The sequence below is a fragment of the Barbatula barbatula genome (genome assembly GCF_947034865.1).
Source record: "Barbatula barbatula genome assembly, chromosome: 6".
Classification (NCBI taxonomy): Eukaryota; Metazoa; Chordata; class Actinopteri; order Cypriniformes; family Nemacheilidae; genus Barbatula; species Barbatula barbatula.
In genome coordinates, this window is record NC_136765.1 from 8,587,714 (window position 1) to 8,659,388 (window position 71,675).

The following is a 71,675-nucleotide window of genomic DNA, read 5'->3' on the forward strand; positions in this document are numbered from 1 at the left end:
GACGACAGGACACCTACTGATGCTGATGCTGATGCTGATGCTGTGAGTGTGTGTGTCTATTCCTTTCTCCTCTTTTGGACAGCACTCCACTGCGTCCTGTTCATTGATGCTTCATTGAGTGTTGTCCAAGGGCAAACGAATCGTTCTTTTGAAATGGATCTTGCACACTCGTAAGTCGGCATTTTGTTCTGTGGGCTCACCCTACAACTTAAGACAAAGCCAATGTTACAAAAGAATATCACAAATGAACATCTGCGAACACAAAACCCGGTTAAATTGATATGATTTATTCCGTCCGCACGAACCGATTCGCTGAATCGGACTTTCTGAATCTCGCCGCCGTCTGTTCGGAGCATCGTGACGCCCCCTGCTGTCTACTGCTTGACAGAAGCTGGTCTGGGCAAGTTTCACAACCCCGAGCGACACCTCAAAGCAACGTGTCTTGGAATTTGATCGGGTGATGCTCTCCACGGCGGGTTTCGCGTGCTTATCTTTCGTGACATGAAAGCTGCCGTTTTGCCCGTACGGAGGTAACATGAGCAGCACGGAGAGTCCGGATTTGGGAGAGCAGCCGTGCTTTCGCCTGGAGCAACTACCGGGCAATAGCACGCACCTATCGGGCAAGGCGTCTCCGCAGGTGAACAACCGCTGGCATGCGCCTGAAGTGACGGCCAACGGGGTGCAAGACATTGAGAATCGGATTTTACGAATTACTGGCTATTACGGTTATAAGTCTGGATACTCTAGCTATAAAAGTAAGTGTTTATAAACAAGCGACTGCAACAACTGCACTAGAAATGTCTTGGTGCAATGCATGCACATGCACGTTTGTGCACGCATCAGATCATTGTGGTGGCCTTTAACGATGTATATATCTATACTGAGGTGTGAATCTAGAGGGAACATAAGCTTTGTTGTCTGCTTTATTTTAAGTTTTTGTTTGCTCACTAAATTCATCTGTTTAACACATGGTAACTGAGTTTTGCAGAACTTTCTTTTACATTATTAAATAAGTTTTAATAGAATAAAGTAGGTTAGAACAGAATAGAGAATGCAATAGAATACAGTAAAATAGAATTATGAATCTATTTAAATAGAATCTCTTATAGATCAAAAATTAGATTATTCGATAATAATACATTTTACACCGAAATATGAGTGGACTTTTTTGCCAGTGTGTCAATGTGAAACTGCTGACGATTTTATTGTAAATTATACATTTGATGTTTTATATAGTGTAAGAAGAATAGCCTATTCTTTATAAAACAGGTTTGTTTACAAAATGCATACTAGATTGCATATTGTGGCTGCGCATAAAGGCAAATATGCAACGCACCTAAATTAGACATTGTGATGTTACGAGCAAAATCTGGAGCAACAAGAAACATTGAGCAGCAACAAATAAAGTAAGGCATTTGGCTAGATTGGCTTGTAACTGAATGCACAGACATTAGATGGTTTTCTAAAAATGACAATGTGAATGGAATGGAGTGAGTATCGGATGATGCTAAATATAGGTCTGTGTGCCTTTCCTGAATTTCACACCCCTGAGGTCTATTTTAACGCAATCCAAACAGTCTTGGCACAAAGGATTTGAGGTTCTGCTTTGGTTGGCATGCAGAATTTTAATGGGCTTTATTGAATGGCGTCAACTGCAACAATTGAGGTGATTCTGTCTGTTTATATATAAATACACACATACACACACTACTACACTACGCAATGCTGTCTGTGTGAGCATCTAAGGTCTATTCTGAGTCTCTGGTGTGCCGTTCTTACTCTGATGCAGTATGTACATGGTGCAGTATGTCTTGCACATGAATCATGTCTAATGAATATGTGTGTGTGTGAGAGTGCGCGTATGTGGTTTTATTACGTCCTTGAGGACTGTAGATGGGAATGTTCACGCTGCACTCACGTTTATCTTTTCCACTTTTTGTATTATATAAGCGCATTAAAGATGGGGCTGTTTCATAGATGTCAAGAGCGCATTATAGATGGGGCTATTTCAGAGATGTCAAGCATAGAAAATACGAAGCCACACACTAACAAAGGAAGATTGCTGATTTAATGAAACGTACCAAGAAGAAAATCATAGTGAACTTTTAAAGAGATTCTGTAAAATATTTTCCTTGAAATGTTAGTTTTTTTTCTTCATTAAAGTCCTAGTTCACCCCCAAAAAAGAAAATGATGTCATAATTTAATCACCCTCTTGTCATGTGAAACCTTATTGACTTTCTTTCTTCTGCAGAACACAAAAGAAGAATATTTTATACATTCACTTCTATTGTACGGACACAAAACTAATTCAAGTGAATGGGGGCCAGTTAATAGCATTCTTCCAAATATCTTCTTTTGTGTTCTGCAGAAGAAATAAATTCATACAGATTTAAAAAGAAAAGTGGGTGAGTAAACTATGTACTTTTATTTTTGGGTGAACTTTCACTTTAAAAATCAGAAATGAAATTTACGCATAACCAACAAAAAATTATCTAAAACACAAAAATAGCTTTTTTTGTGTCACAATGATCTCTCTCCTCTGGAAATATGCTGTGCTTATTAAAGGTCCAATGTGTCATTTTTTGAATATTAATATTATATTACTTGTATAGTATAAGAGTCCCCTTGCAAGGAATTGGCCATGTTGTTTCTACAGTATCCCTAAACGGAAAATTTGCTCTACAGAGCGAGTTTCGTAAAAAAGTAATCTCCTTCTGCAAAGAAACAAAAACATGACAACATCTTGGCCACCGTAATGCTTTGAGCCATTGGTTGCAATTCGCAGCCTCACCGGATGCTGCTAAATTTCATACACTGGACCTTTAAGACCTGAGTTAGCACTTTATACAAGGAATTAAACTATCAGACTTAGACAGGCAGGGAGAACGATGTGAAATAATTATTATCTGTAACCACCACACATTCCTAAGAACTCCCCCTGTACATTTTGTCATTGAAAGGAAAGTCCAAATTGATGCATAAACATTCAAAGACCGGATATTTGGAGGAAGGGATTTGGTGAGATAAATCACACGATAAATGATCATATTGTGTTTAGTCCAAGCAAAGCAAAGGGATGACGAACATGTTGTGCATATTTCTCATAGTCATTCTGATTAAAAGCAAGTGGTAAAGTGAAGTCTTGTCCATGTATTGACTGTAATAGCAACAGATCAATATCTTCTTGGTCAGTAAAGTCAATTTGACCTTGGCATTCACAACCTAATTTAGTTTTGTCAAAGTGTACAACAGGGCTTGATTTTACTGGCCCTTCTATTCCAAAAGACCTTCTCATCTATCCCACATTTAGAAAGCTGTTTGATGACGGGACAAAGAGGCCAAGGTCATATTTAACCAGTGGTTTTGTTGCACTACAATTCATAAAAAAGGTCGATTTGCAGATCTGTTACAAACATGAAATGTCGACCTTTGACAGGAGGAATTCGATAAATAAAGTATTATGACGTATTACTCCTCTCAAGCGATTAATGTCTGTATTTCGCTGTCTCCCACTTACATTCACGACACGCATTCAATGAGGGCTCATACTACCCCTGCTTGGCATTGTTACAATTGTGGTTTACATAGCCCTGAATTAGACTAACACTTACATTTTTTGCTATGTACATGACTGCATAAACTATTGCCACTTCAGTATATTCAGAAAAAGGTTACGTCAGCCGAAATAGAAAAATTAGCATGTGCCTATAATGAAAGCTAAATAATGGAAATGAAAACCATGTTTGCACGCAGGTAAGCTTTTTTTACTTTTAAGTGAGGGGTATTTAAAGGAGCAATGTGGAAATTTTTGTGGCATCTAGTGGTGAGGTTGCGAATTGCAACCAACGGCTCACTCCATCCCCCCCTTCGAAGACCTACAATGGCTGACACAGAACTTAAACGTCGTCACGTTTCTTCTTCTTTGCCGAATTAGATAACATATTTAAGAAACACGCCCTGTAGAGCAGTTTGGCTTTTTGGGCTACTGTAGAAACAACATGGCGGATTCCATGCAGGGGATGTAAATAGCTCATTTAAAGGCAACAAAAACGTAGCGCTTCATTATTTAAGGTTTTCGTACACCTCTGAAGACATGGTTATGTATATTTTATTGCATTTCTGTCAACATATCCTTGCAAAAAACTAACACAATGGACCTTTAAATAGTAGTTAAATGTGCAACAGAGTTGCAGAAAGCATGGTCAGTGTAGTGTGAATGTTTCAATGTTTCCCAGCAACCCCTAACCGGCCCTGATGATACAGTACATACCTACCAGTATGGTGTAATGGCATCAGATCAGTCTGGTTGAAATAACTGTTGCCCCTATTGATTAAAAAACTTTAGCCATTTTGCACGGTTTATGGCTCATGCTTTGGCTCAATCGGTTGAAAACCCTTTCAAACTCTGCTGAATGAGAACAGTCATTTCATTTGAATCCCCTAATGTGCGCCAGAAATAATCTGCTGATATTACCACTGGGATAAAAGCAGCAGCCATGTTGCCTTCTGACCTCTCATGTATGTAGATGTCTGCTTTAGTATGACCTGATCTAAACATATCCGCAGCGGGTGCTCTGACTGCAGCGCACACTAGGCATACACCATCCACTTCCATTTCTCCACAGACCACCTCGACTAGGGAGCTATTTTTAGCTGCATGCCTGATGGGACTCAAAAATCTTTTTTTCTGCACAAGTCCTATTGTATTTTTGTGACGTTGCCCATTAAATGTCCAGTGTATGAAATTTAGTGGCATCTAACAGTGAGGTTGCAAACTGCAATCCACGGCTGACTCCACCACTCCATCTCGATGCACAAGGCTGACACAGAACAAATATGTTTTGTTGGCTGTACAAGGAGATAATTACGCCCCCTTAAATTTACAACACTGGTTGAGCTGTTGTTGCTGCTGTACTGTATGTCATGTAGTCAGGAGTCTTAAAAAAACAGCGCAATATATAGAAAGTGTCGTAAAATACACTTTTTAGGGAACCCAACTTAGGAAAGCCCTACTTGAATATAGATGTCTTTGCAAGGAGACATATTGCGCGAATATGTGTCTTTGGTGTCCTATAAGTTGCCCATGCATGTATTAGACACGTAAAATTGCAAAAATTAAAGTGTCGTAACAAAAGATTGATTCTTTCTAAAAGCGAATACTCACCCAGACCTGCCTCTGAAACACCCCGTGTAACCACACCCCTAGAAAACTACGTCAGTTCGTGGTGTGATTTGACTAAGACCGTCCAAATGTGTCTCAAGTATGGTGGGCGTACCTGTCAGTACAATTGCTTTGGAACCTGACGTTCCAAATATGGTAAGAGGAGTTACATTTCCGTCACACGCTTGCAGCATTCGACCAATCACTACGCACTTCTTAACTGGCCAATTATAGCACACCTCGCTATTCAGAGCGATTAAAAATCTAGGTGTATCAGAGAGGCGGGGCAAAGAGGAGATACAAACATGCACGGTATGTGGAAAATACAGCGTTTTTGAACCTTTAGTCGTGTACCTTTAATACATTTTTGCAGGTTTATACATAACACTGCACAGTGATATTCATAAATTATTCTTCTGACCAAAAGCAAATTAGTCACTTATGACAAATGTTCAGTTTTAGCTAGTTGATTAAAAGTCGCATATCTGTCCAAACTGTATACACTAAATTCACAAATTAAAAAACATATTTATCTGATGTACCTTCCTGCCTGTAACATGATCCAGGCTGGAAATGAAAATGTCAAATTGGCTGTGTCAACTTCTGCTGCTCGCACTGTTATGCGAGAAAACTGATTTGTGCCGCATGTAAAGAAAACTAATTAACAGTGTCACCCAACCAGATGTGCATGGACACACGTCACATTCAGAGACTGAATTTTAGCAGATGGTGTTAAATTCCACATTACATTACATTTTTGAAAAAGTACTTTACACTTGACACATCATTGACTTATTAATGGAACAATGACGTGTTACGTTTTTGCAGAATTACTGATGTCAAATGTTTCTGAAGCTTTTTTAAAAGCTTGTTGCTATTAAATCTTAATCGGTGAAGAGTTTGGTTCCAAAATGAGATGAATAAAACATTTTCAATAATTATGTTTATAATATTTTTTCAATAATCATTTTTTATCGTGCACTCCAATGAATATCAGTCAAATGCGGTTGGTTTGTTTTGATTTAAGACATAATAACAACAAATACAGATAACTAACACAATAGAATCGTGATAACATTATAAAACATGATTTTTTATTTTCTCATTTTGGAACCCAAGTATTCCTGTTATCTTTATCTACAGTAAAACCCTGTTGTAAGCTTAGCTCACAGTCTAGAAGACGCACTACTATGCTGCCCCCATCTGGTCATTTAGCATATTTCCCATCATTTGTTTTATCGATTCAGGCTTGATCGGACACAGAGCGTATGTTTATCACATACAGACAGAAAAGGGTCCGATTTTTAAACTGTTCTGCTAATATTTACTCTGACTCTTTGCATTTGCATGTGTTGATAGGTACAATTTAAGGTAGGGTTGGACAGAAGTGTTACCATCTGGCCATGACCAACTTTTGGGTTTGAGTCTATAGGAAAGATGCAACCTCACTGCCAGGCCACAAGATGTCATCCTTTACATTTGTCTAGGAAGGGTTGTAATGCCCGAGAGAGTAACATGGCGCATTTTCCTTCACTCCACTAGCAGTTGCTTGGCTGGTGCGTGGCCCCTCGGAAGTCTGCCGTCTGCTTGTTGCCATCTGTACTCAGGGGCAGTTAGTTCTAAGAAAGCCATCACCAAAGCCATACATGCCATGAGTAAAAAAATACGCTTTTCCCTCCATAATGGTTTCGTTATGGCATCTACCACGCTAACCAATCATAACTTGACCTAAAGATGACAAGTGTGAACTGATATATCTAAACATTCGAACTCAATTTAATCTTTATGCAAAAACCCATCTCCTCCACCCTTGTGGGGGTTTAGACAAAGTGGTTTTCTTGGTCATCTTGCTCTCATCTTTGGTAATAGACGTGCATAAAGGTACAATGATGTGTACAATGATGGAGGATCATGGCACTGATCTAAATGACAAAGGTGGTGAATGGGTCGCAGTGGCAGCGTCGTCGAAGGTAGAACACAAGGGCCAGGCGTTGCTATGGCAGGACGTGAGAGGAGTGGAGGCAGGGCATTGGGACGAAACAACAGCCATTTCAAATGGCAGGTGTTTGTTTGATAAAGAGAGGTTGGAAATGTATGACCACGCTGAATGTGTGCGTCTGCTTTTTATTTTGTATATAGAAGGGTCAGAGCTTATGGGGAGTGAAGGCCTTTTATAGCTCACTGGAATTGGATTATGGTTCAATAACTGCAGGGTAGTTTATTATAAACACATCAGCCAGAGAAAAAAAATGAAGCCATTAGTAGGGCTGGGGTTTAATTTTTAACGTTGGGACTACAAAATGTATGCAGTCTTGCCACAACATCTATCATCAAGTACGGTTATGCATGCTTATACTTCAGACACAAGACTATTAGAATCTGTCGTTTAAGACCGCATTCCCCGTCTGTGTGGTGGGGTCTATATTTTCTCTGTCAGTTTACAAGGTGAAGATATTAATGTGATTCATGTAAATGCAAACTCAAGAGACTAAAGAACCTAGGTTTTGTGCCTGAAAAGGATACAAAAGATATTTAGACGATTATGCCATAAATATATCGAAGAATGTCTCTGCACAACATATATACAGCCGCAGGATAAATTACGGAAATTCTTATATAATTTGCATTTCTAGATGTTTTGTGGCCATTGGTCAGTTGAATTTCAACAAACCTCAGGAGTGACAAAATCATCCAACAGCAATGTGAAAGACTTATAGCATGACATGAAAACTGTCATGAAAATCCATTTCTTTTACACTTCCTAGTACATGTACTAATATGTTGTGTTGCTATTGGTTATGAACAGAGCATCTTTTTATTTATTTTGACCTCTTCTCCGGTTTTTCTTTTCTGCAAATAAATGCAAATCGAAACAGTATTTTTATTAGAAATTTAGTAGAAATATTGTTAGTACACAGAATGAAACAAAAATACCTGAACACATATCTAGAAATAGTAAATTCAGAAAAACTGAAAATAATGTTGATCTCCTTATTTTTTACAAGGCTGTAAACATCATTTTAAAAGGTACCTTTTATTTTTAGCAAAAGAACAAGCACATTGTTCAAGCAAAATACAAAAAGCCAATATTAAATTGTAATAAAATGATTAAATGTAATAGGTAATGTGATCAAATACTCCTGTGGTAACTTGAGTAAACTGGCTTTTAACCAGCTGGTTCAAATTAAACAGGAGCAAAGTCAGTTTCGTGGAAAAGAAAATCTGTCACCATTTGTTTGCGCTAAAGCAGTAAAATGTATCTATTTGTTGCCTATTTGTCCACATTTCACACATTTTGTGTGCCATCGCTGTTTCACAGTCAACTGTTTTTATTTTTGTCAAAGGAATGCCTAATCATACTGTATCTAATAGTATCGCATGTTCAGCCACATTCGATCTGAACAAACTGTCCCTTCTCGGAGCACATATAAAGTAGCCCTTTTTGAGTCACACGTTGCAGCGGTACTGTAGATTATAGTTTGAAGAAACAGAACACTCACTTGAGTAAATAGTGGCTCTTTGTGTGGGCGTATCTGTCTGTGTGTGTGTTCGAGCTCGCTGAAACTAGTGAGGTACATTTCCTGGCACAGTATAGTCAGGACTGCCTTCGGATGGCACACTCCAAGCCTGTCCGAGCAATCTCTTCTTCAAAAGCAGAGGCAAATTTGCCATTTAATGAGATCTGGATAAGCAAACAAGCTTTAACAGAGTATAATATAATACAAATAATAACACAGCCGCCTGTCATCCTATCAGCTTAAGAGGAAGCCCCTATAAATATAGACATGGCCTTCGTTCTCTCAAATGTTTTCAGCATCCCTCCTCCACCCTGATTCTGCACCGTCGGCCCATATCCTCATCCCAAAAAACGGGGGGAGCACTCAGGTTTCGGGCAAAGACCGAGCTCGGAGCCCTCTTCCCGGCCAAATACACATACCATTCTTGACACTTTAGTTAATTATTTGCTAAGGCGAACTTGTGAAATATAAATGTACATATACACGTCTTCTGTGTATTAAAAGTCGTGCCGAGTGACACCGAGACGTTTGTGCTGAATGACATGAAAAAAAAGAAATTCAAAATGTCTTGCCTATGCCACAAAATGCTGTGAGACTGGGTTAGTGTGTGGGTGTATCGTGGGTAATCGAGTGTGTGGCTGGTGCAACTGGAACAAGCACTATTGAGGCGTATTAAATGCAAGGCCATGAAAACCACAAAGAGGAGCAGCATGTAATAGACCCCGCTCTGGCCGGGCAGACCTGCACTTGATATTCAGTGTGGTTTATGACTTTGTGACTCCATCTAGTCTAATAAAATCTCATCACTGCATAACAACTGTAACATTTCCTCACTTCGTTCCATATCTGTATTAGAAATTAAAAGGAAATTTGTGGTGCACACAAGACGGAAACATACGTTGGTTGTGAAATTTACTTTTATGTTGCTCAAACAAAGTTATGAAATGCTTTCAAAAACGTATAATATGTCCAAATAAAGCATATATTCATATGTGTTAGATTATTTTACAGTCACTTTGTCTTACGGTGCTTGTTGGGGAGAATAGCAGCTTGAGTTTACTTTAAGCCGTCTCCTTTTCTGTTCAACAAAATACAGATCGCAGAAAACACTGTAACTAGAAACTAAATATTGAGAACAATATTTTTCATTTGGGTTAAATATCCCTATATATTCTGAATGGAACACAATAAATACACATTCTCACTCTTCTGACACCTCGAGCGGTTGGAAGAGATGAAATCATTCCATCCAGGAGTTCTTTGGATTTTCAGAGAGGATACTTTTTGCTATGTGCCTTTTTTATTAGCATAGCACGACAGAGACTCAGACAGCAAGATAAGACCTCTGCTAAAGCGGACAGTGAAGGGCTTTCAAGTGGAGCACAAGTGCTGATGGAAGAAGAAGAGAGAGCCTGATTGGAAAAGCGACGGTATAAAGGAAACACTACTTTTTTATGCTTAGATCGACTGGATCACCCATGCCTCAACAGAAATCTGAAAGTGGCAAGGAAGTGGATGTGGGTGGAAAAAGGATGGAAGTTGGGAAAGGGCAAAAAAAGGAGAGAAAGAGGAAGAGAGAAGAGAAAAGGGGCCAACGCAGCATAATTAGCTCGAGCTGCTTGGTTACCTTCCAAACACAGCAAAGGAGAGGCGGGGACAGAGAGGGAGAGAAAGAGAAAGAGAAAGAGAGAGAGAGATGAAGGGGTTGATTGCATTCCACGCACACTTGAAGCTCAGTCTCCCTAGGAGACGCAGGCTACCAGCATGACAGCGCAACGTCTACTCTAGAGCCACAATCGCACGACGCGGGGAACGAGCGTGAGAGTGGCTGAGGAAGAGAAGTTTGAGAGGTAAGAGCAGGAGAACAGAAGATATCAAGAACTAAAAAGGAGCTGTGGGGGGGACAGCAGAGATGCACGTTGAAATGAAGTGGGTTTGGCGGAGGAGTTGAGCTGCGTTTTCAAACCTAGGACCCCCAAGGAAGGAGGAGAGAATGAAGAAGCACTCGGCCAGAGTGGCCCCTCTCAGCTCATATAGCGCCCAGGTGCTCACCTGCCCCATCTCTGAAGGTAAAACATCATGTGTGCTTTGTGTTGCTGTGGAAGTTTGCGAAGACCTGACAATAGTGAGTCAAAGTGGTTCATTAATAAACTCGACGCTATTTTAGCTTTTGCATTTACATTAGGGGATATAGTTTGGCTTAAGGGTTCATCTCTAGTAAATCTATTTAGTTCGTATAAAAGTGTGTATCCACTTGCATTGCGTTCGTTCACGGACGCTTTGTGTGTTTGCCGCTGAGCACGATCAGAATGTTTCGTCTCAGCAGTTCGGATTACATTTTCAGAATTGAATCGCATTTTATTTAATAAGGAACTGTTTGTTTATTTAGGCGTAATATGGTTACACATGCTTTTCCGTGAGTTCTGGAAAGACGAAAACAATACAAAGACACTGCTATTATTTATCGGTATTTATACTTTATTTATGAAAATACACATGTAAATGTCTCTGTGTGGAAACGGTTGTTTAAGTGTTAAATACAAAGTTTAATCCTCAGAGATGTTGTTTGCAGATGTGGTATGACCACAGAAGAGTCCACTATGATGTCTGGTCACATTTAAAACAAGCCTAAAGGTAGATTTACTTAGGGAGTGTGATGTTGTCTTTGAAGCACCATATGACACAGTTATGGGATTGTGACTAACCACATGGACCTCCCATCTACTTGGCCAGGTGATTTGGCCAGATGTTAAGATTGACAAAAGCAGCAGCTTTATAACAAAATGATTTGAAGGTTTGTTTTTTCTAATTTGTTGTCTGTATATATCGACTTTCCGTAAGGTTTATTCGTTTCATTATACACACGATGTTGTAACAGCTCGTGAATTTCCAGTGATTTTGTATTGATTTGTTCGCGTCTGTTGGTTCTGTCCGTTTTCACTTGTTTAAGGGCAAACAGGAGGTCAAAAAGGAGTTTAAAATATGAAATACTATGTCATCGCGCAACATCGGTCAGGATATGTTACAACTCTGTGAAACATCTCCAGGAATTTGGTCCGAACCCCCCCAAATTTGATCGATCTTGTTCAAAAGTTTAGTTTTTTAGTGTTTATGGATCTCCTCGCTGTAAAATGACAATAGTATTTTGTGTAGAACCGTGAAATATGTAGGTGTGGTAAATCAAGGATTTACCTGCGATGTAACATTTCTGCGCCTCCACATTTTGGACCTGCGGTTGCCTGATTGTGTTGGCCTTCTCAGGTTGTTAAGCTGTTCAGCCAAGCTATCCAGGGGGTATAAAATGTCTGTCAGTGTGGGTGTACACTGTGGGAGCCCAGTTTAGCCCAAAATAGGTATAAAAAGTTGTCAGGCAGGAGTTTTCCTTTCTTTAAAAATGGCCCCATGCGAGTTGAGTAATGTAATTTAGCTGTTACTGTGACGGAAAACAATTGAAACATCTTCATTTCATGTTTTATATTTGAGTTTCAATATTACATTTGCTGTGGTTTTAATGGTGCGTAAATGTTTTATTTCTTCTTCCAAAATTTGTTCCATGTGGCTACCATTTTCATAATTTATGCGTGGCGTTTCTTTATTGTGTTGAGATTTCATATACTTCATACGTATGAAGTAAATTAAATCATATACTTTATATTTTATATGTTTCGTACGAAAAGAAAACGTGCCTTGCTGTTTAGACTCCCCTCCCTATCAAACTGGGGTTTTTATGTCACTGATTAAATATAAAGAAAACAGGTTTTGTCCAATTATATTTTTTCTAAATATTGCAGAGTGTGGTTTTAGTTTTCGATTTTCCACAAACTCGCATTTTTATTTTTGTTAACATTGAGTTTTTCATAGCTACGTAGTGTTATAAACATGCTATACTTGAAACTGAAAAAGCTGTAAAAAGCTCTGCTTACTCTTACTATCCTGGTGGCCAGTATCTAGTTTGGTATGTGTGGACCGTCCCTTGTAGAAACAGAAAGCCGGCAGCTTTATGGTGTAGAAGCAGCATAATAAAGCATTGCAGTGAAATGAGATAATGATTTATTTCACTAAGGCAGTTTGTGGTTTTGGAGTTTGGCCTAATGCATTATGCCCTGGACAGAATGTTAACCATGTAGCAGGATTTTATTGAGGCTGTTCTAACTTCATTGAATTTATGTTGAGTTAATACACGAATAACTATTAATAATACAGAAACAGTGGTCTTGTACAAGTATTCAAAGAACTTGAGTTTGTGTTTTACCATTGCTGCTGATCTGTCCTGCAATGCGACTTACTAATGCAGATGATATTTCATCTCAAACCCCTGCATCCCATTCACTAAAGGACCCAAAAACATTTGCTTAGCTGGCTTAACTCAAAAACAAAGTGGCTTTGTAAGTGAAAGTGTGTGTGTGGGTGTGTGTAGTAGATGTGCTTGCTGACCTAGAAAACAGCAAGTTAGTGACCATCGGCCAGTGCATGTCATATTTTATTCCTGGCCTGGTGTAAATTGATCACTCTTGAGTCTACAGCATAACGGATCTTGGCTTTGTGATACTAGCGCTCTTCCTCTTTGTTGAATCTCAACAGGCATTTTCAATGGCATCTGTCTGTCTATCTGTTCATCCGTCCATCCCTCAATCTATCTATCTACACTGTAAAAAATCAATTACAAAAACATGGAAGTTTTCTGTAAACTGGACAAACAGAAATATACAGTAAAAAATATTTTTCTGTAAAATTACAGGATACAAGTATATATATATTAAATAGTTTCCCCCTTTTTTCTTGTAAATGTGTTGTCTTGTTCTGTAGTATTATAGTTTTTGATCAAAAATAAATATAAAACAATAAACTTTTGTGGCAGCTGGGGCGCCAGAAATAAACTGTAAAATAACGGGTTTTCCCTGTAAAATCTCACATTCCCCGCCATTCTATTATTTTACGTTTTTTTACCGTATTACGTTTTACGTGGAAAATCTGTAAAAAATGACAGTGTTTTTACAGTGTATCTACCTATCTACCTACCTGCTCTATCTGTCTGTCTGTCTGTCTGTCTGTCTCTGTCTGTCTGTCTGTCTGCCTGCCTGCCTGCCTGGCTGTCTGTCTGTCTAGTTCTCTGCATCTGTCTATACTACGTAGACCTGGATGTAAGGTTACAGTTAGACTGAATACATCTGCAGTAAAGGAAGTCATGACTCATGACTAAAAACAGACAGGATGTTTTTAGATGTCTGTGTGGACGCCTGCTGGTGTCAGGTTTCTACGTAATTCTCACTATGCATGCTTTATCTGAATGGTCTCTGTATGCTTCTCCATGACCCTGTAGCTATTTCTGACAGAGGCTTGACTGCAACATAGGCAGATTTTTATACACCAGTATTAGTGCTTCACCTGCAAGTAACTGACACTGACAGCTACTGATCAATATATCCCCACGTACCATAGAGAGATACTGTATCTGCAGCAGCATTTCTCGTGAATAAAACACGCCAACAAAGCATATCATTTGCTGCCCTTTCACATGAATTTTTAAAATATTTTGTTCCTATTTGCCCAAACATGAAACAGGAATTATTGTGTCCTTTTAAATAAAAGTTTTAGCATAACATAAATAATTTCCTGAAAGTAAACATTAATATATAGAGTATGTATAAAGAGAGAGAGTGACAGACAAAATTTTTTTGTTTATCCCACTGAGCAGCAAGAAAAATTGCGTCCTTGTCTTTTACAATGCTAATTATCTGAGGACACAAATATCAGCTTTTCCCAGCCTGTATTGTGGGGTGTCCTCGACTAAGGACATAGTCGCATCAGAGTTGTCACGTCTTGCCTTGCCTTGCCATTTTTGTGTGAACTATCCCTTTAACTGTAGTGTTTCTCATGAAACGGTTCATATACGGTAAGCAAAAGCTTAATTACAGTAACTACTAAAAGTGTGCAAAGACGATTAAAAATATGAGATTTCTAACACAGTAAGAGAATACATATGTGCAGTGATGGTGCAACACTGACGTCTCTGTTTCAGGAGAAGATGGTTCAGAGTCACACGCAGAGACTCCAGTCAGTGAAACCAGTGGTGATGGATCTACATATCAGACCTGCGCCACCACAGTCCTGAAGGTGCTGGGTGGCCTGCTTGTGGTTCTGTGCGTCTCCTCGTCCTGGGTGGGCACAACGCAAGTGGTCCAGCTCACATATAAATCATTTTCCTGTCCCTTTTTCATCACCTGGTTCAGCACCAACTGGAACATTCTGTCCTTTCCCCTCTACTACTCTGGGCATGTGGCCACCACCAGAGAGAAGCAGACGCCCATTCAAAAATTCAGGTGAAGTGAAAATCAGTCGATCAGGTGAATTAGGATACAGATTTTTGATCGATAATGTGCATGTGTTATGTTTACAAAGAAAAGCAATTACATTTTTCATGCAGGGAATGTAGTCGGCTGTTTGGTGAGGAAGGAATGTCTCTAAGGGTCCTTCTGAAGAGAACAGCACCTTTCTCCATCTTATGGACGTTGACTAACTACCTGTACCTCCTGGCGCTGAGAAAACTAACCGCTACGGATGTCTCAGCACTCTACTGCTGCCACAAAGCCTTTGTCTTCCTGCTGTCATGGATCGTCCTCAAAGATCGTTTCATGGGTGTGCGGGTAGGTGGTGCATATCCTAGATTATTACAGGATTTTTTATGTAGAAATAGCTCAATTCATTGGGGAAATCACAAGCTGGGCAACACAAGTTTACAGACGGGTGTCATCACAAATTCTTCTTATAATACACAATGCACAAATAGTCCGCTCGTGATTCTATTAGCTAAAATATCGTCTTATAGGTGCTCTTATTGCAAATTATTCAAAAATACATTACGATTTATGTCGCTAGTACTCTGTTAAAATGACCATTATTTTATTTTTCACTAAATGCTTTAAAAAATAGTATATAGATGAGGCTATAGGTGTTGAAATAAAACAAACTGTTTTAGTTATTTACTCAAATAAAATGATGTTTTTTTTGTTTAAGCAGACGTTGACCCATTTTTGTCGCTAGTATGGCATGTAAGGCTTGTATGTTACATCAAGCTTTGACCAAAACAATGCGTCTTCTATGTTTTTCGTAAACTTAAATTGTAACATGTCATTTTAATGCTTTTATTTTATACAGCGTATGAAGTTCGCTAGAAGCTAACACAGCTTCGGTTAGCCAAACCACAACATATCGAGATAACAACTTTGTGATCAGGCTTTACAACTGCATTTACAATTATGCATTTGGCAGAAGCTTTTATCCAAACCGACTTACATTGCATTGTACTATACATTTGTTTCTGACTATTTGTAATACCGTGGGATCGAACCCATGACCTTGGCATTGCTAACACCATGCTCTAACTATAGAGGGTTTGCACGTGACGTCACTTTCCCACGTGAACATGCCAAAACATGCTCCCTTGAGTGGCAAAACACTCAGCAAAATGGCTGCTTACAATATCAGGAAACTAAAGATTTGCGGATCAGCTGAAACGTCGCTCGAATCCGCTGCTTCAAATCATCCGCCCTCCACCCACTCGCACCTATAATTTTCTCTGATCTAGATATCCGCACCCAACCCGCACCCGATCACCAACATATTCATTCCAATTCTAATTCTTTGTTTTTAAGTGTGATGTAAGTGGTTCATTCGTTTTTAACAGCAGGTTCCTTGACGTTTGAGCTAATTCGCTAATCTTAGGCTGCTTTAAAATAAACACTTTTATTTATTAAACAATAATTTGGCTTTGGCCAGATTTGCCTACATGTTATAATAAAATAAACACAGGCTTTAATATTGCGGTTTCTGTCATTGCAACACAGACACACAAACTATAATGTTCAGCCCAAGCAATGACTGGATAAACGAGTAAACTTCAGAGCAAAGTACCGTGCAGTTGACGCAAATTTTGTTTGATTCTCCTTTTTTAATTTTCTCTCACATCTGTTTTGCTTCCATTTCTTTAAGAATGAACCCCAGTCCTATCTTTGCAACTGAGAGTCTAAAAATTCAAGCTTGTCTGCCTGATGAAAATGCATATAAAACACATTACTATTTTGCAGAATGTAGTTAATAATTGCATAATTAATGACTGATCTTATCCACCCGAGACCCATCCGCAATTAACCAGAATATACTTTTTTACCACCTGAATCCCCGACCTGCAAATTATCTGCAGGGCCATCTGCAGGGCCACAGCTATAACCTCAATATGTGCATCACTACAGGAAACGCAATTCCGCGCGACAAATCAGTGTCCAGGGACAACTGGTTTCTTTGTAAATCAATAGCATCTGATCATAATAAACAGTCCTATACTATTGATTATGACTGTAGCCATTGAGTGGGGGTGTGGATAACTGAAAACACAGTTAATAAACACAACAAGTGAAGAGAAAATGTCATGTTTAGCAAAACTATTAAAGGAAATCATAATAATCGATTGCTGCATTCAATGGGAGAAACAAAGTAAAAACTGTTCTGATTGCTCAGTTTAAGAACAAGGCACTTTTCCTCCTCTGATGAGTCAACACTTATTTCTTACATACATTCACAACCAATAAGATACATTAATGGACTGATAAACCAAACCACCATCAAAATAGTTACAGTGTGTGTTGAAATGAGTTACATAAGTAATTCTCAAATGAATCGTGAAATTGGTTTGAAACTGCAGCCTGATGATTACTGAGAGCGAACAACTGATGCGGCACTTATTTTATAACAGTGAGCTTCAAAAGTCCATTGGTAATCAGTAAGAATTCCTTTATTCCCTTGTCACAATTTAGTAGTTTATCGTGCCAAGTAAATCAGTGTTTCTGTCATGAAACACACAGAACCCAAGCGCCGGCAGACAACTTTATTATACAAAACCAAAACCCACATTGAGGAAAACATGACAAACAAAACAAGAATCAAAAGTAAAAAACTGTCTCGAGGGGAATAAACCGTGGTCCTAGTAAAATGTAAATTATAAATCCAACACACGCAGCGAACAAGGTAATCCAACAGGGTACTCCAACAGGTTACTCCAACAAGGTAATCCAACAGGGTACTCCAACAGGGTACTCCAACAGGGTACTCCAACAGGGTAGTCCACTGGTTTAGACAAACGGGCAGGAAAACACATAGATTCGATACTGGAAGGAATGACCCGAAATGCGGCAAGGGATACAGAGAGACACTACATAGGAAAACATTAACTAGGGGAGATTGCACGGGGACGGACGGGCAGGTGACAAGGATAACCCAAATGGGGAACTGGGTGGACAGGTGAGTGGGATGAAACACTAAACAAGGGGGCGGGCTAAAAGACGCGATAGCCATGCACTTTCTCCACATAAAACACATAGGTCTGACATGATCCTGCCACAAGACTCGAAAACCAAGGCAGTGACAGTTTCAGCTTCCAACTAGATGTTTTTGGTATAGTGACAGATTGTTTGTTAATCTTTACCAATTTTCCTGTCAGATTGTGGCTGCCATTATGGCCATCACAGGCATTGTCATGATGGCATATGCTGATGGTTTCCATGGGGATTCATTCATGGGTGTGGCCTTTGCAGTTGGCTCCGCCTCCACCTCAGCGCTCTACAAGGTCAGTACAGTTAGCTTTCCTGCTCAGCAGACACAACAATTCCAAGAACAGACCTTGATGATCATAAACAACTCCTTAGTATTTAATGTTGATATGCATTTCCAGCAAAACCTCTTTGTGCCACTCAGGTGCTGTTTAAGATGTTCCTTGGCAGTGCCAATTTGGGCGAGGCAGCTCATTTCTTTTCCACGATGGGTTTCTTCAACCTCATCTTCATCTCCTGCGTTCCTTTGATTCTCTACTTCACCAAAGTGGAGCACTGGGGTTCCCTGTCGTCCTTGCCATGGGGTTACCTTTGTGGGGTGGCCGGCCTCTGGCTAGGTATCACTGAATTGATGGAAAAAAGCTTTAAAAACATTACGTACATTTACAACGCTGTAAAATTAAGACAAAGATTGTTCTTCGATTGAAATCTTTCAGTTCATTAAGTGAAGTTCACATTATATATTATTTTATATGTTTAATAATCATTTATAAATAAATTATTTAAAAACATATATTTTATAATTGAGACATTTTATATTCATTTTATAATCAAATTATTTTATTATTTTATAATTCATTCTTTTTATTAGATGTTTTTATTAAATTATTATCATTCAATTTTATTTGAAGAAAATTGGGGCATTTCATTTCCGCCCACACAGGAATTATATTCTTACAGCTTTTACTACAAAAACATTTTATGAAAAATCAAACAAAAACAGCTCATTCCCATATAATATTCTGTAAAACGTAGCAAGTAAGCAACATTTCCCAAAATGGATGGAGTTTAGCAAAGAGCCTGTTCCCCTCCAAAAAAATGTTTACACAATGAATGACGTGAAATACTCCTGATGGATGATTTACCATTTGATCACCGCTGTGTAATTGAGTACATTGTTGTTACAGTAATGGATCATATACAACACCTAAGAACACTTCCAAGAGTACTTTAAGTGCTTAGTAAGTAAGAGAAATCAGATTAGAATCAATTTATACCCCGAAGAAGCGTTTCTTAGATATCCAATGCGTGCTGCGTCAGACAGTGTGAACCGTGATAGTAACAAATCCACTTGTATTCACTGTATATTTGATCTAAAGTGAAGTGCTAAGTCTCTAGGGTGTTTTAAGGACAGTGGGATATCCATTCACTTTTGCCACTCATCAAAATCTTGTGAAGTTATCTTTGTTTTCCACCACACTGAGAGGATAGAATGACAGACACTTCTGGGTTTGATTAACTATGCATGACGAAACCGTAAGATATTCTCTCCCTGTCTCTGTTATAGTTTTCAACATCCTGGTTAATGTAGGAGTGGTGCTCACATATCCTATACTCATATCCATTGGGACATTACTCAGTGTTCCAGGCAATGCAGGTATGTTGTACATCATTACACACAGCCCAATACATATTGATACACGATATGGACAAAAGTATTGGAATGCCCTCTTCTCTTAATAAAGTAAACTTTGAATATGGATGAAATATCCGTACAAATCTTAATGCTACAACATCTGATATCTAGGGAAATGTATGCTTCTTATAATATAGCTACAGTTTGTGCAGGGCATTTCTAATATTACAACATGCCAATGTCCTGGTCTTCAACGCAAGGTTAAAAAAGAAATTATTGATTCAGTCTAGTGTGAAGGAACTTTATTGGGCCCAGAACCGAACCCAGCTGAACACCTTTGGTATGACTTGCAGGATTGGAGCTAAAAACTCATCACCCAAACCCATAAATGACTTGTCAATGGCAGAAAAATGCCCTTCCAAAACTGTTGCAGCAAAGATGAAAACTAAATTCTTTAACATGGTTTTGTAAGGCATAACATTAAAATGTGTATTTGATTACAGTTACTGCAATGTATAAACATGTTTATTAGAAGAGGGTGTCCCAGTACTTTTGTCTATATAGTGTATGTCATTTAAAATTGCAATGCACATATAGTAATCCAAACTGTATTATATACAGTATTTAACTGTATTACAATAAAAAACATTCTATGTGGCTCTGAATTTAACTGATAAAACAAATGGTGTGTGCTGAATAAAAAAGATATTTAAGGTATTATCGTGAAATGTAATTATAATAAATTATTGCACAATGTCACAGTCAATAATTTGGAACTCAAGTAATAAACATGATTTGATTTCTTTGGCCTTGTGAGCAACAGTTGTAAAAAGTAAAAAAAGGCATGGGAAAGAAGAGTTCTTAAAACATCTGCCACTGTAAAGCAGCTGTATTTTCCTTTATTAACGGTTATGAATCTTAAGAGACTGAAATTAATTGGTTGCATAGCCCTGAGAACTTTGCAAAGTCAGTTATTCCCACCCACGCTTTGGACAGTTAAGATAAGAGGTCACATTTAAATGAAAGAAAGGCAGTCTTGTGTAGTTAAGCTTAAGCAATTAACAGGAGTTTCTATCAAAACATTACACTATTTAACATTACACTATTTAAAACTACAATGCACCTGATAATTATTAAATATAAACATTTTCAGAAAATGTTACAAAAGAGCATTTTTGTCTTTGTGAAAGTTCACAGTTGATTTCAGGTTTATGTCTAATGATCATTCTTCATGTTATTTTTCACTTGATGAGTGTTTTTACTTCACTACATTGTAGAGCATACACTATATCATACTCTTTACGCCGCTACATTTTATGAATACTTCCTTTACGTGTTTTTTAACCTTTAATATAAATAGTACTCTAGTATAAAAAAATCTAGTACTTTACATACTTTTTTTTAAATTGAGTGGAGTAAAACTTATGATATATGCTTTGTAATGTAGTGAAGTAACATTTTTCCACAGTAAAAAAACTGATAAAGGACAGATTTTTGAAAATGTACTTCAGAGTAAAATGCGAAAATACTATTTACTTACATATACTTACTATCTACTAATAGTTTTCACTTTGTCCAGATGCATATATTGAATTCATTTCGAATTGTAATATTTTGAAAATATAACATTGTAATATTCCGAAATGAATTCAATATATGCACCTGGACAAAGTGAAAGTGAATATTTCAACAACATCAAACCTCAAGAGGGAAATAAAGTCATCCAACAGAAATGTGAAAGAAAACTGTGTTGTGACATGTTCAACTATTAATGTTGTATTGCTTAAAGGTGAATATGAACTTGTGTACTATGCAATATTTGAGGTCTATAAAAATACAGAGCATCTTTCCTGTTATTTTGATTTGTTTCTCCAGTTTTCATTTTCTGCATGTACAAATATATATTTTTCTTAATTTGTTAGACATTAGTAGTTATTTGCAGTAAAAATTATCATGTTACTATAAACCTAAACACATAAATACAACAAGTAAAGTCCAGAAAATAAATTTAAATTGGTTTCTTATTTTTCCCCACGGCTGTATGCAGTATATCACAATAAAAAAAGTCATGTTCACCAACTTTCAATATACATTTTTACTAATACACATCTTTCCATTTCTATGAGTAGCTATTGATCTGCTGAAGCATGAGGTCATCTTCAGTGTTGTGCGTCTGGCTGCCACCTGCATCATCTGCCTGGGTTTCCTACTGCTTCTGCTCCCCGAAGAGTGGGACACGGTCACCCTGCGCTTCCTCACCACCCTGGCAGACAAAAAACCAGAGGAGCACGGCGAGGAGCTCACAGAGTCCAGCATCCAAACGCGCAGCCGGAGCAGAGCCAACGGAGCCGTATCAATCCCTATGGCATGACCTTTAAGTTCGGTGTGACCTGGGAATGAGTAGCCCGCGGTCAGTGTCCATTTGCCATGAGGCAAAGTGAATGATTGTTTTGAATGTTTTGGAAAAGAATGGGGAGAAGGTTTTGACAAACAGCAGAGAAATGAAGTTACATTACAGAATAATAACAAAACAATCCGATCATAAGAGGAAAATTGAGAGTTGAGAACACGCTGTTACTAATTGAGTGTTCTGAGAATAGGTCAGCCCACTCTCTTAAAGCAGGGATATTTACTGACAGTATTTTTCATTTAATTTTACAGAAGAGATGTAATGTTCTCTTCCTTACGTGAGGGCCTGACATTTGTGTTGGGAGATAAACTCCTACGGTATAATACATAAAAGTGAATGGTTTTTCGACGATCTCCCTCTGCACGCAAAGCCCGCATCCCAGCCAGGCCTCCCCATGGACTGTATTCTGTGAATATAGACTTTGTCAGGGCCGGTTTGGCTCAATGTAAACATGAATGCATTCAGAGATCTATATGAACATGAAATATGAGCATTATTTGCATTGTACGTAGTAGTATTATATTGTATATATGTAGGAAAAATATATTATGCTTTAATGAACAAGACTCTTTTTATAATAAAAGATCAAAATAAAGCTTTTTAAAAAGCTCCATGATTACGATGTTTTTACTGTATGGCTATGATGACTCTTATGAGATATTAATGGCCAGGTTGAGCATCATCGAACTGCTGGGGAAGCCCAATTAAACAAAATGAGGCAGAGAGAGGAAGTAAACGGGAAAAGGGAGGGGAAGTATAGGGCAAAGGAAGTCTTTAAATCCACATTATTGGCCACTGGTTAAACCTCCCAGGTGGTGATGATAACAGTCCATGTGCTAACACAGATCAGGGAAGATTAACACGCATTCATCTAGGGGACAATAACATGATGCACAACACATTTTGTTGGTGGTGTACTTATTGATGTATTTAAAGAAATTTATTTTGCATGCAATTACGTTTTATCATTTGAATTTTATCGATTCCGATTCTGCTCGTCCATTTCGATTCTTATCGATTCCCAGTTTCGATTCCACAGTTGAAATAAAACATTTAGATGTGGTCATTTAGCCTGCTTATTGACTTGTTTGCAAAACTATATATATATTTATGAGCACCTTTTTGTGTATATACACACAGAACCATGTTTTTTCTGATGTATTACTATTTTTACCACCATAGCTACTACATCATGGTTAAACTGTAGCAACTACAATGAAACTATGGTTAATTTGTGATTCCTGTGCTTTATAATGCAAATTCTATAGTTAAACTAGGCTTACTATATTTATATAGCTTTAGTTAATTTTCAAAAGGGCTTTTATTGAAATATCAGCATATCACACCACCTGTGCACTTTACTGAAAATATGCACACAGAAATTCATAAGAGGAACTCAAATTTGAATATCAAGTAACTGATTTCTGTTCCTTTCGATTCCGATTCCAAATTGGAATTGACTTATTACTAATACACCTCTTTAATAATTAACACGTTGCTCATTTGAAAAATTTAGGTTTTGAGGTTTGAAGTGAAAAGAAATATCTGGGTGGTAGTATTGTTGGTAGTATTGTTGTCCAAGCATCCCCTAGAAAAAATTTAAATTTCCGGCAGAAGGAGCACCATGAAATCAATCGTTTGGTCACAAATTAGCTTTTTCTGTAATTAGATTCTTTACCGTATTTCAAAAATATATGAAAATCTGTTAAATTACCGTATTTTTCAGTCTATATTTAAAATTATTTTTTAATAATTATTCATTCTAGATTACCTAATATTTAGTTTGAAAAAGAAAATCTGGGTTGTATTAATGTTGTGAAATAGTAAATTCTTGAGCAATTCTCCCCAGTCATATCAAACAAACAAACTTTTTTTTTTGTTCAACTAATGGACTTCATAATATTTATGATTTTTACCAAAATAATGGTATTTATTAAAAGTAATAAACAATAAGAGTTTGTAATCCAAACAACACAAAAATACGGCAAGGATACAATTTTGTTTGTTAAACAAAAACCCAAAAGATTTATTCTGTAATCTTCCATTACATTGCTGTGTTTTAATTGCGGCCCTGCTACATTTATTTTCTCTGAAGTTAACTAAAACTGTCACTAATTCTGTCAATCATCAAACCTGGCTCCCCGAGCAGTCGCATGCCTGAGCAGTCAGAAGAGAGACCGGCCCCCTCACCGCCGTCCAAGCATTAACACACAGTTATAAAGTAACCTGTAGGGACAGTCACCATGGAAACTTGTCTTATTATGCCAAAACCGAGAAATATAAAGAGAGAGAGGGGCATGTACCTGCCATTTCACAACACAACTTTGCCAGAGTTTCATTTTGTAGAGTTAAACAGATGGGTAACCCTGTTTGGGAACAAGTCAGAACTGGATCTGGACATTTTTTGGAGAATACTTCCAGTTACCTTCAAAGTTGTGGAGTGAATTAATTCACATATTTGTGTGGAATGAAGAGTTAGGCCTGGATTTCACCAATGGAGTCTGAAGTCGTTCCTTGAGGAACACTGCCTTCTTATTTAAGGTACTTTCTACCTTAACGGTTAGGTTTGTGTTGCATTTGTCCACTTATGTATTTGTTTCCTCTATCATGAGGTTTGATATTTATTCGATACATATCTTTACTCGACTGGGAGCATAAAGGCCCGTGCCATGGGGAATAGCAACACCAGGCCAAAGATTTGCCAAGTTGCGCCATCTCATGATCAAGCAATGGAAGAGGAGCCTTGTCTGCTTCCAGCCTCAAAGTGGATGATCACTTCTGTTCAAGGCACAGAGGCGCATGATAAAGGGATTCTGGGACAGAGGAATTCCAACCATCTGCCGCCTCCAACTGGAATACAGGAAGTGCCTCTGAATGTCGATTCAGAAACAGGTCAGTAACTTACTGACTTTGAGTATATACTGGAAATAATAGAATAGAATAATACTCTAGTTACAATAAGCACAATGTTTCATATTTATTACCTCCGACGTTGAAAGGAAACAATAAAAAAATACATTATGATGTACCCACTCATGCTTATAGGTTATTAAGGTAATAGCTGCCAAATTTACGCCTGACATTGTTAGTCAAAAACTGTTTAAATGTCTTATTCATTTTTAAAGCAGTTAAATTACACGCAGTGTTATTTCACTTTGTCATCGAAACATTGCTTTGTTTGTTGAAGCAACCCAACCGAGTAACATTCACTAGTGACTTGTGGTCAACAAAATGTTTTTTAAAACAATTAGAAATCAGTTTTGCAAAATGACAAACAATTTAATATTTTTATATTTTTAACAAAACAAATTTTTTTTACTGGCCTTGCTTTTACATTTTATTGATGTCTGTGTTAAGTTGTGACATGTAACCCCCAGGATCTCAGAGGGTCTGCGGTAAAACTGGTGAGAGTATTATAAAGTCTTACCCACCACAACCAGCAAAGGTCTGAACAAATGCTTTTAGAAAGTTTGTGTGTTCATGACTTTAAATGATTTTAACTTGGATTACACATCTAACCATGAACATTTAACTCGTAGGGATGGCAACCATTGGCCTCAATGAATACATGCATGGCAGAGTCTAAGGTGTTTTATCATGTTTTTTCTTCTATGATGAAATGATAACAATTTGTAGCTATTTCTAAAATCGTCATTTAAGAAGGTACTTAACGCTGGTTAATAAATATCATGTGTTACTGTTTAGGACACGGAATGGAGAGATGGGTCTGTCCACCACTATTCCACTCCCAGCCAGGGAGGGCACTGTGGGACCAACAACACAGTACAGGTCTGAGCGCTTTATTGGATGGAAATCTGAAATCCATTGATCTTTACACATTTCAGGCAAATAGTGTATTTATTTCCAAACTTTATGAATCTTCACTTTTTAAATGAACAGCTGTATGTGCATCAGTTTGCACAGTTTCTTCACCATTCTTCTGTTAAAGTCACCTCAATGAGGCTGAGAAATTGAATAGGCAGTAATACATTATGCAAGTTTAGGGAATGTTTGATTTTGGCACCATAAACTTTTTAACACATTTTTGATTTACATACTGTAAGAGCTGTAAATTAGTGTTTCGTGTAAAATTTGACGTCTTTATCTGTAATTTGGTCATTTTCATTAAATGTATGTAAAATTATAAATTTTTGCAAATATTTTGTTCCTACATTTAAATTTACAACATTGACTAAAATGCAATAACGTAGAAACACTGAATAACATAAAAAACTGTATAGGGGGCAATTCTCACTATTAACTAACCATTAACTACAACTTTCCCCCAATAAACTCTTAATTTGACGCATATTAATAGTTAAAAAGGTAGTTGTTATGAAGTAAAAATCATGTCAAAAAGATTTGCATGTGCAGGATAATATTTGTAAACGAATACATGACAAAGCAAGCATAAAATCAATTTGCAATAAAGTTTTGTAAAGGTGTAAATCAATCAGCAAGAGAAAGAAAACAAGTTTCATAATTCACAAATGCATATTTTTTCTCCCTTGTGACACCTCTGTCACATTATTTCTCATGCACTAGAATTCGGGATGCATTTCCACAGCAAAAATACAATGTAGCCATATTTATATTCTGGGGGGAGGCTGATGACATGACAATACGGCGGATGACTTTGTGATGGTGTCTAAAGACTAAAAGATGGATAAAGTATGAGAAGACTGACAGCTGGTGAGCACTGAGCCTTGACCCGTGGTCCCATTGGATCTGATTACGGTGTTGTCGGAGTGGAAAGTAGACTGGGGCGCAGCCATGGTGCCTCTGTCTCTGGGATCCACCAGCAGGGTACATGGGAATGGGAGTGGATCTCACGTTTTGGAAATCCCACTGTTGTCAACATTGAGATCTTTACAGTGCATTCAATACATGATCATCTCACAATTCTGTATATTTGGGTCTTTTTATGTAACATGTATATCGTGATTCATATGACCACACAATATTTCACTACTATTCAAAACTATTTGTTTTATAGCAATCTCAAAAACGTAATCTCTAAAACGCCACTAAAAACCAACTATGAAGTTGACCTTGCATGTATTTTATAGGAACATGCAAATGACACTAAAACTTACAAAAACACATCAAAGCTATTGTTAGATTGATCATTTTAAGCATTCTTGACCTTCACAGGGACACATGAAAGGTCTCCTCCTAGCACAGACGATGCACAGTCGCCAAGCAACCAAGAAGCGGCAGGCTCAACAGAAGTGCTTTAGAGATAGAAGGGGCAGGCAGAAGAGGGTCTACACCTCTGATAGTGAGTCCCTCAAGTAAAAACTCCATAAATTAAGGATTTTCCCAAAATTATTACTTTATTTATATTTGTGCTCTGTATTTTCTGTCTGAAATGTAGCAGTGGAAGGAAATGAAATGGATGATAGGCAGAGAGTCCGGCTCGTGTCCAGGCCAACACAAAGAAACATCTTCTGGGATGAGTCTGAGGGACAGATTTTAGATGTGAGGGACCTGATGCAGCCAAGTCCGGAGCTGATAGACCCTGACAGGTCGAAAAGCAAACCACAAACGGATCGTGGATTTGAGTCTGACGTTAAAGACTGGAAATTTGAAGGTCCAGTGATGAAAAGCTGCGGGAAATCCCTCTGCAAAACACATCTAGACAGAGGTTTGACAGAAACTGCTCAAAGGTCTTGCGACTTACCTTGGCTTCAGGACTGGAGGGAATTTAAAGAAAAACATCATGCAACTAAGAATGTACAAATGGACAGTAAAGAATGTATGTATGGACGATACTCTGTGTTATGTACAAAAAGATCTCCAGAAGAATGGGAAATTCAAAAATAAGTTGATCAGGCAAACTCTAAAAGAAAGTAGGATTCAGGCACAAGATATAGATTAATGTGCGACTTTCTGTAAACAAACAACATCATCAGGCCCGTTGCCTCCCACTGCATGGACACAAGCCACAGAGACATTTCTCAAAAATAGGCCTACAGAATGACTACAAATATTACTGCATATGATCAACACATATTACTGTGACAGCAGCACAAATCTGTAGCCTATTTATGCTTTATTTCTTGAGCTTCTTCTTTTGTACAGGTATATTTGAATAAAACCCTTATTCCCTGATGCTGTTGTTTGACTTTTTGAAATGATGTTACTCGAGGAGTTCATTCATGTGTTCTCTTGACGAATACTGTCAGTTAGTAGAATAAATCCATATATACTTACTTGCGGCCGCAATGCAAAGCTCTGATGTGGGAGCAATAGCTCGAATCCGAATGAGAGCATGCGTGAACGAGCCCTTCGACTTTGTTTAAAGAAAGTTCTAAAGAAAAGAACAACACAACTTAAACAAAAACATGAGCATCCCAAATAAAGTGTGCTTATGGTGTGTTGCTTTTCTATTCCAGCGTGCTTCTTGCTTGTATGCTGCGCAGTTCACCGTACACCAGTTATGTGTTCCGTATCTACTTGAATGATTCCATTTAAAGACAGTTTCATAAAAGGGATAGTTTACTCAAAATATAATAATTTCTGACTCAAATATAGTTTATTCGAACATCGTTACTTACCCTTACGTTGTCGAAAACCTGTATATGATTCTTGTTTTAAACACAACAGAAGATACTGTACATTTAGAAATGTCTCAATGCTTTTGTGTGCATACAATGGATGTCAAAGGGGTTCAGTGTTAACATTGTTCTTTTTCAATAGTCAAAGGTTCGAACGAGTGAATGATGACAGGATTTGATGAGAAAATCGTTCTCATTCTCTATCAATATCAACAATGAATGTCCTGGCAACATGTAAAATGGAGCTAGTACAACATAAAACTACAGGATGCAAAATATTGCCTGCTTATCGTTATTGGGAAATCCCAGAAAATATCTACCCCACACCCTAGACATCACTTCTGACCACTACTGTAAGTTGCGTAACTAACAATATTTTCTGTATGTGGCACCCCTAGCACCCTTGCTCCACCAATTGAACTACAGGAAATGAGTCACCATATTGACTTTTATAAGAACTTTTAGGAGCTTCAGTTTTAAATCACTTTCCCTTTTTAAGCAAAACCATGTCCATACGAACATCAGCTTTAGAGGAGATGCAACAGATGCAAAGCCATTATGCATGGCAAACAGCTCTTAAAAGACGTTCAAGTGAGAACACAAAGCACTTTATAAATATGCCTGCCAAGGTGAGTGCTTATCTATATCCTCACGGCTGTGAATCATGGTAATTATCATGTTAAAATAAACATCGTAGTGGTCTTGAGTACAGCTGTCCCCTCTTCACGACAATAAAAATGAATTTTAACAGATTTAAATTAATAGCAAAACTAATTAACAGCCATGAATAATGCAATAAGACCCGCATTGAGCAACGGTGTCTGTCGAGTAGAACTGTAATGATGCCTTATTTCTTTAGACTTAAAAGCTTATTTGTACTTGAATAAAAAAAAATCCTTACAACTATTGAAAAACTAGATCAAAACCACAACATAAACCTAGAAAAAGATAAATAACAGAAGGTTTCAGTCAAATATTTTCATTTAGTAAGAACAAGCTCTCAAGTTTGCTTAAAAATCAAATAATTTATTTATAATTTTTAAACCAGGTCTGTTGTCCACTTGAAAACAACGAAATTTTGTCTGGGGTGACATTGGGAAAAAGGGGCGGAGAAAAATGTCATCAACATGCAAACTGTTTTTCTTCTCCCCAAAAGAATGGATCCATGTAAGAGGTGCAGGTCTTGCTTGTCTAGATCATCCGCTGAAAATACAAGAGCGTCCCTAACTACAACATCATTTCCACCTATTAAGATGGTGAGAGTTAGCCACAAGTGCAGATTCAAAATTAGTCTCCTTACTGAATGATTCCACCATGAAAGATTTCTGCAGATTAGTGTCCATGCCATATGAGATCTTACCCAGCTAGAACCTGCCAGCTGATCATTGTCAGTGTTTGTGGGGATAACCTTCAATGGACTGCTTGCTTACAGTAATAAACCACAAAGTCAAAAAATGGCAGTGCAAAAAACACGTTCAGTCATGCCAACCACAATCTTAAGCATTCAACCCATATGAGAATATAGGCAGCAAGGATGGCATAAATGAATTACTGTCTGTACAAGTTGGCATCTTGTGTTAAACTTGGAACTAAATTCACATCTGCCATCTGATTTTTAAGATGGTGCGTTTGTAAAAGAAACTACCTAATGATCTCCAACTCAACATCTATTGAAGGCCATAAAAGGAATTTAAAAGTAAACTGTGGTTCATAACAACCACTGAAAGATGCCCCTTGAAAAGCGAAAGAACTGAACAGAAACCTGAGCCATACTGGCATGTCAAAGGTGCTGTTCAGATTTGGGGCAGGGGGGGTTGGGGTTTACATCTCTGGGAGATGTACCAGAATTTGGGCTCAACTAAAAATAAATGAAAAACAGAAAACAATCAAAAATGCAGCATCCATCAGCAAAACAGGTAAATTTAAGCGTACACTTATATAGCATATTCATTTCAAAAGAGCACCGTAGCTCCGTGGGGAAAAACTGATCTTCAAAAACGACACAAAACAAATATATACATTTAGCAAATCAAAAACATGTTTCCCACTCAAACCAGCAAAAATGCAATGTTTTCTTTTCCATGAACTCGTGAGCCAGCAGTAAAGCAACGAGGGGGCCATTGGCAATGAATGGGAACACAAACCAATGTTTTCAAAATGCCTCGACACAGACAAATTACGATGCGGGTGAGTGATGGCACAACCTGCCACAGCACACTACTGTTAAATACAATCCAATAAAAACGATAACCTCTCAAACCACCTTCATTTTCCTCTCTTAGTTACACAAATCTAAAACACAACGTTGTTTCGCATATGATCAACACGATTGGCCTGTGTGTCATAAACCAGGCCCGATGGGTCTCTTTAAAGCCACAACCAGCATCAGAGAACTGATGAGATCAATATGCTGCCCCCTACTGTTTAACTAAGGCAGTGGCTGACAAGGGAATTTCACCCTATTAAATCAGTGCAAAAACGAGAAGTGCATCTGTTTGAGGTTTGTTATGCTTCAAAAAATCTGTCACATTTGAAAGAAATCCTCTAAAATCAGGTCAAACGTCAACAGGGTGTATCAATGATGAACTATAAACACTGTGGTTGAAGTTAATGGTAAATACTCGACTCACTTTCAGGCAGGAACAACTGATTGGCCCATTTGGTTATTTACTTTCATTCGACAAGCTGACCAAAACACTTCAAGCCAAACTGTTTGTTGAGATTTGCTTTAAGTAGCATAAAACGGAATCAAACAATTTCCTCCAAACACACACACAAAAATATTCACATAACTCAATATGGCATACTGTGAGGAAACTAATATGACTGCCTTAAAAGAGCAGAGACAACCACATTGTTTCGCAGTATTCAGGGTAACGTGTCTGTGTGTTCACGTACGCTAGTTTGTCTTGTAGAAAGTCACGTCGCTTCGATCAAACTTCTAAAGCTTACGGAGCTCTGCTCAGTGTTTTCCCGAACATAAAATAAACACATAAAATAAACCAAACCGCAGACCCCCACAAAAACAACGCTAAGCGACAGGCTCCAGTACGATCACGACCTGCAATGCTCCCGTGCACCCTCATTTAGAAGAAAAACAATAAAACAACAACAAAAAGATTAACGTCCAGAGTAGTTTTCGTTGAGTCAGCTTAAACACACATTTCCATCCCGGTTCATAAAAAAAATTTAACATCAGGTGTGGTGCACTCTGCTTTCTTTAAGCCGACGCCGTTGACCCGTTCCGGCCGGTCTCCACCGCCCGACGGAAACACATGAGGCTATCGACATCTGAGAGCAGATCCACCACATTTTCCTTTTCAGCGTCTTTGTAATATTAGTACCCAACTTTCTGTATTTCGTTTATCTTTTCTTTTTTGTAATAATCTCTGTTTCGCACAAAACGTTCGTAAAACACTTTATTATGATTTGTTGATTTTTTTTTCCCCCCTCAGAGTTTCCCCTTCATGGCTCAGCAGAGGTCGAGTGTCTTTCTAGTCAGGGGAAGCAGATGATCTGAGCCGTAGATGGGCTGGTGCAGAGGAAGAGGACGCCAAGAGGGATGAAGAAAGACTTGAGGAACCCATTCGTTAGATTTAGCGAAGCCAGAGTTTGAGCCGGAGTGCGTCCACTCCGTTTAAATAATATCTAAACAGCCGCTTGTCCCTGACAAAGCCCAGATTCTCATAGAGCTTCAGGGCTGATTTGTTGGTGATCTCTGTCTCGAGCACAACCTGAAAATGTAAACAAAGCATACACAAGAGGTAATGTATAAAGTGCAGATCCTAATCCAGACTGTAACAACAGATTAAGGAATACAGAAGATAGGCTGTATTTAGAATGGAATGAAGAAGAGTCAGATTAGGTCATAGTTTACAACATCTTTATGAGTCGGGTTTGGGTTTAAGGTATACAAACCCTGTGTCTCGATAAGCTCCCTCGTTCAATAGTCAGGGCACAGCCATTTTAAGGGCTGTCTAATTCGCAAAATCCTTCCAATGCACTGAAACGTTTGTTTCTGTGTGTTCCCACAATGCACCGCAAAAACCAGGGAGCATCCCTATGTTCCCTTACCCAATGAAGTTTAACCAAAATCCCAGTCAACTCAATGAACTTCATGAAACGCGATAGAACTTTTGAAAAGAGGAACGCTTATTTTATGTTGTGTATACACAAACGTTGCTAGACGGGCAGGGTACACAATCTAGTTAACAGTTAAATATAATTATCGACCAAATTCGTGCACTAATATGTAACAGAATAATGAACGTGTTTCTCATATGCACTGTACTGGTTTTGCCGGAATGTCACAACACGCTTAAGCAGTCACGTCACAGGAAATTAAGTGAACAGTGTCCCAATGTGAAGTGTGCCAGGGTCCTTAAAAGAGCCCGAACCCATGTACACGATATACTGATGGATGACTTTGGGAATAAGGGTGCGGATCGAGACACAGGGAAAGAAGCTAATATTCAGTATGCAGTAGTTACACCTCAACTGGTATATGCAATATGCAAATAGGTAGTTGATACCGTACATGCGTCCTATGGTGTGACATTGCAAAAATGTAGAAACCAAACTGTTAATAAGAAGTTCTTTTACATTATTAATATTCATAATATAAAAAAGCATGAGATTTATCTTCATTGTTAGTATTTCTACGTATGTTTACTGTCACACCATATGACACATTTACAATATATCTGTCAACTACCCAAATGCAGTAGCGTTTCATTCTAAACAAACTCACTGTATGTATTCAATGCTACATTACTCTCACCTCATCACAATCTCCCTCCACCATGGCATAGATGGCCTTTTTCACCAGGTTGGTTCCTAACAAATGCAAAAGTAACGCTTTTAACCATTCAGAATACAATTTCAAAATATATCCATTGAACATGGTACAAACAGGCCATTTCTCCTGGAGTCTTAAGCTAAATTTTAAATGCACAGCAGCTTACAATATTAACATCATAGTAAATGTATCCATGAACTGATAAACAGTCTCTGTGCTTCATATTAAGAGACAATGGGTCTCATTCACTAAGCATTCGTAGGCACAAATTTGTGCGTGAAACCAGCGTACGAACGCTTTCACGAACAAATCATGATTCGGAAAAACTTTCGTACCAAAATCTATTCTAAATATAAGAGAAAATATAGGAACAGTTGAAAGCACACGTACGAAAAACGTCTCTTTCTTTCCTTCGTTCTCTCCCTAAGACAAAATGACAAAATGCATGTTTCATCTTAGGAAAATAGTTATATATTTTAAATATATTTATCTTCAGTGCATCCGGAAAGTATTCACAACGCTTCACTTTTTCCCCATTTTGTCATGTTACAGCCTTATTCCAAAATGGATTCAATTCCTTATTTTCCTCAAAACTCTACAAACAATACCCCATAATGACAACGTGAAAGAAGTTTGTTTGAAATCTTTGCAAATGTATTAAAAATAAAACACATGTACATAAGTCTTTGAGTATGATGCTACAAGCTTGTCACGCCTATTTTTGGGCAGTTTCTCCCATTCGTCTTTGCAAGATTTCACAAGCTCCATCAGGTTTGATGGGGAGCGTCTGGCACAGTCATTTTCAGATCTCTCCAGAGATGTGCAATCAGGTTCAAGTCTGGGCTCTAGCTGGGCCACTCAAGGACATTCACAGAGTTGTCCTGTAGCCACTCCTTTGTTATCTTGGCTGTGTGCTTAGGGTTATTGTCCTGTTGGAAGATAAACCTTCGCCCCAGTCTGAGGTCTAGAGCGCTCTGGATCAGGCTTTCATCGAGGATGTCTCTGTACATTGATGCATTCATCTTTCCCTCGATCCTGACTAGTCTCCCAGTTCCTGCTGCTAAAAAACATGCTGCCACCACCATACTTCACTGTATGGATGGTATTGGCCATGTGATAAGCGGAGCCTGGTTTCCTCCAGACATGACGCTCGCCATTCAGGCCAAAGAGTTCAATCTTTGTTTCATCAGACCAGAGAATTTTGTTTCTCATGGTCTGAGAGTCCTTCAGGTGCCTTTTGGCAAACTCCAAGCAGGCTGTCGAGTGCCTTCCGTCTGGCCACTCTGTCATAAAGGCCCGAATGGTGGAGTGCTGCAGAGATGGTTGTTCTTCTGGAAGGTTCTCCTCTCTCCACAGAGACATCCTGGGGAACCCATCGGGTTCTTGGTCACCTCCCTGACTAAGGCCCTTCTCCCCTGATCGCTCAGTTTGGCCAGGCTGCCAGCTCTAGGAAGAGTCCTGATGGTTCCAAACTTCGATTTATGGATGATGGAGGCCACTGTGCTCACTGGGACCTTCAATGCTGCAGAAATGTTTCTGTGCCTCAATACAATTGTGTCTCGGAGGTCTACAGACAATTCCTTGGACTTCATGGCTTGGTTTGTTCTCTGACATGCACTGTTAACTGTGGGACATTATATAGACAGGTGTGTGCATTTCCAGATCATCTCCAATCCACTGAATTTACCACAGGTGGACTTCAATCAAGTTGTAGAAACATCTTAAGGAAGATCAGTGGAAACAGGAGGCACCTGAGCTCAATTTTGAGTGTCATGGCAAAGGCTGTGAATGCTTATGTGCATGTGCTTTTTTCGTTTTTATTTTGAATAAATTTGCAAACTTTTCAAACAAACTTCTTTCACGTTGTCATTATGGGGTATTGTTTGTAGATTTTTGAGGAAAATAATAGATGAACCCATTTTGGAATAAGGCTGTAACATGACAAAATGTGTAAAAAGTGAAGCGCTGTGAATACTTTCCGGATGCATTGTGTAATATATATATATATATATATATATATATATGTGTGTGTGTATAAAATAACGCGTAGATGTACATTTCATTTTAAAATTATGTCATCGTATACAGTGAAAGAATAAGAAAAGCTGTGTTAGACTTTAGCTCGAGCTGCACAGCGCTTTAACAGCCTGCTAACGGGAACTCTGCAAACTGCGTGTCTGTATAAAAGGTGTTTTATTGTGTATGATCTGACTTTGAGGACTGTGCACTTGGAATTACTTGTAAGATCGTGTTTGTATACAGCGTCACATGGGGTTGCCTGGAGTAAATTTGACTTAAGTCACCACAGGTAGTGAAGGAAAGGTTAGGCAGAAAGCCCTAATATGGAGATGGCTGGGGTGTGTTTTATGCAAATGACTAAACTTGTGCACGCGGCCACTCATTTCTAATATTCCGAATTCACTTACATTCGGACGAGGTTAAGAACAAATTCATGTGCATACGCACGTGTTGTGAGTTAGGCGGAACGTTTTCGTGGGAGGTTCAAATGTGCGTATAAATACAAAAAATATATGCAATTATTAGTGAATGAGACCCAATGTCTGTTGTCATTCTTAGACATTGGCTACTGTGTCAGCCGTCAGCTACGTACCAATGCCTTTCCTGCGAAACTTGGAGTCCACAGCGAGCATGGCAATGTATCCCCGACGGAACATCTTCTTATGCATGTCTAGCTTACATACAATGGCACCAACACAGTCTTTCTCCACCATGGCCTGTGACACAACACAAGGAAAGAGTCACCGTGACATGCTGCAGTTAGCTCGTCTCAAAAAGCATGAGGATAACAATGACACACACTTCCATAATTACGTTCCATCTGACAGTCCCAGCACCCTGACATATAAAGACATGTATCATAGTATATGTATCATAGTCGTTGCATGGTAACTATGGTATGCCACCGGTGTTATAATCATATTGCTATTGTATTATGATGACAAAGTAAATCTATCATTCTCAAAACAAAAATTACACAAAACATGCCATGGCAGTGCCATGATATAGCTATGGCATCAAATAGCGTTACTGTGGTACCTACACGGTACCATACTAATACCATGTTGCACGTCCGAACAAATAAAAAAAACTAAGTATGTAAGTAAGAAGAAAACGTGGTACTTATGTAAATGCGAAATGTAGAAAAGTATACTTGCTTCGTTTTCTTAGCTTTTTCATCGTGCATTGTTGAATAAATCAAGTACCGTAGTAAACAGACTAGTAAGGCAATGGTAAAATGTATAGATGCCTATTGCTGTTAAATAAGAAATGGACAAAATCAGGCAACACTTTTTGCAATAAATATTGGTGTAAATATGGTGGCAAAGCTTTCGATTACAAAGCACCAAATCTACAATACTACAACCACGTTTTATTTTAAATGGTAATGTGGCCAAACCACAGTTTCTGGGCATGTACTCGCACTGTGTTTTGGGTCATGGGAGGAAAAACCAAATCTCCCTAAACATAAAAACACTGACATTATTTTAAATGTACTTAAGCTTATGCAAATATATCATCATGTTTTTGGACATGCATTATGATAATAACATTACATTTCTGAACTTTACAACATGAAGGACGTGGTATAAAACAGTATCATGGTATAAGCATCCGATGCCGTCGATCCACCTTTGTATACTTTTTTTGTGAGAAGAGACACATAGTGTGCATGCCTCTATGACACAATGACAGATGGCTGATGGTGCATCTCTTCAACACAATGAAGAATGACAGAATGACATGATACATACCAGAAAGCAGAGCTGAGGCCAGTTGTGAATAAAGTACCTATAGGTGTATATGGAGTAGGGCTCAGACAAGTCTTTAGTTATGAGGCGGATTATATCAGGCATCTGTAGCTCAGACTCGTATCTCACGTATCTGATGGACTCGTCGTGCTCCTCAAGCGCGAGCCTCGACATCTCCGCCACCGGGGAACTGTCAGTCGCCGCCGTCTGCTCTACTCCAGCGGCCTGCGGGCCCGGGCCTAGCTCGCCCCCGTCCATGGCCGATCGACCCTGATCTATAAAGCCAGTCCTGCTACGTACATCGTTCTTCAGCTGACAAGAGCCGCTTTCCGTTATAGCCATGCTATCAGTGCAGTTTATCCCGTTGTTCGGCGGCGATTGGGTCTGTGATATATCGTTACAACGTTTATTTCTCGTTAAATTGTTTTTATCCGTGTGATCGACTTGCGTTTTGCCGGTGCCGCACGAATGATGATCAGAAGCGCCGGTTTGATTGTCGGACGCCCGGTGCTGGACGTGGTTCTGAAGGAGAGTGTGGTTACACTGGACCCCGTTCAGCTGGGCTGAGTGGAACTGGGCGCCTGACGCGTTGGGATGCACGTTGTTCAGGTTTGATTTAACGATCGCTTTATGGTCGTTGGCGTGCTGGTGTGGTCCCGGGCCGGGGGTGATGATGTCCAGTCCCCCATCGTTGCCCAGTAACGTGCATCCGTCCACGGGCAGTGATGAGATCTCGCTCGGGGATGAAGGCAGTGCGTTAGGCCCAGGCGGCACTTCAGCCATTCCACTGCATATAGTTGAAATGGTGACAGAAAACGGTGTCGGAATCAGCCTCTCACAGCAAACGACGGCGAGGACAGGCGTCCGTCCGACTGCCGGTACCCGATAAATGTAGAAATATTGTAAAGTTCGTGGACTATCTCGTGTCTGTTCCTGCCATTACTCAGTACAGTCCACACTGGCCTAGTATCTGCCGTAAAGCTGAGCGGGTTATTTACGACAGTATGTCGGCGCGTTACAGCGAAGGATGACGGGAAATGTAGTTTTATTGGTGTGTTTACAATACCGATGTGATTTTCTCATTTCGTTTAAATATTAGAAAATCAATATTTAATTGAAATACACGTCTGGAATCTCAACATGAATGTACATTCATATTCAAATATTTTAAAGTCCATTTGGTCTTTTTTGACTACATTTACTTTTAAGAAGAGCCACTAGATGGACCTATTCAACCAATGACTTGCTGTTTGATTCTAGTCAAGTTATTTGCTGGGTGTTTCGGGATTAAGAGTGTAGAAATGTTGGGGATTTTCACACGTTAAATTACTGTTTTAGTTATGTTTGGGATGTTTGCAAACATAGACGCCTTTCTAACAAATACATCAACAGATAGCATTGTTAAACTTGTGTTAAAAATCCAATTAACTTTTTAGTGTGTTTTACGTTTCTGATTCATTTCTAATCACCATTCAGAACATAATAAGAATTGTTATATGGGATTTATATAGCATTTGTTAATGCATATAGCTTGCAATATCTCAATAACAAATGTTAACCAATAAAAGACTATACATAAAGAATAGCCTACATGTAATAAATGTTCAATAAAACTAAACTTAAAAGATATCCTTTATTTGATTCTAGTAAAATTAGGCCGCAAATATCAGGAGAGTTGATCCAGGCACTGTGGAATTCTCACAGAAAGATGAAGAGAGGCAGAGGCATTGGCCGTTTCTATAGATGTAAACCTGTCTCCTGCCCAGTAAATGAAGAGCATCTTATAAGAGACAGGCTCCAATGATAAGATCAATCAAGATTTGCGTAAAGAGGAAATCCTTGTGAGAATGCAGCCCAGTTTTGTTCTTGCCGAGACGCAGCAATGCAATCCGTAGACATGGCAGACAATTCATCTCTCAGACAAAGGGTTAGGGTCAGGCTCCAGCTGAACTATCATCATTCTGCTGTCTTCTCTATGGGAATTCTCAGCCTTAATTGACAACCAATGCAACTAACCTTAAGCATTATTGTCTTTAGAGACAACGCATGTATTGGCCAGAAACATATGCTCTTTGTGTTATATGTTAAGGGTCACAGTATTCATGCTTGTGTTCCTCTAAAATAACAGCAGGTGTCAAACCCAAAATGTAGATAGGCATTTAGGAAAAGCAGGAATTGGTTACCTATAAAAATAATTAAAAGTCCTTTAGCTGTAAGTAGGACGACTGGTATTTTTAGAGCTCCATTCATTGCTTTTGTTGAGGAGAGAGAGCCCGAGACAGGCTTAAGTGGGACCTCTATGGGTCACTTTGGAAACTAATTAAGAACCTCTTTGGATACCGGTCTGGTATTTCCCTTGAACAATTAATGTTTCTCTCTCTTTCTCTGCCATCAAAATAAACTCTTTTCAAACCCATCGAACAAACACAGGGCCAAAGTCCTCTTGTGAGTGAGCTCAAGCAGCCCTTATACAGACCAGCTGAACAGCTAATAGGGAAAACCAAAAATTGAACGCTGGTTTTAGAGCCTAGTCTGAAGCAAAATAAGAGAAGAGTTTATTGAAACTTTTCTTTATTATTTCTCACAACTTAAGAGGCAAGTCAGTCTAAAATATGTGCAAATCAAAGCTTTTCTTTATGCATTGTTTTAGTTCATCCAAAAATATTTCTACTTTTATATTTAGAATTATATAAAGCTCTCTGTACAAACATTCATTATTCATTATCAGTTTCAGCTAAATAAAGTAGTCATGCATACAAAGACGAACATAGTGCATGTAAAGTGTAACACTGAAAATTTAATATTTCATCATGATGTGTTAGAAAAGACCACACAGTACAGTATATATCGTAAATGGAAGCTAACACTGTATGACAGTGGTTGGAATCTGTCAGCAGCAACATTTGCATATAAGATCATAGGCAATTTAACACAATGCTTCCTAATGCAGCTGCGATAAACATTGACAACGATTTATTAAGATAACTGATGCACTAGCGAGGTACTGTTACAGTATCATGAGTCCAGATGAGACCGGAGCATCACCTGTCGAGTTCCAAATGTAGTATTCTGAGGAGACCAGCTCTCGTGCTTGAGAAACAGAAAGAGAACAAAATGATAGACATTCTCATTTTACGTCCACGCGCTATTTCCATTACTTACAATGATGTATGTAAATACACTCACTGGTGACAATCCGTGGTTTAGCAGACGAGTAAACCTGCACAGAGTGTTGGTCCACACAACATCCAGATAAGGTCAGATCTTGTATACGGAAGTAAAGCTGCAAAAAATATAGCATTTAAATCTATACAATTTCTAAAGATGAATTTAACAGAAATGTCAAAAATGAGCAGAATGAATGCCAGGAAAGTAAACTGAATTATCAGTTCTACCAGTAGTAAGACAACCATCTTCAAATTCATCCTCACTTTTATATATGTAGTGAGTCCGGTGCACAGCGGATCTGCTGGTCCAGCAACAGTCCCGGAAAAATTAACAGTTCCCTCCAGTGATACTTCCCGTGATTTTGGAAACTTCTGACCTAAGGACAGAAAGAGAACCGTCATAAGCAACTTTGAAACAATAACATATATGCAAAACCGAGCCTGAAATATTGAGTTGACGTGCCAAGAACCCAAACCAGCAGGTTCTTCTCTTTAGACACCTCAAGCTGTCCTGAGCTCACTTTGACATCCACGTTTCCCATCAGGTTCCTGCGAAGAAGCATGCACAGCTAGGTCATCTTTAAAGGCATAAAATTTAGGCTTGCTATAACATTTAAATCACCCCAAGGCCTGGTTTCACAGACGAGGTTTAGCTTAAGCCAGGACAATGCCTTGGTTATATTAGGATATTTAAGTTGAAAAAAACAGGGTTTACATCTTGAGTGAAAAACACTGGCATTGACGTATAATAAGATTTTCAGTTAAGACACCGCAAACATTCCTTTTAGTCTGGGACAAACCTTGAGCCTTGTGTGTAAAACCAGGCACAATGTGTAAATTACTTAATGATTATGAGAGATAAAGAAATTAAGTTATTTATTATTAACATATTATGGTCAATAAGGTATTCTGGTTTGTGAACATTTATTACCGGTTGAAAAATGGAATGTGTGCCTCACAATACTCAAAGTAGTTTTTTGCACTTTCATGGAGTTTCAAAACCACATTCATCTTTAGATGATTTTCCTCTGCATTCAGCTGGTAAGAGCCAAGAATCGGTGGCACAGGTACCTAATAAACAGTTATTTAGCAATTAAAAACAGGTATGCCATGACAGGAGCATGAACCGGACCTTTAGCTCTACCTGTGAGGTATAACTGCAGAGTCTGAAAAGCTCCAAAGGAGGTGAGAACGGAAACTTGTATGGCCCTGAAAAAGCGGAGCCGTCGTTCTCCTCCACGCTGCAGGCAGTAAGGATGCTTGCATCCAAAGACGTTACACACGGATGGACAAGAATGTCCTGCAGTGGTGAGCCATTGGGTGGAAGTGTGAGGGTGACCGTCACATTGGGCAGAACACCTTCCACCTCACACTAATGCCAAGAGAAGAAAAAGAAGTAAGAACTATACCTTAAAGGGATGGTTCATCCATCATCATTTACCCACCTGCATGCCATTCTAAAGTAAACCTGTATGACTTTCTTAATTCTGCAGAATACCAAAGAAGATATTTCAAAGAACGTTTGGTGACCATTGTATGGACACACAACCACTGTGAATAAATTTCTGAAAATATATTGTGTGTTCCATTTGAACAACATAAGGGTAAATAATAATACCAGAAATGTTATATGTGGGTTAGCCATCCCTTATAAAACAAACATCAGAACTGTTCATATTATTTGAAAAGGAAGGACACTAACTTTGCACATAACCATGCCGTACACATCCCACAGATCCTGTCGAGTACTCTTGCCGTACTGCATGGACCTCACTTTCTCTGTAAGGCCCACGCTCACTACAGCCCTTCCGCGATGGACCCCTGCTTTCCAGGCTGGCTGTTTCTGAGCCCCCCCTGGGCTCGGAGCCACAGCAGTAGGCACAGTTCCACCGGGAGGGGGGGTGTCCAGTGGCCGTCCCAAAGGGCAAACCTGCAGGAGCACCGAAGGAAGAGCTGCCAGGCGGGACGCTAGCACATCAGGTTCTGGCAGTTTACCTCCAGGGCCACAGAGGAAATCCTGCAGGCCTGAGAGCAGAGCTAAGCCATGTGAGACTGAGGCCAGGCTGGGCAGAGGTGGCCGGGGCTCAGGAGGGGCCTCCACAAGAGGGAGGCAGGCTAAGATGATTGCTCCTTGAGTGACAGTGAGCACAGGCCAGAGAGTTCTCCCACCCGGGCCTTCCACACAGAGCTCCACAGCCGGTGAACGCTGTTGCCGGGCACAGTCATCCCGTATGTCTACGTAAGGTTTGTCAGGATCCACCTGCCCCAATTCTGTCAGGAGAAGATGAGGTAAAACACAGTCCTCCGGAACAGCCACATACTGAGCTCCAGCCAAGGATTTGGCACGAAACTCAGCTGTCGGGTACCGTCTAAACAAACAAAGAGTAAGTTGTATGAAACTTTTATCCAAATAGAAAATGAAGAGATAAATGAAAGGTCAATTTGTGTGCATTTCAGAAGAACAGCATACTGTGAAGAGTACACACACAGCTTAAATACTAGTATGGCAGTGGGGTATTTAAACAACCATGGGCTTAACCGGGCAACATGATGCAATAGATACACAGTTATTTCGCATTATAAATGTGGTTAATGGCAAAGAGAGCAAGCTTACCTGGAAAATCGCACTTTTCCAGATTCACCCTTCTCGTGGGAGACAACCCACAGTGCTCGTATGCTCATTGACGCTGCTATCTCTGTCCGTATGAGTGCGGATCTAATATAAAAGTGCAAGCATCTAGCGAAGTATGCAATAAACGTTGCAATGAACTCGGTTAAGCGACACGTTATTGTTGACCTATAATAACGTTTATTATTCTTCACAATTCGACACTTGAGGTTCTAAAATACAGCTGAGAAACTCGCCTCTGTCATGTTATTCCCATAGGACAGCATTTTCACTTCCTGTTTTTAGCCCTCACGTGACTTTGTGGGGCGTGGCCGCATCGCGTTCAGGGCTGACGGAGCTGATGAAAGATCAGCGTTAACAAAGCTCACCGTTTCAAGGACGTTAAAGCAGAGCGCTGAAACTGATCTCAGACCGGCTCTCAGGCGCACAGTTTCCGCTTCGTCCACCGTATCCTTTCTTTCTATTTCCGGCCCGGTCATGGCAGCTGGATGCAGGAAGCAACTGTCCTCAGAATAGAAATAAACAAGGAGAGAAAGATTTTTTTCAACTTTAAGTTGCGTTTTCGGGCTAGTCTTTGTTTTAGGCGCTGTGAAATATGGCTACGACCGCCCAGTTGTTCGAGGTAAGTCTGTCTTATAATTCAATGCTAGGTGTCACGTCTGCGTTACAGCTTTTAGAAAAACAATGTTTTATAGCTCGTGCAAGTCTGCGGTTTGCGTTTATCTGCAGTGCATGTGTTATGTTTACGTCGTTGAGTTTTGATATATGAAGTTAATGGGTTGCATTCTATAATGTGGTGGTAAACAACACTAATCTAAACATAATTCTTAGCTGATGCTTAATGCTGGTATACACACTCTTTTAAAATTGGGAGATAGAAATTGCAGCAATACCGATTCCAGACGGTCATTCAGGAGACCCCCTTCTTATATCTTATGTCATGACATATTCTGTCAGCTTTACGTTTTGCCTTTTTTTTATCATGTGCATGATATTATTTTACCAGGAACCATTTGATGCTGATGAGTACATTGAGAGACTGGCATGGAGAACTCCTGGAGGAGGCTCTAAAGGAGGAGCTGAGGCATTTGACCCCAAAAAGTGAGCCACTAAACAATTTATGATTTGTTTTTGTACATGTGAATTGTAAGTAAACACCTAAACTGTCAGCAAAAACTTGCCAAAATATTTGCCACTTAAGGGATACTCCAAGATGACCCCCGTTCATCTTCGGAAAGCAAATGAAGATACATTTTTTGATGAGGTCCGGGAATGTTCTGACTCCCGCCTGTAGACAGCAACGTAACCGTCATTCAAAGCGCAGAATGTCAGTTGCATTGGTGTCTATGGGCAGGAGACTGAAAGCTCTAGGACGTAAATTTGTGTTCTGAAGATGAACGGAGGTCCTATGGTTATCTTACGATTTCAGGAGGAGTAATTCATGACAGAGTTTGTATTTGATCTCGGAGTATCCCTTTAAATTAATGTTTCGTTTTTTGTGATTCAAACCTTATATTGAAACCGAATATATTGTTATTGTATTTGGGAACCGTTAGAGAGTATCCGGATAGAATCTAAAGTTGGTTAAGAGAATGTAGAAGAGCTGTAATATAGACCTTTTCCAAGCTAAGGTGCAATTGTGAGTTTTGAACAGTTTCAATGAGCAAATTACGAATAATAAGAAATGGTAAAGAATGATTATATCCAAACTTTGAACTGGCAGTGGAAGATACTTAAAATTTTGTATAGTTGAAAGCGTGCACCACCACCATAGTTTTTTCTGACATTGACATCCACTAATGCATGTTAAAAATATACATGCATTACTTATTTAATCTTAATAATTAACATATACAGATTTTTTTGTGTATAAAGAATTGGAACAGCCTTGTGTGTTTGTTTATTGGCTAATTTGGTTATGCATTAAGCCAACAGTAAAGAATCACTCGCATCAAGGAGAGTAACTATAACTATAAAGGTGACATTTAAAAAAAATCTTTTTCAATTTAAGAGACGAACAGAGCCGGGCAAATTTAGAATAAATATAGCATTATTGTCAAATGGTGTGGATGCTAATAAAGTTATCGCTATAGTTATCGTTCAGGATGGCGCTGTTCTCATCTCATGCTTAACATTTTAAAATCCTTACCACAGGTTTAACCTGAGAAGACATACATATTTGATCTGGACCAGACAATTCATAAAACAAGTCCCTTTTATTATAATAATGTTGTGTGGGTATAAGTGCAATATATGCTTTTGTTTCACTAACAATAATGACAATAAAATTTGTCAGTTTGACAATTATGCAACTGCTGGAGACAAAAGCATTAAAGTGACACAAAGTTTACTTCAACATAAAAGCATTGCAAAAGTGCTTTTTAACTGCCGAAGCCGAAACATCGTCCCATATTTTACACTGAGCTCTCAAATAACCGACCATGAAGAGGCTGTTGTGAGCTGGGCGAACCATTGACTCACAAATGATGGAAGAGAACAAATTTGGAGGGAAGAGGGAAAAAGAACTTAAGCTGCCAGCAGCGTTTAGGGAATTACGGTGATATGAGATTATATACTCATCACTTCAGAATGTTTTGCTACCACCCAGAGAATCCAAACATGCTGAGTTTGAGCTTTTGACTTTGCTGTCCTACAAGTTCTTTGAAATGCAGCTGACGAAGCTTTTGGTTGTATGTGTGAGGTTTCCTAAATACACACACACGGCACAGATGGGCCGTTGTTATGAAGAACCGCAATTTATAGTAACAGACCATTAGCTGATTTTCAGGCGAGGTAAGTACTTGTATGATCTTGACAAATAAGATGCTCTCCCCGGATGCTTGTACGTTTCCCAGTTTAAGATCAGTCTCCTGGAATTTTTCAGAATCTGGTTGAAGACGTATTCATGAAAGATAAATGAATCTCAGCCCAGCATAGTATACTGATCCCTGTCATTGAGCTGGTTTCAGGATATGGAAACATAGCTTCGGGCACTGTTATATGATTGGTCAGGTTTTATATAACGTTTCCCCATAGATTACATGCTAGCCAAGCTAACTTAATTTGGGACGTAAGCCTGCATCTTGCAAATCAGAGTGTGAAATGGATCCTTTTTCAAGGTTCTCTGAACACAAAGAGTGTTCTGCAAAAGCTTAGCAAAACCTCCACACTGGTTCGAGTTTAGGGGAAAATCGACTTTGTCATCGATTCACCTTCTTGTGGTCGATAACCATCCATGTAGACCATCTGAGCAGATGTAGAAGAAAACTTTAACAATGGGAAAGTAATAAAATTATTATTTAATAATACAAATGTTTGATAACTTTCCTGTAACTGTTTGTAAAATAAATTATTTCTTAATTATTCACACAAGACGTTTGATGCATGAATTCTTTTTTTCTTTCTTCTGTTGAACACAAAATGAGATATTAATCAGAATGTCTGCACTGCTCATTTCCACACAACAAAAGCCTTTAATCTTGTCAAAAGCCTTTTATCCTGTCAAGGACAAAGGACTGAGAGAACCTAACAATAAAATGACCATAAAAATTGTTCATGTGGCTACAAGTTCGAACCATTATGAATCTAAATTTATTTATATATGTGAGTAACGGAGTGAAGTTGATTATAATACCTCAAAATCTCCCTTTGTGTTTAGCAAAAGACATATGACACAGAATTATGATTTTTTTTGTGTGTTTTATTGTTGACCCCCTTCATATGATTGTAAAGTGCAGCAATACACAATAAAGCGCTAAACAAATCCCTAATTCATTCAATTTGTGTCCATTGTCGGTTGTATTTTTTCTTTGCCTTCATTTAGACAGTGCAGTGAAGAGATGACAGGAAGTGAAGTGTGAGAGAGAAGGGAGGGTGGGTTCGGGAAATTACCACAAATGCCAGGGTTTGAATACGAGTCGCCCTGAAACGCAATCGCGCCATATGTCTGAACGCTGCCGACTTGGCCATCGGCTCCAACTGGGCTGTGTTGTTTTATTGATTATTCTTTATCTGTTCTTCAGATTGCTTGAGGAATTCGTAAACCACATTGAGGAGCTAAAACAACTGGATGAAAGGATCCAGAGGAAGGTGGAGAAGTTAGAGCACCAATGCCACCGTGAAGCCAAGGAGTTCGCCCACAAGGTCCAGGACCTGCAGAGAAGCAACCAAGTCAGTTCATGCATGAAGTCATTCATACATTCAGAAACATGTATCCCATCATAATCAGAGGCTTATTTAAACTATTTTACCATGTACCATGTTCCTGCTATTAAATTGATCCGTTTGAACTAAATGGGCCATTGAATTGGTTGTCAATTTTCGAAGAGAACTTTTATGACCTTTTCACACAATGTAACCTCTACTTCCTTATTATAAATGTTTAGGTAGCCTTCCAGCACTTTCAGGAACTTGATGAACATATCAGCTACGTGGCCACTAAGGTTTGCCACCTGGGGGATCAGCTAGAAGGAGTGAATACACCAAGACAGAGGGCCGTGGAGGCACAGAGGCTCATGACGTACTTCAATGAGTTCCTGGATGGAGAGCTGCGCAGTGATGTCTTCAACAATCCAGAAAAGGTCAGATCTAGATGACACAAGTACACTGTCATCTCTTGTTTAAGTCAAGAAAACCCTATTCAAACCAATAATTAAACAACTGCATTTACACATTGCCTTAAGTTTGAATTATTTTATGAAATTGCTGCACAAAGGTTAGTTTCACTTAAAGGTCCAGTGTGTAGTTTTTTGGAGTATCTATTGACAGAAATGTAATATAATATACATAACTATGTCTTCAGAGGTGTATTGAAACCTTAAATATTGAAGCGTTATGTTTTTATAACCTTATTTCTATCTACAAACACCATTGGTCCACTTGTATGGAATCGGCCATGTTGTTTCTACAGTTGCCCTGAACGGACAAACTTCTCAACAGAGTGCGTTCTAAAATAATGCAAAGCGAAAATGCAACAACATGTTTGTCCTCTGTCAGACATCGCAGTGCTTCGCAAGGGAAGGGTGGAGTGAGCCGTTGGTTGCATATCACAAGGTCGCCGCTAAATGTCTTACACTGGACCTTTAAATGCATTCAGAATTGCAAAATAAAGACTTGAGCATTTGAGTTTCCTGCTAAATTCAGATTTAACTTTTTTATTTATTTATAAATTTGTTTATGTCATCATGTTTAATCCACTCCCCCAAAATAAAAATTGTTTTCCCATGCCGTTGTAGATCGGTAGTATTGTGATTTTTCCCCCCAAAAATAAACACTTTCTAGACAGTACAGTAGCATGTTAAAGTTAACCGAAGTGGCTGCCGCGAAATTTTTTTTGTTCATATGAAGCAGTAATGCATACCACTATAACACATGCCTTAGGCTAATATATATATTGTCTGCTTAACTTTTGATGTGCGCCAACGTAATTGGAAATGCCACTTATAAATTAATCTCTTGAGTTACTCGTCCAAGCCTGGGTGGCAAGTCTTCTGATGCTATTAGCATAAGGCCACCAACATGGTTTCAGAAAGCCATGTGGGAATATACCCGGCAGACTTTTCAATATTTCTCAAAACACGCACGCCTCCAGAAGAGAAAAGAGGGGAAGTCAGAGCTGCCGGTGAATAGCTGAGAGGGAAAAAGAGAAATGGGAAATGGAGGGAACGAAGGGTTGGGTTAATCCCTGTGAAAGGGAGGGCCGGGCCCAGGCAGAGAGGAGGCAAGCGACGGTAAAAAAAACCTACTGCTGGGAGACGGCTACATCACTTACATGGGATTTAGCTAATCTTAGCTGGGGGACAGATACTTAGAAAACCTCGACGAGGAGAGCGGAAAAGGGATGGATCCACCTCACGGGACCACAATAATGATGTTAGCTGAGGAAGGCAGAGGAACAGGATGTGTGGACTGTAGGGCCTTTTCTTCTTGTACATCAGGTTTGAAGGAAAGGTGGGGGGTTTTTTTATTCGGGTCCTGGCTCGTCCTCCTACCTGCCTGTTGGGGACAGATTATGGGGTGTGATTTAGGTAGGGATGAGTGAGCGTAAGGTGATGGATGGGCAGCGGTTGATGGACGGGAGTTAAGTTGTGGGGCTGATGAGGTCCGGGTGCGCAGGGCTGAGCTCGTTCTTATCATCCTTCTGGTGGACAGAGAGGGCCAAATTTACCTTAAGCCAATCCACAGATTTAGGGGAGGTGCCTCTGGCCTTGATTCGTGTTTTGAGGCGTTTTGTCCTGAAGTATCCATGTCCTCTCTCACCACAGCCTGTTCTCTTCCCAAACAGATAAAAGAAGCTGCTGACATCATTCAGAAGTTGCACCTGATCGCTCAGGAGCTGCCGTTTGATAGGTAAGAAGTTTGCAGAGTCAAGGAGCAGAGAAGTCACAGGGGGGGTGGGTGGATAGCAGGGATGCAGTAACAAAATGTAACGTAGGATATATATAACAGTTTTTGCCAAAAATGTATGTAAAAGGTAAAATTTTAATTACAATGTAGTTATTTTGGGGGGGAAATGGAAAGCACCATTTTTTTATAACAAATCTCCATAGGTGCCAAAATTCCTGAATTGCCTCAACTTTGGCTACTAATATAGTAGAACTGCAAATATCCACCATTGTATTAACAGTAGATATAGTTACATTTATTCATTAACAGATGCATTTATTCAAAGTAACTTAAATAACAGAGCATTTAACATTTTGTCTAAAAAGCCAATGATAAGCATAGTTTACAAAGCTACTTTTACAGATATATAAACGTTGGGTAGCTAGGAAAAGATTAACAATATAAAAGAGGTTAACAGTTGAAAGTAAAGGGCTACCCCAGGACATACTGATTTTGTTTTTTAAATTGCATTTTAACTAGCGTTATATTTTTATTGTTGCATGTTATATACTGTCACACAGCCCAGACCCGGTCATAAGTGTGTCATACACAGGGTCACACAAACAAGCTGCATTCATTAGAGGTTAGGAAAATGCAATAGTACTTTGACTTCAAATCTCTTGTTTTCCTTTTCAGATTTTCTGATGTCAAGGCCAAGATTGCAAGTAAGCAGCTGCAGACTAAACAAGACACCATTACTTTTTACCTGTCTGTTGTTGAATATGCAGTGTTAACAAAGTCTTCGCGTGTGTTTGACAGGTAAGTATCATGACCTTGAGCGTCAGTTGATCCAAGAGTTTACAGCGGCTCAGAGGAGAGGAGAGATTGGACGTATGCAGGAGGTGGCGGCAGTCCTGCTACATTTTAAGGTTTGTGGGAGATGCACTGCACCCTTTAGTCAACATTAAATCCAAATCACGCCTTTTATGATTTTAACATACGGTTCTTAAGAATATTCCACATTATTATAAAAATGGTTGTATCAAAATGTAACTTGGAACAACTTTTTTCGGCTGACATTCGTTTTACATTTCTCATATGCAGGATGTATTTATGTCTTTCTTTGTATTTTGTCACAGGGTTATGCCCACTGCGTGGATGTCTACATCAAGCAGTGTCAGGAGGTGTGCATTACGTTTGGACTGTCTCTTATTTCTTTTCCTTACATCTATGAAGTTTATACTTGATTTCCTATTGCAGACAACAAACAATCAATGTGTATATAATCTCTACATAGCCTGTCTTTATCTTCTATAGGGAGCATATATGAGGAATGACTTGTTTGAAGACATTGCCCTTTTGTGTCAGCGGGTTAATAAGCAAGTTGAAGAAGTCTTCTACAGTCCAGAGACTGTCGTGGCTAAGTTCCTTCAGAGCATCTTTGAGAACAAGATACAGGTAATGGCACACAGAAACATGCTTGTGGCCAGTTAGCTTCAAATCTGTTATCATCTTTAGCTTCAAGTAACAAATCTTTTGTGTTTATGATTTTAGGCTCACGTTAAAGAAAGACTAGATGGGACCCGCAACTCTGACGTGGAGCAATACCTCAAAAACCTATATGACCTCTATACACGGTATTGTACCTGTTATGCCCAAAGGGTTTGTCATGCAACTAATTAATAGAACATACAGTAGTTTTGTGCAATGATACTTTGACAGTCAGAAGAAATGATTGTCTAATCGTGCAGCTTATTCCTGTGCATGAAAAATCACAACGTAAAGCAAGGATTATATAATAGTGGTATGTGAAACATAAAATAATAAAGACGTTAATGGTCACTATAATAACACTGTTCAAGGGACATAAATCATAATGTAACTTTGTGGGAATTGTAATCGGGGGCCAGTTACATTGACTGTCATTTTAAATAAAAATTCTGTTTGTTACGCATTGAGAGAAAATGATAACCCCCTTCTCTTTAACTCAAATCTAGTTTTTAATTTGTTTTATATTGTTCTTTTCTGTTTTCGAATTTGATATGGGCTTATATCCTGTGTTTGTCATATGATAAATGAGTGCAAAACCTTGTATTAAGCTCAAATAAGCAAGTTGTCTAGAGGCCAGTAGAGGGCCCGTGTGAGAGAGTGGCCAATGAAGAAGACAATGTTGTACATTTACAGGGAACCTAAGTGTTCCCTGTGAAAAGTGAGAAGTGACACGATTAAAACAAACCGAAGAAATTATGCACGCCCGGTACTCTAGGTAGTCCCAGTGAAATAAAAAATGACAATTCTTATTTTTTCATGAAATATTATTTATAGTATAAAGCTTAAAATTCATGACCCCTCATGATCTTCAGTTAAAATCTGAAACGGCACTTCTGCCCTGGAATGACTAGCCACGTCAAATGAGGTCAATTAGACGGCTTGGCCGGAGCATCCGTTTCCTCCTCCCCTTCAACTGTCAGTCTGCTGCCAGTTTCATTTAAAAATCAATGCAACAGCTGTTTACACATCCAATCAATTCGCAGTGAAAAATGCAAGCCACGCCCACTCATTTTCTCCTTTGAAATTCCTTTTCACTTGGAAATGTGTCAAAAACGATCGCTACTTCCGGTTCACAGGGACTTTAAGTGTGCAACATAATCAGGCATTAAAAAGAGTACCCATTTAAAGTTCCTTAGACCAATGGAATTACTTGGGGTCCTAAGGGGAGACCCTATTTCAAGGAGACTGATGTCAAACACCACTTTTATTGTGATCACATTGATTTTAAACTCATTTTGCCCTCATTTGTAGGACAACGGTGCTGGCTACTAAGCTCACAGACTTTAACTTGGGCTCAGACAAACACACGTTCCTGTCCAAGCTGATAAAGAACATCTTCTCCTGTTATCTGGAGAGCTACATTGATATGGAGCGACAATATCTGCAAAGCCGCAGCGGCATGATTCTCCATCGCTTCTACGAATCAAAGAACCACCAAAAACGTCCTGTAGGTGCGGGCAGGTAAGGACTGGAATTTGTTTTCAACAGCCTAGGGTGCTTTTGTCATATAGATGTCTTGACGTGTGATTTACATTTCCTCACAGTCTCTCCTTTTTACTTTCACAGTATCCAGGAACTGAAAGAGAGGATCAGACAGCGCACTAACTTGCCACTGGGACCCAGCATTGACACACACGGAGAGACCCTGCTCTCACAAGAAGTTGTAGTGAACCTGTTGCAGGAAACTCGACATGCTTTTGAGAGATGCAACAAGGTTTGTCAAATAATGGCACTGCATGATATACTGTAAACCTGAACTGTAAAAGCTCTTTTATCATTGTAAATACTTACATGATGGACATTTTTTTTGCAGTTGTCTGATCCTGCAGATTTACCAAAAAATGCATTCTCCATCTTCCTGCTTTTGGTGGAATACCTGTGTGTGGACCATATAGACTATGCCCTTGAGATTGGGCTTTCAGGTATGTGTGGACTAACCATTCAAATATGTTAGTACCTGTATTAGGGGATGTTTCTGGCTTTTGTTTATAAAGGTTTTTAATCAATTAGGTAGTCGTACAATGTCAAATACTTTCATATAGTACCAGTCAAAAGTTTAGAACCACACTTGACAAATACATTCGTCATGATCTTAAAAATCCTTTAATCTTTTAATAATAATTAACTACATATATATAGCACATTTTCTGTACACTTAAAGCACTTTACATTGAAGGGTGGATCTCCTTAACCACCACCACTTATAAAGGTGTCTATTTCAATGTTTTATAGTCATTTTTGTAGACAACAATATATTTATGCCATCATATCAATGTGGTCCAATGTCAATACTTGGACCAAATAATAAACAAGTCCAGCATAGTTAGAAATTCAATGATATTTAGAAAGCTACCCAGGTTAACACCTCAAGAAGTCGTATAGTATAGGCAAAGAGTGACAGCTTTGATGATGTCAAAATATATACGAGTGTTCATTTTTTTTAGTCACATCATAATTCCCATTGTTTCACTTTTGTTATTACATGACTTTACTACTATTTCTAAATACACAGTAAGTGTAAGTGGTAGTGCACTTTCCAGTTCGGCTTTTGTTGTTTAATAGTTGGAAGTTTCTCTGTTTGAAACATATATACTCATTTCTCTCTCCAAAAAGTATTTCATTACTTATTACTTTCTATATCCTATATCAACAAAGACAGACACGAAACGGCTCTTTTAAAAAGTAATTGAATTATAGTAACTAATTCCTTATAGTTACTAATAGTTACGCCAACACTGCCCTTTGCTGCAAATTGGGGTATTGATGTCATTTGTTTCTTAATTATCAAAACTAGCCAGTACTGATCATCTCAAAATGCCAAACATCAGCATCTAGTTTTAACAGTATGAAATAAGTATCCAATAAAATCTGGTTGACAAGCAAATTTTTTGAATAACAATAATGTCTTGCACAGCAATCCCATCTGCGGATGCCAAAAACGCCAACCTGTACTTCCTGGATGTGGTCCAGCAGGCCAACACAATCTTCCACCTCTTTGATAAGCAGTTTAACGATAATCTCATGCCTCTTATTAGGTGAGTTTGACTGATTTTCACCTTTTTGTCTTTTGTCTGGTGGCTTCCCATGACTTGAACGATTTGTTTGAACTCTGATCCCTTTAGCTCCTCGCCTAAGTTGACAGAGTGCCTGCACAAGAAGAAAGAAGTTATCGAACAGATGGAGGTAAAGCTGGACACTGGGATCGATAGGTTAGTTCAAAACTTTCACAGCGAATTGGGGATTTATTTTTATTTAGCACAAAAGACAGTCTTTGACTTAATGTTAGTTTTTCTGACATTTTGTCATGTTTTTAGGACACTGAATTGCATGATCGGCCAGATGAAGCAAATCCTGGCCACTGAGCAGAAGAAAACAGACTTCAGGCCAGAAGATGAGAACAACGTCATGATACAGTACACCACAGTAAGATAATAAAAGCGTGCATAGCAATAAAAATAAAAATATTTTAGTTGCATGAATAACAGCCTGTGTCTGTATATTTGCCGTATACTTACACCTTACCTTTTCTTACACCCGAAGGCATGCTCAAAAGTTTGCGCCTACGTCAGCATGCAGGTGAAGCGTGTGAGGAAATCCATGGATGGTAAGAATGTGGACACAGTTTTGACGGAGCTGGGAGTGCGATTCCACAGGCTGATCCTTGAGCACCTGCAGCAGTTCAGCTACAGCTCCATGGGTGGCATGCTAGCCATCTGTGATGTGGCAGAGTACCGTCGATGTGCCAAAGAATTCATGGTGAGTACAGGTCAAAGGTCTTGCAGGGTTTCTTTTGGCCATTTTAAACTTGGGCTCTGTTTTATTATAACTCGATCCACCCTGTCTGTGAAATCAAGGCTAAAGTCTCAATCTAACGATGAAATAACGGTACAACAATGTTGTTGGAGGCTTGGTGGTGTTGATATCGACCGACAGTAGTGTAGTCTGTCAGGTCCGTAGCCAGCCTATTGAAAGGGGAGGTTCTTTTTTCAAAAAGTGGACCTTTTTGCAGTTTTTCTCCTCCTTTTGTATTTAATTATGAGGTTCAATGACTTCATTTTGGTGACCTTTTATGCACTAATTTCTGCTGGATTAGCTTGTCTGCTGGTATCTTAATGAGGACGCTTTTTGATGCACCTAAAATATTTATTGCATTGTTGTCAAATTGCTTCTTCATGTAACACTTTTGTCAGTCCATACACAGTTCATAAGTTTAAAGACCACACTAACAACAGAATAGATTTAATGAACTTTACTCAAATATTAATAATAATTCTTCTCGTCATCCTTTCTTGACTCTCTGTCAATGCCTCTTTGCTATGTTTTATTATGATAATTACGCTACGTTTATATGGCTATTATATTGTACCAGGGGTCCCCAAACTTTTTTCTGCAAGGGCTACATAATTCTCCCTGTCTTTAATGGGGGGCCGGGTCAGTTTGTAACAGAAAATGACATGGGCCGTAGGTACTACTTGAATTATTGTGGAGGTTTAATTATGATTTGAAATATATTTATTATGCCTCCTAATGGAAGAATAGTTTATTGATATTTAATAGTTTAGTGCTACTCTTATGCATATTATGCATATTAATTAGCCTTTCTCGTTCCCAACCGCTTGGCCATTTTGTCGTTTCGGAAATTTTTCGATGGGTCGCGCGTCAGTTCTATTGCAATGTTACGTTATGAATTTAACAAATAATTAGGCTATGTGAGTAACTTAGCGAAATTTGGGTCTGAAAGCCAATATTTATTATCAAATATAGACATGGTATAAGTGAAACTGTTGGCCTATATTTAAAAAAAAGACGTGAATTCACGTCATGGGAGGGGCTTCTGACGCTCGCTCACGGCCCTACTAGAGCAAGCTCCTGATTGGTTGACACAGCGCGAATTTTCTCCGAAATTCAGATTTTCAACTCACGTGAATCACGCCGCAAGTAGGTCATCGCGTCATTGCATTGACTTAACATGTAAATCACTCGCGCATTTGGTGTGAACACACTATAAGGCATTGTTCAGAGGGCCGGTTCAAATCAAAGTTTGGGGACCCCTGTTCTAGACTATTGAGTGGATAAATCCTTTTAATTAAAAAAAGAATATATATATATATATAACCCCTCCCCCCGCATCATTCAGAGGCGATGCTTCTTCACGTTTCTTTGAAAAGTGTATTGCGAGAACTCTCTCTGTCTGCACGCGCGGTGCGTGCACACACACACACACACGCGTCCTGCAACAATAATCATATTAATTTGAAACAGCAACCCAGAAATTTGTCACAAGCATTGATTAAAACAATGATGACAATAATCACATGAAAAAAAAACGACCTAAATTCTGGACCTTTGGCAGTGAGGGGGGGTTTGTCAAACTACCCGAACCCCCCCTACCTACGGGCTTGTCTGTTTATAACCTCATGTTAGCTTTTTACTTCTGGCGTTTGTATTTAGGCTAGTAGCAAATATTGTGTTAATCTGTAAAGATGATCTTGATAGACAAAACGTGTTATTTTTTGCGGTGCTTACTTGGGTTGGCGATACTGTATAGTAAAGAAATCAAGCTAATATTTTCACAGAATGTTCTTTACATTATGCAGGTTGATTTTGATAGAATATGTGAATCACAAAATTATTAAGAAAGCAATATATCGTGTGCCAATTGTAACCGAGTACAGATTGGTTCCATATTTTTGGAAATGAAACTCTCTAATTCTATTTACACAAAATGTAGTTATTATTATAATATAAAGCAGATGTAAAATAATCACATACTGTGCTAACTGCAGTTGGACTGGGTAAAAAGTAAAAAAAAGTGTGTAACCTCCAATTTTTGTTGAAAGAGTTTCATACCCCATTTCGTTCACTCTTAATGAAAATGTTCTTCAGACATCAAAGGAAATCCTAATGTTTAATTGTTAAAATTAAAATGACTTTTTCTAAATGTGTTTCAAAACCTATTTGACTAACAGCTGCATTAAAAATCCTCCACAGGTTGCTCTTGTGCTCCAGCTCTTCGACACGCTTCATGCTCTGTGCAACCTCTTGGTCGTCGCCCCGGACAACCTCAAACAGGTGTGCTCTGGCGAGCAGTTAACCAACCTTGACAGGAACCTCCTCCATGCTTTCGTCCAGCTGAGAGTAGACTACCGCTCAGCCCGACTGGGCCGGCATTTCAGCTAATGACCGGCAGGGCTGCCCAATTACTGCACAGCCTACCATACAGCCGTCCATTCAAAGCTACCCTACTGCAAGACTAAAAAACTAAAGCGGACAATTTGGAGAGGCTTTTAGCCTTAACTTTAACCTTTGTGTGTTATTCAATGTGGACATTAAACCAAAACCGTAACAATTTCAAGACCCAACACTTCCCGTTTTATGTTTAAAGTTGCCCGTTTTATCTGAAATGTGCTTGTTTTTGTTCATACCATAAATTGGAGAATATAAATCAGTTATATAGTGTAGAGGGCTGTTTTGTACATTTCCCCGCTTCTGGACTTCATTTGTGGGACGATGCTGTTAAATGAAATGAGGTGGACCTCTCAAATGATTCTGCTACTGGACTTGGGTGGTCGAAAGACTCAATTTTATTTGCTTTTATTTTGATCGTGCCAAATGATCCTCCGTGGCTCTACTGGGATGAGAGGGGCAGTACGGTGCGCTGCTCTGGATCAATGAGCTTGCCCGGCTCGTTTCGCTCAGGCTGTTGTGCACACACAGGGCTTTGCAGGCAGGAAAATCCTTTCTTTGAACGGAACAATGGAGATGTTATACATGTTGCCATGCTTGGAAAGCTTATTCAGTCCTTTTTTCATTTCATACTCATAATATTAATGAACAAGAGGGCGGTTGATTGTTTTGAATGTGAATACTGCAAGATCTGTAGTTATCCATTTCATAATATGCTCAGAGGTAAAATATAAAATTTTCAGTGAAATGCAGTTCACGCGTAACATTTTAAAGATAAAACTAATATCTACTGCATCAGTCTTATAACAAAGTTACATTCAGATTGTTTCCACATACAGTAATAGAAAAACGATTGGTTTACAACATGATTGGATTTAGACATAGCCTGGGTTACAGTAAATGGTGTAGGGTTTTCTGATGAGTGATGCTTTCATTTAGTGTTTTTTAGTTTGATAAAATAAGGATATGCCGAATCTCAACCATAAGAAATCACAAACTATTAATTCAAGAGCACATTCTTCAGACGAGTATGTGTTGAATGCAGTGATGTCATGTGACTAGTCGAACTGTTGCCCTTCACCTCTGTTGAAAAGCTCGGGGCCGAGATCTCTGACCCCTGGGTTTGACCTCGGCGTTAGAAGGTTAAAAAGGATAAGGTGGTTTGTTTCTGTCGACTGTACTGCATTCTAACAGGAATTCAGGTCAAAATGATCCTGCACGTGAACCGAATCATCTGTAAAGCTACTCGTCAATTATTCCTGAAAATAAAATGTGTGAAATTGCCCCCTTCTTTTTAATGAGACAAGTTTAATTGAGGGTGGTCTCAAAGCCCCAGAGTAATTCTTGCCATGCTCTATTTTAATATTCTCATTATATATTTTACTCATTTTTAAGGGTTACATTATAGTTAGGTCCGTCATACATGAGCCCCTCTTAATCTTTTTTTTAGAACCAAGACTTCCACACTATTTAATATACATAGAAAAACAAATAATACATATTTTTTGGAGTATGCACGCGGGCGCTTTCATTGGATGCACACACCTGGCCCAAAGTTAACTCCTGGCCCCAGTTGCATAAACTTATCCGCTTAGTTAAGTCTTAGCTTCTTAACAACAAGTCTCACGTACCGACAATCTGATGAGTAACTTCTAAAACTAGTCTAGGAGGTTTATGCCACCAGCCCCTGGTCTTTGTTTGGGTATTTATTTTATACTGAATTGTTTATTTTTATTGATATTTGATTGTATATGGTATCAAATCACATTAAGACTACTCAACAGTTATTGATCTTTGGGAGGTCTACCGGAAGTTAAGTTTGGAGCACATATTGGTTGTTTAACCGCCCTCTTGGGGAACTTAACCATAAAGTAAAGTCAACTAACGTTAGTTGACATGTTTTATTTGGCGGATTGAATACCGATTGTATTACCGTACAGTATACCACAAAATGCACTGTGTACTAGCATTACATTACAGAGTCGCGACTTACATTGCATTATACTTCACATTGTATGTGCGGCTCCCCTGGGATCAAACTCGCGGCATTGCAAGTGCACCAAACTCGTGGTCTAAGGTTATAATTTGCACAGACTAGACTCGAGGACTCGGGCGTATTCTTAACACACGAAGGTTAATATCTTCCCAAAGGAGGAAATTATTAGCGCGACTTAAAAGACAAAAAAGAGAACATTGCGAAGCTTAACCGCCCGACGGTGTTTAAGAAGCGTGTGCGGTCGTCATGGCCGGTAAGACGCGAGAGATAAAGCGCTTCAGAGGTGACTGGCTGGACTTCTGTTTCCAGCACCGCGTGCCGTCTCTCCGACGACAAACAGGCGCAATTAATTAGACTAATATGAATATGATCACGGGCAGGGAAATTCAATTCTCTCCGCTCTAATCACACGCGGATAGCTTGTAAAAAGTATTTTGTTAGGCCCCGGTGCAAACATCGCGGCCTTTTCCAAACATTTGAAAACTGTTTATTTTGCGTGGCGATTAGCGTTTGCTGGTAGCGACCGAGCGGCGGAGGAGGCGCGATAACCATTTGCGGTCCGGGAACGCGCCGGTTCCCGCGGGAACGGCTGACTCGGGTTGAGCGTGAGCGCCGAGCGCTGCTGTTGTTTACGGGGACCTGTGTTTGAGCAGGTGGCGCGGATTAGCGGTGCTGTCAACACTGGAGCGCTGGATAAAGCCTTTGCTCACCCTTTCCAGTCTGCTCATTAGAGCTCGGCATTTTACCATTTCCATTTTCACATCTGAAGCGGTGAAGTTTGTTTGTGGAAAGGGACACGTTCGGGAAGGAATCCCCATGCGGAGCGGTGCTCTTTCTCCAGTTGTCACTCGGAAGTTGTTTAAAGTGAAACTTTATGACAAGTTCTCAAATGTAGCCTCTTGTTACTCCGCATCTTGCTGAAAACCAAGGCATACAGTTTACAACGTCATTATAATGTTTGGTGCAGAAGATAGCCGAACCTTTCAAATCTGTGGCCTACGAAATTAGATCATGTGCGCATAAACGGCCTTGCAACATTTTTCGTGATTCCGAAAACAACCAAACAGGAACCAAAAACGAACATTACAATGTTTGGTGCATAGCCTGTGTGAATGATTTCAGATTTCAGTCTTTTTTCATCATGTCCACACAGTTGGCAAACATTTTGAGTAATTATTCCGAAATAGTAGCCTATATATACAGGTGCTGGTCATATAATAAGAATATCATCAAAAATATTGATGATGAAAAAAATGAAACTTGTATATTATATTTATTCATTACACACAGACTGGTATATTTCAAATGTTTCTTTCTTTTCAATTTGATGATTATAACTGACAACTAAGGAAAATCCCAAATGCAGTATCTCAGAAAATTTGAAAATTACTTAAGACCGATACAAAGAAAGGATTTTGGCCAACTGAAAAGTATGACTATGTACAGCACTCAACACTTAGTTGGGGCTCCTTTTGCCTGAATTACTGCAGCGATAGTAAAAATATAATCCGTCATAATATAACTCGCCCTCAGTCGGTTCCAAACCCTGTATACGTCATTTTTCTGTTGAACACAAAATATATTCTGTCAAAAATAGTTGGTCAATAGTGCCTGGTTATAAACAGTCTTCTAAATATATTTCATCGTATTCTCCAGAAACACTGCATCTGATGGACAATAAAAAGAAAAATCTGATAGCCTGCATGAACCAAACGTTTTTAGCTGTAAAATAAGTTCGTGTACAGAAGTATATAATAGAATCCTTGTGATATATAATAGTGATTTTTTGTTGTCGCATCATTTCAATGATGTTCCCATTCTATTCCAAGAATATATATTCCCGTTTGTTAATGGTGCAATCTGTAAAACAAAAATGTTGTTCATTTAAAATAGGTTGAATAGGAATATCTCATATTCTATAGAATGTGTGTGATTTTATCCTGTATCTCTCAATGCCTTAAACGTATGCATCAATTGTCCGGGCCCCAATTTGAAAATCAGACAAAAATGTCATTACTGGAGGTAATTCTGCAGACAGTGGTCATGTAAAAACATTAAAATATTCATACATATAAAGATTGATAGTTTAACAGAGCAAACAAATGTTTGTTAGCCTTTAAGTACGCAATACTCATTTACAAAATATTTTCATAACATACCAAGGTAAGCCCTTGTGAGGCAAAGCATTTTATCCTCTAAAGTACTGAAATGTCTCCTATTTTATGGCTTTATTGATTTTTGCTTATCCCCACAGCATTTGACCTGTGTCAAAACTAAACTAAAAAGCTTGCAAAATCAATCTGTAAACACTTTGTTACTAGGACACGATATTGCACTTCAGAAAACCCCTTGTTAAAGTTGGACTAACTTTACACTATAGCTTGTGATTAGACATCCTCTACCCACACCCTTAATTAAACAGTTATTATAGAATTATTAGAATTCCCACGACCGTCCATTTGGTCCACGCTGCCTGCAGTGCCCTCCAGTGTTATGGCAGCCCACAAATCCTAGCTTGAGCGCATCACTCTCTCAAATCGCTCTCTCTCTGCCTCCTGGAGCAGTGACAATACAGCATTACAGCACTCGATCCATGTCAACAGCAGCTTTGCTTAATGCCAGCTCAAAGCTTTTAAGCTAAATCTTCACCTAATGATGCTGAACGATTAGCCCTTTGCTCTTATGCCTGTCGATAGACTCATATCAATTAGTGTTTGATACTTTCAGGAAGGAGGGTGCGTTAAGTGAATGTCAGTATTTCACATTCAAGCCTCAAGCGCACTGTGCATTTGAAAATCAGACTTTTAATCAAATAATATCGGTTGACATGGTCAAATCCTTACTAAGACAATTTCTAAGTGCATTTGAAAATCATTCTAAATCATGATTGTATGACATCTTTGATATAACTTTGTGAGATGTATACTGTATATCTTGCAGGAGGTTGTATTACTGTCATTTCTTTTTACTACAGTGGTCTTTGTATTGTGTTTTTGAGATTGTGTGTGTGCGCGCATGCAGATGTGTGCCTGCCCTATCTCCTGTTGTGAAGCAGATGTTGCCCTCTGTCTTTACCCATCCCTGCACCTGTTACGGAGCCCATGCCAAGTCCACAGAAGCAAGGGTGCCATGCTAAGTGAGGGGCAGAATGATGCATTGTGAAAATCCATAAGAATACAAGTGTAAAATGTGGGAGAGGTTGTGGTGTTTAGTGGATTTTTAAATGCATTTTATTTGGCGTGTTTTTTTTTTAAAGGTGTTCAGGTTTTTTTCATAATGCCACATCTGTCGATATGAAACACAAATTTATCATTTATGTTAAATAAAAGTGGCAGAGATGTTGCATGTGTCTTTCATGGGCATCTTAACAATAATTGATGGTTATTTCTTTATATGTGAAAAATTCCAAATGTCTACAAAAATGCAACATGGGTATATACATTTAATATCTATTCACTATTTCTGGAATTTATATAATTTTAAAATAATAAATTACATAAACCATAATTTTTCAGTCACTGTACTGTATATTTATTTGAATGATTAACAATATCCAGATTCTTTTCTTAAATTCTTGGCACTAAGCAAGAACCAGTCAGTCAAAAAAAACCTACTTTGAACTACATTCATCCTGAACCACTCAACGCTGAACGCGCAGTAACCTTCATGGAAAGGCAGAGGGCAGTAGTGCACTTAAGCAGCCCCCAATTCCCCCGACAAGCCTCTCCCACACTCCCTCTTTCACAAAGGAAGTGCGCACGGGGGAGGGAAGTGTTGCTTTTTTAGGTCTATAAACCCGTATCCTTAATCCCTCGCCATGATTGACAATCATGATTTAGGGTATATGGTGTCCCATTCTAATCCAGCAGCACTGCTTTCATTTGCATACTTGCCATGCGTGGCCTCATTTTCATTTTGCTGCCTTTGTAAGAGATGCAGAGAGAGAGGAGAGGAAAAGAGAGGCAGAGAGAGAGAGAGAGAGAGAGAGAGAGAGAGAGAACAAAAAGGGAAATAGGAGATAGAAAGAGCGCAGAGAGGGGAGAGAATTGAGAAATAGAGAGTTGGCTAGCGTTGAGGAGAGAGAGGGTGAATGATGAAAATTAGATTAGAGAGAGAGAGAGAGATTAGAAATTGGGAATGTTTGTGTATGTCTGCCAGGAGTGAGGATAACTGTGTGAGGAGAGAGAGAGTGTGTACCAAAGTCAGTCTTTGCCATCCAGCCACTTCAGTATCTCTCAGTTGCCCTCCAGCTCTAAAGATGCGTCCCAAGGCGTCGAGCAAGAGACAAGGAGAAAGGCTAAATTAGCATTAACTTAATTAATGAGGCATTCGTGATAACAACATTTGGGGACACAGAGGACATCACATGACACCTGAAAATAAAACTGACAGTTTAAACTAAATATAGTGATACATGGAAGTCATTTGTATATTAATAAAAAGCTGGAGGCACGCAAAGTAAAAAAATAACCAAACTTTTCAGAATATCATAATATGATGTTATGTATACAATTAAATGTTATCGCCGCAGAACAGATGCAGTAGTGTCTGACGTCCATTACCTGTGTGTATAGTTTCAACTGCCTTCTGTGGCACATTCTGAACAATTTACAGACTCTTGTTGTCATACAATGAAAACTTTTTGTAATTTCATATATTGTTATTTGCAAAGAGAAGGTCAAACATTTACAGTCCAAACATCCAAACAAAAGGTCAAACATTTATAGTCCAAACATTCAAACACAAGGTCAAACATTCAAACAGTGTCATGAATAATGATTTATGTTTTGTTGAAGGTATAGTGTTGCTGTGACAGAATTAGCCATTTGGATTCGCCACAATTGGAAAAAAGCAATATAGATTTAAAATAAAAAACGAATGAATAGGTTTGGAACTATATGATTAATTAAAGATGAAGGACATATAAAAATGCAGAAATTAGAAATCAGCGGATAGGTGACTATTATTATAGTTATATTATAGAAATTATTAAATTCAGAATGACCTGGCTTTATAATAAAAATAATTTATTAAATATTACCACCACCACAACTGCTACTCCAACTACTAATAATACAATTATATCAGCTTTAAAAAGAACAATAATTATAATACTTTTATTGTAAAATTAATAAAATGTCACTAGAAGAGGACTGGTCAAAAACAACAGAATAAAAATAAACGAAAATGACATAATAAACAAGAGCAAAAATATTTATATGGTTTAAAATACATATATGATGTGATCTGAGAATATTCTGCCTCTTTCACTGACTGTGTATGTTTGTTACAGTTTTGATCTCCTGTCAGTGTATGATTGTGTTTGATCAATTTGATCTGATTTGTTACGGCATCTGCAGTCAGCGTTGACTTCCCATACCTTATCCCTTGTTTACTAGACCTAATGATTTCCCCAAATCCTCAAGTCACTTTCCCAATTGCGTTGTGTGTCTGCAGTGCGCATTCTTCAGCACATCTCTGATAGATAAACGGGGGGGGGGAGAAACCCCTTAACTTATTCACCCATTTTGAGAAATTATACTCTTGTACTTGATCCAGCTAACAGGATTTTCTTAAATTACTTTATAAAAGACCATCTTTTAACTTCCCTCTCTCACATGCAATCCATTCATTAGGAGGTCCGCCTGAAGGGCCTCCCCACATCAATTGCTTGGGTTAAAGTTACAAACTTATGCAGCTCTGTGATGCTCCAGCGCTCATGGTGGTTTGCGGAGGCGGGGGCCAGAATTATTAATTTCTCAAGTATTACAAAAAATAACGAGATTGAATTAAGAGTATTGGCCCTCTGTTATCCTGGGCGGCACGCCTCAGGGTCCGAATGTGGGAGAGGACATTATGCAAATGCTGCTATATCTACTCGCTCTCTTTCACTCACTCTCAGTGCTCTTGCTCTTATTTTTTCATTCCAGTTCTCTGTCCTGTACTGCAGCTATAAAGACAGCTTTCTGACATTTTACGTTTTTTATTAAAAGTCTGCTGAAATGTTCACTTGCTAACTTGGGTTAAAAAGCTGTTTCAGGTTAAAAGATTACAGTACATAGTTACCTAAAAAAATTTAGCAAAGCGTCTTTTTTATTTTTATTTAATGTTGTCTGTGGTTACTTACAGATGAATCTTTAGTTTAAAATGATTACTGTCTAAAAAAATGATGATGATAACTGAACACCAAGACTGTTTCTGGATCTGTGTCAACTAAGACACCATTTGAATATTGTCTGCAATAAACAAGACGTCAACAGCTATTGACGGTTATAATTATACTCAAGCTTTACAACCAGCATTTACACTTTACACACATTATTTGTACACAAACCACAAATAATGATGACAATCAATAAACACATTCCAGAGTGAAAAAAAGCACTAAATAAACACTACATGACAAATAACTGAGTGTGTAAGCAAACACATAATCAGCACAAATAGGGGTGACAAAAAGTAAAACAAAGGTAAAACAACATCACTGTAACACAATACATGCTGTGAACGTGATGTAATTGTTCTCCTGTCTTTTATTTTTCTTTACATTTTTAAAAACAAAAACAAAACATCTCAACAAGAACATTTATTCTATAACTACATTTTTACATAACTACATAACCAAAACGCATCTTAGTGCGATTCACTGTTCTTGTGTGTCTCTTTGTTCAAACTTTGTCTTTCTCTCGAACCCCACTTGTCTCTAAACTTCACTAAAATTGAATTCTCAATTTCTTCTCTCTCTGTCTCTCTTATTCTCTAATCTCAGAGCGGGATGAGATTGCGTCGGGTCCCATAAAAGAGACAGCTGTCAAAACACGGCCTGTTCCTGTCATGCCACCCCTCCCTCTGTCTCTCTCGTTCTGTCTGTCTGAGGTGCTGATGCTCCTGCAATCTGTGAATGTAAAATTGGAGAGAGGATAATCTGAATCTATGTCTGTCTCTGTTTCCTTTTTTCACACTTTTTTCCTCTTCGATTTCACTCTGACAGCTGTAGAAAGCTACGAGCCGGGGAGCATTGTGTCTCTTTACAGATCAACACAGTATAAACGAAACTTTTTGTTTTCCAAATCAACACTGGAATGACCGGTTTTCAGAGGTTGAGATTCAACACAATAGGTTTAACAGACCTGCACTAGAAATAAAGGTTCCAAAAATTGTTTTGCAGTCTGATGCCACTTTTAAGTTCTTGTGATGTCATAGCGGTACTTTTTAAGCATTTGTGATGTCACAGGAGAAACTTTTTAGCTCTCTATTTTAAACATTACCGGAGGGCTCCTCTATTCTATTCTTGTATACGTCGAGCTCGAGAACCTCATGTATAACATAAAAATTGCATTAATCTCTAAAAAATTGTAGTTGAATTATATACCGTTATACAGTAAACCAGGACCAATTTAATAAAGCAATTTTTTAAGTAATAAACTAACATAGATTTGATAATAGTGCTGAGAGGATACTAGAGGATAAGAGTAGGTGTGAGTTGTTCTTGTCAGGTCCAGGATAACAACCCTGGTGCCAGATTAAGATGCATAGAGTGCTCAAGTCTCTTCCTTGAGCTACAGATGGATCTGATGTCAGTAAATATTAGCTTTACGCCCGCCGCTACATTAGTATGTATATATGTTTCCTTGATTTCTTGACAAGCTGATTGCATATTCAGGGACAGATGTTGCTGTAGTTGTAGTGCAGGAGAACTAGAACTGAGCGATAGAGAAGAGGGGAGGGGAAGAGGGGGCTCCTGTCGGAGGAGAAGGTAATTGGCCCCCAGGCGATGGCGGGTACAAAGAGAGAGAGCAAGAGAGGCAATATCTGTCACCCGTCGCTCCCCCTCGCATTCTCTCATCTCTGGTTCTCTGCAGATCTGATAATGATAAACGTGTGGCAAACGTGTCATTTGATGAAGGAGGCTCTGGGCAAACAGAGACGACACGATGAGCCTGTGATCTGCCTGCATGAGTGTCAGCAGGGGACGGGCCAGAGATCTCAATCCAGAGCCGCGCAGTCTCTCTCTCTCCTTTAATACAATTGCTATTGGTGTTGAACATTGAACCAGATACACATATTTAGTTTGTATTTTGTCACGTTCTGTGATGCAGATTGTTGTCTGTGCCACATATGGACCTCAGAAAGAATTTGGGCACACAAGCTATAAGTAAGTAAGTGCCATTTATTTCAAAATAATTTAGCAGAAATACACTTTTCAATCAAAACATATAACAAAAACAAGAAGGTAGGTTTCAAATGATAGACAATACATAACTAATTTCACATAAAAAGTAATTCAGACAAATTATGCTAAAAATGTGAGTAGCCTAAGTAGTTAGTTAGTAGTTAAAGACATTAACCACACGTGTCGTTACATGCAAGGAAAAACTAAATATGACTCCGGCTATTGGTAAATCACATTTTTGTTGTTTGCATTTATAAAATAGTTGGTTTTCCTATAAATCTCATTATGAAACATTTAACATAATTTGGCCAAATGTATGCCAAACATTTTTGGTATTGTGTTTGGGTTGCCACTTGATGCCAAGCAGGGCCGGTACTAGGCTGGCTTGACTCAACTCTGGTTGAGCAGATATATAATCATAGTTCATTGCATTCACAATAAAAAGTATAAAAGTATTTTTTTTACATTTTTCTGTGATTTAATTGATAGATCATTATTTAAAGGAAAAGTTCACCGAAAAATTTAAATTCTGTCATGAATCTGGTTTGGTTGAACACAAATAAAGATATTTGGAAGAATGTAAGCAATTTATAATTCTGGGGCACCATTGACTTACCATATAGAAATATTTTTTTATGTTCAAGAGAAAATATGTTCAAATATTTAGGAAAACAAACAGTTTTGGGGCACCTTTGACTACCATTTTAATGGTAATCAATGATGCCCCAGAAATCTCAGTTGCCAACATTCTCCCAAATATATTTTATAAGTTTATACAGAAGTTTCTATCCGTCTATGACAGAGTTTTCATTTTTGGGTGAACTATCCCTTTAATAGATTTAAAATTTAAAATTAAATAAACAGCAGGATTTTTTTGGAGAGGCCCAAAAAGGATTGGTGGGGTCAGTGGCCTCCCTTGACTCGGCCCTCATGGTCTGGGTCCAGCAGCCAAACCAGTTGAGAAATTAAATAGTGGACAAGAAGCTTCCAGGAAGGAAAGCAGGTTACATACAAAATGAACACATCGTTGTACTACCTTTATTAAATAATTGTATGTATACAAATATTCAAGAGAAAGCGAGCCAGGAGTTTCGTCAATGGAGTGTTTCTATGTGCGTCTTCATGTTCACGCACACATTTCACTCAGCTTTGAAAGCCAGGCCCCCTGGGCGAGGGCTGTGAAGAGCTGAAATGAGACATGCATCAGTTCCACTCTTTAAACCTCTCTCAGAAGCATATCTACTGCCACAGCGCTGTCTTCATGAGCCTTTCCATCAGTTAGTGGGCTGTGATCTGGCACATTGCTTTGGCAAATTCTTCTTGGTCTCAATGAGTCGGAGATGAGGCTCTTTTGCCCTATTATCTTTTCTTATTCCTATTATTCCTTTCTTAATACATTTCATTGATCACTCTGTATCATTCTTTTCTATTCTATTTTAATTTCTGCTAGTTACTTTTTATCATTTGCTCCAGCTTCCATTTATTTTTTTAAGTCTCTTATCAAAATTTTCAATTCGTCAGCACTGTTTAGGAACTGGTACAAATTTTTGCATGAGCTCTTTGATAGGCTATAAAGCTGTGTTGTTTCTACAAGAGATCACTTACTTTTTTATACAAGGAGAAAGTCTTGTGAAAGACAGAGAGAGAGAATAGAATGAAATGATTCAGGACAGCATGCAATACCAAAAGAGCACTATGGCTCAACATTGACAGCGTATGCTAACCGCTGCACCACAACTCCAAAATTATGTTAGTTGTTAAACTGATCAAGATAAATATTTCACAAAAAGATCTGAAATGTCATGTCTGGGGTCAAGTAGGATGACCTACAGTACGTAGCATTTAACGTGAATTAAAACCACTTTGCTGATAACAACTTAGGGGCGTTTGACCTCCATAAATGTCTCTGCAACAATGCTCAGTGACATGCCGGTCATTGGAGCTGCTGTACAGAAACCCACGCAGGTCCATTAAAAAGCCGACATGCGTTTGGGGGTGTGGGTGTAGGAGGTGGAAGGGTGGTGCATTTGGAGGGTGCCTCACCAGGGGTCACCATGTTTGACTCTTCCCACAATCCCTTTAGAACAAAAGCGTCATTGACAGGAGGAATGTGCCGGGCCACCAGTACATGCTAACACCCTTCTCGAGCTCCCACCCCCTTAACACATGGGGTCTAACCAAGTGATTAGTTAGGGATTAAAATATTTGCTGTGCAAATACCTGCCGTGGCTGTCCGAATCAGCGCCACTGCATAGTTCAAAGACACTCGTTGAACTCGAGCAAGACCTGTAAACTCATGGTTCAAACCCACCCATATAGCTGTAGACATCTACTAATGGCTTAGACCACGATCATCTAGAAGACACAAACCCTCAGAAAGGACAGTGTTCACTTTAAGTCTGGTGGCTTATGCGTCTTGAGAATCTTCTGTACTGTATAGCATCTCAGTGACAGTTAAATAAAATAAGTTTTCTTACAAACAAATTAGAAATACAATTAAAGTTTTTGTTTTGTTTTGTCATTATTTTACTTAAAAGGATACTTTGTTCATAAAAGCTTAAGCACACTATAGCTGCCAAGTGAATTATGGCTCCATGGGTTGAAACAATGCTGACTTTACACACGCACGCAAAACCCAAACCATCAGTCTTACCCCAACCTGTGACTACAACAATGTGACCTGCGCTTGTTTTTGCCATCTTGCGCAGTTCTGTTATTAAGGAGACCTAACCCCTACGACTCCAACCTCCAGTTTTACATTTAACCTCCAGCAGTCATTTGGCACCAGTTTCTCTTGATTTTTCGGCTCCCCCTCAACACATCTTTTCATCGCGCTGCATTTACTTGCGTGCGGCTGGTTGTCGAAGCAAAGATTTAATTAACTTTCTGTTAAATTAATTTGAGAAGGAAAATAAACGGGCTGGTGGTAGGTCTGAGGAACAAAAGCCAGGGAGAGCAGAGAGCGAGTGTTGCTAAATTAGGTGAGGCACGCGGGGAAAGGAAAAAAGCAGCCAGGCTCCGACCGATTTCAATTAAACCGACCCCAAGCAGCTCAACACAGTGCTTCCTGCAAGCCCTTCAGAAACTTACTGATGGAGTCCATATAAACATCAATCAATGTCAGGCGTCAGGGCCCTCTTGTGCTCATAAACCCCATACTGCCATGACCATATGAGTTTGTTAAGACATGAGGTTCACTTCATTTAATCTCGTAGTCTGCAGGGACATAACCACAGACACCTTTAGGAATGAAAGTTCGACACGCTTCAGCAATTGCCAAGTTCCAACAGAATATTCAGACATAATATGTTGATGACTTCATAGTTCTTATAAAATAGCACAAATTAAGTAGAGATGCACAGATGCTAAATTTCTTCACCAATACCGATCACACACATGTATACTTTATATTTAGAGCATTTTCAAGGCTGTTGGAGGGAGGTGGTACTTGTGTCAAATCAAATATTTTCCAGTGACTTTGCTGCCTTCTTACAGAAAAAAACGTATTTATTCATCATAACATATGTGGTATGAAGGCCTCAAAATAACACACTTAATACTAACCGAAAGTACCAGTTTTTCCTGAGTTATTGATATGACACAATGAACATAATTTATTTTGCAGTATATTTCTACATATTATGCCAAAAAACCTACAACTGCATTGATTTTGTTATAAAAAATGACTATTGATTAAGATGGTTTGATCTCTGTACGATTGTTTATTATAAATATTAAATTCTAATTAAAGTAACATTACATGCATAGAAAATGACAAACACACATCTAAATCGATCAGAAATGTCTCAGCATCATTTTCGTTCTATTGATGTCATAAGAAATCTTTAAAAATCACAGTGATAAATGACACATTTTTAATGCTTACGAAATAAACATCCCAAAAGTGTTAACATTCACATGACTCGAACAGCTTCCGGGTGGTCACAGTTCTGTCTCTCAGCTATGTCTGCCCAGCCATCGAACGTAGGTCTTTTTGGATGGAGAGAGAGAGTGTGTGTGAGTCTGCCAACATGTACTGTGTTTTGTACAATTAATGGTGGCCTAAAATACATTTATATTACATTAATATTAGTCATTTAGCAGACGCTTTTATCCAAAGCGACTTACAGAGAGTTCAGGGAGAAATAAAGCGATTATCACCATTATTAGAAAGAATCTAAATATATATATATTTTTAATATATCTGTCTATATATTAGTAAATTACTAAAGTAAAACCATGGTTAATTTTTCTAAGTGTAGACCTTACAGACCCTTACTGGATAGGAAGCACATGACATCCTATACAACAGTATGTTACAGTCATTTTAACGTCACTTTACTGAATCAAAAACAAACTTAATCTCTCTCGGCAGTCTTGGGTACCAGTCAAAGAGATGAAAGATGTTGGTAACACTTTACAATAAGGTTGTATTGTTAACATTTGTTGTTGAATTGTCTAACAATGGAGAA

General features: G+C 38.8%; 5 protein-coding genes across 6 annotated transcripts; 3 read left to right on the forward strand and 2 right to left on the reverse strand.

The window, feature by feature from the left end:
• Positions 1-383: 383 nt before the first annotated feature.
• slc35f4 (solute carrier family 35 member F4) lies at positions 384-22,664 on the forward strand. Of its 2 annotated transcripts, none has more exons than XM_079459512.1 (7): positions 384-755; positions 14,700-15,000; positions 15,105-15,324; positions 18,174-18,299; positions 18,428-18,620; positions 19,571-19,660; positions 21,769-22,664. In XM_079459512.1, the coding sequence occupies exons 1-7, from the start codon at positions 536-538 to the stop codon at positions 22,008-22,010; spliced, it is 1,392 nt and encodes a 463-aa protein (XP_079315638.1). In that variant the 5' UTR covers positions 384-535; the 3' UTR covers positions 22,011-22,664. The 2 variants fall into 2 exon arrangements, with proteins under 2 accessions (XP_079315638.1, XP_079315639.1); XM_079459513.1 differs by lacking the exon at positions 384-755 and adding an exon at positions 10,405-10,749 and having other exon boundaries at positions 21,769-22,651.
• A 1,711-nt stretch (positions 22,665-24,375) lies between these two features.
• Positions 24,376-28,164, forward strand: LOC306895912 (uncharacterized protein). Its single transcript, XM_079459495.1, has 5 exons — positions 24,376-24,941; positions 25,427-25,494; positions 25,589-25,636; positions 25,755-27,330; positions 27,427-28,164. The coding sequence occupies exons 1-4, from the start codon at positions 24,719-24,721 to the stop codon at positions 25,842-25,844; spliced, it is 429 nt and encodes a 142-aa protein (XP_079315621.1). The 5' UTR covers positions 24,376-24,718; the 3' UTR covers positions 25,845-27,330; positions 27,427-28,164.
• Positions 28,165-29,617: 1,453 nt separating this feature from the next.
• Positions 29,618-38,196, reverse strand: naa30 (N-alpha-acetyltransferase 30, NatC catalytic subunit). Its single transcript, XM_079459479.1, has 4 exons — positions 37,181-38,196; positions 36,019-36,142; positions 33,390-33,445; positions 29,618-32,343 (listed from the first exon to the last, which is right to left on the reverse strand). The coding sequence occupies exons 1-4, from the start codon at positions 37,958-37,960 to the stop codon at positions 32,206-32,208; spliced, it is 1,098 nt and encodes a 365-aa protein (XP_079315605.1). The 5' UTR covers positions 37,961-38,196; the 3' UTR covers positions 29,618-32,205.
• Positions 38,197-39,711: 1,515 nt separating this feature from the next.
• On the reverse strand, positions 39,712-43,267 carry ap5m1 (adaptor related protein complex 5 subunit mu 1). Its single transcript, XM_079458742.1, has 8 exons — positions 42,959-43,267; positions 42,047-42,713; positions 41,489-41,716; positions 41,276-41,415; positions 40,808-40,893; positions 40,609-40,721; positions 40,364-40,460; positions 39,712-40,267 (listed from the first exon to the last, which is right to left on the reverse strand). Exons 1-8 carry the CDS (start codon positions 43,024-43,026, stop codon positions 40,185-40,187), a joined length of 1,482 nt encoding a protein of 493 aa, XP_079314868.1. The 5' UTR covers positions 43,027-43,267; the 3' UTR covers positions 39,712-40,184.
• A 119-nt stretch (positions 43,268-43,386) lies between these two features.
• Positions 43,387-58,318, forward strand: exoc5 (exocyst complex component 5). Its single transcript, XM_079458500.1, has 18 exons — positions 43,387-43,595; positions 43,980-44,074; positions 46,996-47,143; positions 47,359-47,553; positions 49,257-49,321; positions 49,994-50,022; positions 50,117-50,226; positions 50,437-50,481; positions 50,615-50,755; positions 50,852-50,934; positions 52,100-52,309; positions 52,415-52,562; positions 52,662-52,770; positions 53,763-53,883; positions 53,971-54,057; positions 54,163-54,271; positions 54,389-54,604; positions 56,840-58,318. Exons 1-18 carry the CDS (start codon positions 43,569-43,571, stop codon positions 57,026-57,028), a joined length of 2,127 nt encoding a protein of 708 aa, XP_079314626.1. The 5' UTR covers positions 43,387-43,568; the 3' UTR covers positions 57,029-58,318.
• Positions 58,319-71,675: the final 13,357 nt, after the last annotated feature.

Excerpts from the sequence above, each read along its gene's own strand:
- slc35f4 (XM_079459512.1), top strand. The coding sequence starts at position 536 with ATGAGCAGCACGGAGAGTCCGGATTTGGGAGAGCAGCCGTGCTTTCGC. Across the intron at positions 15,325-18,173 it reads ATCGTTTCATGGGTGTGCGG|ATTGTGGCTGCCATTATGGC; the intron begins GTAGGTGGTGCA and ends TTTTCCTGTCAG. Across the intron at positions 18,300-18,427 it reads CCACCTCAGCGCTCTACAAG|GTGCTGTTTAAGATGTTCCT; the intron begins GTCAGTACAGTT and ends TGTGCCACTCAG.
- LOC306895912 (XM_079459495.1), top strand. The coding sequence starts at position 24,719 with ATGGGGAATAGCAACACCAGGCCAAAGATTTGCCAAGTTGCGCCATCT. Across the intron at positions 24,942-25,426 it reads GAATGTCGATTCAGAAACAG|GATCTCAGAGGGTCTGCGGT; the intron begins GTCAGTAACTTA and ends TGTAACCCCCAG. Across the intron at positions 25,495-25,588 it reads ACCCACCACAACCAGCAAAG|GGATGGCAACCATTGGCCTC; the intron begins GTCTGAACAAAT and ends TTTAACTCGTAG.
- naa30 (XM_079459479.1), bottom strand. The coding sequence starts at position 37,960 with ATGGCTGAAGTGCCGCCTGGGCCTAACGCACTGCCTTCATCCCCGAGC. Across the intron at positions 33,446-36,018 it reads GTTTCGCAGGAAAGGCATTG|GAACCAACCTGGTGAAAAAG; the intron begins GTACGTAGCTGA and ends TGCATTTGTTAG. Across the intron at positions 32,344-33,389 it reads TGGAGGGAGATTGTGATGAG|GTTGTGCTCGAGACAGAGAT; the intron begins GTGAGAGTAATG and ends TTACATTTTCAG.
- ap5m1 (XM_079458742.1), bottom strand. The coding sequence starts at position 43,026 with ATGAGCATACGAGCACTGTGGGTTGTCTCCCACGAGAAGGGTGAATCT. Across the intron at positions 41,717-42,046 it reads ACGGCATGGTTATGTGCAAA|TGTGAGGTGGAAGGTGTTCT; the intron begins GTTAGTGTCCTT and ends TCTTGGCATTAG. Across the intron at positions 40,268-40,363 it reads TAAACCACGGATTGTCACCA|CACGAGAGCTGGTCTCCTCA; the intron begins GTGAGTGTATTT and ends CTGTTTCTCAAG.
- exoc5 (XM_079458500.1), top strand. The coding sequence starts at position 43,569 with ATGGCTACGACCGCCCAGTTGTTCGAG. Across the intron at positions 52,563-52,661 it reads CTTTTGAGAGATGCAACAAG|TTGTCTGATCCTGCAGATTT; the intron begins GTTTGTCAAATA and ends TTTTTTTTGCAG. Across the intron at positions 54,058-54,162 it reads CTGGACACTGGGATCGATAG|GACACTGAATTGCATGATCG; the intron begins GTTAGTTCAAAA and ends TCATGTTTTTAG.